Raw genomic sequence first — 72,089 nt, 5'->3', positions numbered from 1 at the left:
GAATTCTATTCTACATTTTTCTCCCACTCTGCCTGGTCTGTTGTCATCACTGTCAGAGTGGAAGTTGATGGTAGCCGGGCACCATCTAGTTCTTCCTGTCTCAGGCTGATAGAGTCTCTGGTTTATGTGGTCCTTTGATTCTTTGGGTTAATATTTTCCTTGAGTTTTTGGTTTTCTTCATTCTCCTTTGCTCTGGACAGAATGGGACCAATAGATGTATCTTAGATAGCTGCTTGTAAATTTTTAAGACCTCAAACACTATCCATCAAAGTAGGATGTAGTGTATATAATTTTTGGAGATTGTACTACAACATAAAGAAAACAACAATCCTCACAACTGGACCAATAAGCAACATCATGATACATGGAGAAAAGATTGAAGTCGTCAAGGATTTCATTTTACTTGGATCCATAATCAATGCACGTGGAAGCAGCAGTCAAGAAGTCAAACGACGCATTGCATTGGGCAAATCTGCTGCCAAAGACCTCTATAAAGTGTTAAAAAGCAAAAATATCACCTTGAAGACTAAGGCGTGCTTGACCCAAGCCATGCTGTTCTCAGTAGCCTCATGTGCATGTGAAAGGAAGATCAAGGAAGAATCGATGCCTTTGAATTGTGCTGTTGGTGAAGAATACTGAATATACCATGGACTGCTAGAAGAACAAACAAATCCGTCTCGGAAGAAGTACAGCCCAAATGCTCCTTAGAGACAAGGATGGTGAGAGTATGTCTCACATACTTTGGACATGTTAACAGGAGAGATCAGTCCTTGCAGGACATCATGCTTGGTAAAGTAGAGGGTTAGTGAAAAAGAGGAAGACCCTAAATGAGATGAATTGACACGAAGGCTGCAACAACGGGCTTAAGCATAACAACAATTGTGAGAATGGTGCAGGACTGGGCAATGTTTTGTTCTGTTGTACATAGGGTCACTATGAGTTGGAGTTGCCTGGATGGCACCTAGCAACAACACAATTTTTGCTAAATATAGTTTACTCACCTTTTAACGATGTTAAACATTTTTCTATAATTCCATGTTAATGATGTACATATATTCTATTGTGAAGATACGCCTTAATTTATTTAACAATATTCAAGAAATATCAGTTGAACATGTTTGTGTCAGGTACTCTGTTAGACTCATTGAAAGTTATTATGAATAAGATACAATTTCCTTTTTCAAAGAGTTTACAATTAAATGGGTGATGCAGTCTAATAGCAAGGCAATTGCATGACAGGGGGCTAAAACTATAATAAACCAGTTCTATTGAGTGGATTCCAGCTCATCGTGACCCCATGTGTGTCAGAATAGAACTGTGCTCTGAGGGTTTTCAGTGGCTGATTTTTTGGAAGTAGATTGCCAGGTCTTTCTTCCAAGCACCTGAATCTTGATTAGACCTTGATATGAAAAGGATAATTGGAAATTTGAATATTAGAAGCTATTAGGAAGTTATTGTTAGTAATGTAATGGTTATGTAGGAGAATGTTCTTATCTTCCAGAAAGTCATACTGGAATGTTAAAGGTTGAATTGTCATCCCATGTGTAACTGAATTTGAAATAGTACAGTGAGAATAAACAAATGCACACAGATAAGTGGAGGAAGCAAAGTTTACAAAATGTCAAAAATTGTTACATCTAGATCAGTTATGTCCAACAGAAATGCCATGTGAACTACATATGTGAGTCCTTTAGGAGCACATTTTAAAAAGTAAAAAGAAACAGATGAAAGTAATTAAAAAAAATTTATTGTGCTTTAAGTGAAAGTTTACAAATCAAGTCAGACTTTCATACAAAAATTTATATACACCTTGCTATATACTCCTAATTGCTCTCCCCCTAATGAGACAGCCCGCTCCTTCCCCCCACTCTCTCTTTTTGTGTCCATTCTGCCAGCATCTAACCCCCTCTGCCCTTTCATCTCCCCTGCAGATAGGAGATGCCAACATAGTCTCAAATGTCTACATGATCCAGGAAGCTCATTCTTCACCAGCATCTTTTTCTACCCCGTTGTCCAGTCCAATCCCTGTCTGAAGAGTTGGCTTTGGGAATGGTTCCTGTCCAGGGCTAACAGAAAGTCTGGGGGCTATGATCACTGGGGCCCCTCTAGTCTCAGTCAGACCATTAAGTCTGGTCTTTTTATGAGAATTTGGGGTCTGCATCCCACTGCTCTCCTGCTCCCTCAGGGGCTCTCTGTTGTGTTCCCTATCAGGGCAGTCATCCATTGTAGCCAGGCACCATCTAGTTCTTCTTGTCTCAGCGTGATGTAGTCTCTGGTTATGTGGCCCTTTCTGCCTCTTGGGCTTGTAATTACCTTGTGTCCTTGGTGTTCTTCATTCTCCTTTGGTCCAGGTGGGTTGAGGCCAATTGATGCATCTTAGATGGCCGCTTGCTAGTGTTTAAGACCCCAGACACCATTCTTCAAAGTGGAATGCAGAATGTTTCCTTAATACATTTTATTACTCCAATTGACTTAGATGTCCCCTGAAACCATGGTCCCCAAACCCCCACCCCTGCTACGCTGGCCTTAGAAGCATTCAGCTTATTCAGGAAACTTCTTTGCTTTTGGTTTAGTCCAGTTGTGCTGACCTCGCCTGTATTGTGTGTTGTCTTTCCCTTCACCTAAAGTAGTTCTAATCTACTATCTAATTAGTGAATACCCCTCTCCCACCACCCCTCCCTCCCCCCTCTCTTAGCCATCAAAGAATATTTTCTTCTCTGTTTAAGCTATTTCTTGAGTTCTTATAATAGTGGTCTTATACAATATTTGTCCTTTTGCAACTAATTTCACTCAGCATAATGCCTCCAGATTCCTCCATGTTATGAAGTGTTTCACAGATTCAACACTGTTCTTTATCGATGTGTAGTATTCCATTGTGTGAATATACCATAATTTATTTATCCATTCATCTGTTAATGGGCACCTTTGTTGCTTCCATCTTTTTGCTATTGTAAACAGTGCTGCAATGAACATGGGTGTGCATATATCTGTTCATGTAAAGGCTCTTATTTCTCTAGGATATAGTCCAAGGAGTGAGATTGCTGGATCACATGGTAGTTCTATTTCTAGCCTTTTATGGAAGCGCCGAATTGATTTCCAAAGTGGTTGTACCATTTTACATTCTCACCAGCAGTGTATAAGTGTTCTGGTTTCTCCACAACCTCTCCAACATTGATTATTTTGTGTTTTTTGGATTAATGCCAGCCTTGTTGGAGTGAGATGGAATCTCACTGTAGTTTTGATTTTCATTTCTCCAATGGCTAATGATCGTGAGCATTTCCTCAGGTATCTGTTAGCTACCTGGATGTCTTCTTTAGTGAAGCATCAGTTCATACCTTTTGCCCATTTTTTAATTGGGTTATTTGTCTTTTTGTAGTTGAGTTTTTGCAGTATCACGTAGATTTTAGAGATCAGATGCTGATCGGATAGGTCATAGCTAAAAACTTTTTCCCAGTCTTAGGTAATCTTTTTACTCTTTTGGCCAAGTCTTTGGATGAACATAGGTGTTTGAGTTTTAGGAGCTCTCAGTTATCTAGCTTTTCTTCTGCATTGTTAGTAATGTTTTGTATACTGTTTATGCCATGTATTAAGATTCCTAACGTTGTCCTATTTTTTCTTCCATGATCTTTATTGTTTTCGATTTTATATTTAGGTCTTTGATCCACTTTGAGTTCATTTGTGTGCGTAGTGTGAAGCATGGGTCTTGTTTCATTTTTTTTTTTTGCCGATGGACATCCAGTTATGCCAGCACCATTTGTTCAAAAACCTGTCTTTTCCCCATTTAACTGATTTGGGGCCTTTTTCAAATATCAACTGCTCATACGTGGATGGATTTATGTCTGGATTCTCAATTCTGTCCCATTGGACTATGTATCTGTTGTTGCACAAGTACCAGGCTGTTTTGACTATGTGGCGGTATAATAGATTCCAAAATCAGGTAGAGTGAGGCCTCCCACTTTCTTCTTCTTTTTCAGTAATGCTTTATTTTTCCGGGGCCTCTTTCCCTTCCACAGGAAATTGGTGATTTGTTTCTTCATCTCATTAAGAAATGTCTTTGGAACTTGGATCCAAATTGCATTGTATCTATAGATTGCTTTTGGTAGACTAGACATTTTTATAATGTTAAGTCTTCCTATCCAGGAACAAGGTATGTTTTTCCACTTATGTAAGTCTCTTTTGGTTTCTTGCAGAAGTGTTTTGTAGTTTTCTTTGTATAAGTCTTTTACATCTCTGGTAAGATTTATTCCTAAGTATTTTATCTTCTTGGGGGCTACTGTAAATGGTATTGATTTGGTTGAAACTAATTTTAATAATATATTTTGTTGAAACTAATATAGCCCATATTTTATCATTTCAGCATGTAATCATTATAGAAACTATTTTACATTCTTTTTTTATACTACTTTGAAATCCAATATATATTTCGTCATTCTGACACATCTCAATTTGAAGTAGCCACGTTACGGACACTCAATAGCCGCTTGTAGAGAGTGGCTACTGTATTGGATAGTGCATGTCTAGCTAGATGCTGGATATATGGGTGTTGATTGTTTTATGGTTTTCCGTATGTTTGAAATTTTTTCATAAGCAACTAGTATATGACTTAAAACAGTATGCAAACTTTAAGATATTTGATGCACAGTCCCTTCCACAAGTTCTTACCAATTCACCAGCAGCATATCATTATGTCCCAATAGCTTTATTATTTCTCATCATCTCATGGCAGTTGTACTAGTTAACAAGGAAAAGAACAAAAACACACAAATGAAAAACAACTTGACAAAGAATGGCATTTGTTTTGTTAACTTATTCAGTTGGACACTTTGAGTACTATTTTGTTTTTCTTTTGTGATTAATTATCCATGTCGTCAGATTATTTTTCTACAGATATACTCATCTTATCTTTTTTGATTTATAAGAGTTCTTTATATTTAGAGATTATAAATATTGCAAACCACCTAATAGTCGCAGTGCTCTAAAGTGCTGAAACATCATTCATTAGATATCTCTCCGCAATAGAAGTTTCCCAAGGGTATGGACTTTTGTCTGCCTTGTTCACTGGTGCCCTCATTGTATACTACACAGAGAATGCTCAGTATTCACTCAGGATTGTTGAATGAATCAATAGTTGTCCCTGCCACTCTTTTGGTTAGCAGCTGAGCAAGTTAATTACAACATTTAGAGTCATCTATGTTGATCTATTTCTGAAAAATCAGCCATTGAAAATCTTATGGATCATGGTTCTACTCTGACACACATGAGAGTGCCTTGAGTTGGAGTCGATGGCACCTGGTTGGTGGATTAGTCCAAAAACCAAAACCCAGTGCTGTCAAGTCGATCCTGACTCATAGCGACCCTATAGGGCAGAGTGGAACTGCCCCATAGAGTTTCCAAGGAGCACCTGGCAGATTCGAACTGCCTACCCTTTGGTTAGTAGTCGTAGCACTTAACCACTATGCTGCCAGGGTTTCCGGTGGGTTGATATAAGGTGAGTTGGTATATAACTGTGTATCTCTACACCCACGTATCATTGTTAGCTATTCTGTGTGCATATATTTTCCTCTACAACTAGAATATAGGCGAGGTGAGAAGAGTAATAAACATCTTTATTCTTCTTTCTATGCCACACAGCCCCAAGGATTGAAATTTCAACATAAGGGGCCTAAGAATGACTGATTAATTCTAGTATGGCCCAAGACTGAATTGTCTGTGGGTCTTGCTCATAGTCAGTTTCCCCCAAATGTTTGGGATGACACTGTGGTATTTTTTTTACCGTAAAAGAACATAATTTCGGTTTCGTTATAGCAACTGGTCAAATGTATCATCAGGGATTCAGCCAATGAAAGAGGAAGAATCTATCTGTAACAGAAGGGTGATTTTGCAAGAGCTGATTAAGGAGGTCAGTGGCTAACAACGTTGCTGTTGGACTCAGTAAAGCTCTTCCGGTGGACTGTACAAATTACTAACTGGGTGACCTAGGGCAAGTCACTTAAACCTCAATAACCTCAATAACCTCCAAAAAACAAATCAAAACAAAACTTCCTATTCTCCCCATTCACAAAGTTACTCAGGTCCACAACCTAGGAGTGATCTTTAACCCTTCCTTCTCTTGTATTTAATCCACCATCAAATTGTGTTGATTTTAAATGTAGCATGCGTACTGAATCTGTTTATGCCTCTCTGTCTATACTTCCCTACTCCAGTCCAGCACTCTAGGTGGAGCCTCAGTGTCCACTCTTCCCACTCCATTCTCCTACAAGCCATTCTTGCCATTCCCCTCTCCCACAACCCAGCTTTTACTTTTAAAAACAGTCATTTCCCAATAAAATTAGAAAAAAATTAAACTCTTTAAATCCATTGTCGTAAAGTGGATTCTGACCCATAGTGACCTTTATAGGGCAGAGTAGAGCTGCCCCACGCGGTTTTCAAGGCTGTAATCTTTAAGGAAGCAAACTACCACATTATTCTCCCATGGAGCAGCTGGTGGGTTCGAATCACTGACCTTTTGGTTAGCAGCCAGCACTTAACGACTGCCCCCACCAGAGATCCTTATCAAACTTGCTACTAGGGCCAAATACTAAGGCCAAAGATGGAGAAAATGAAGATTTTTACCAATTTCTGCAGTCTGAAATTGATTGAACATGCAATCAGGGTGCATTGATAATTACTGATGACTGGAATGTGAAAGATGGAAAAAAATATGAAGTATTGGTAGTTGGAAAATATGGCTTTGGTGATAGAAATGTTGCTGGAGGCCACTTGATAGAATTTTGCAAGACAAACTGCTTCTTTATTGCAGATACCTTTTTTCAACAACATAAATAGTGACTATACACGTGGACTTCACCAGGTGGAATACACAGGAATCAAATCTACTACATCTGTGGAAAGAGGCGACGGAAAAGCTCGATATCATCAGTCAGAACAAGGCTAGGGGCTGACTCTGGAGAAGACCATCAATTCCTTATACGCAAGTTCACGTTGAAGGTGAAGAAAATTAGAACAAGTCCATTAGAGCCAAAATACAACCGTGAGTATATCTCACCTGAATTTAGAGACCATCTCAAGAACAGATTTGACACATTGAACACTAATGAACGAAGATCAGATGAGCTGTGGAATGACATCAAGGACGTCATACATGAAGAAAGCAAGAGGTCATTAAAAACACAGGAAAGAAAGAAAAGACCAAAATGGGTGTCAGAAGAGACTCTGAAACTTGCCCTTGAACATCGAGTAGTTAAGGTGAGAGGAAGAAATGATGAGGTAAGAGAGCTTAACAGAAGATTTCAAAGCGCAGCTTGGGAGGACAAAGTAAAATATTACAATGACATGTGGAAAGACCTGGGGATAGAAAACCAAAAGAGGAGAAAATCTTTGACATTTCTCAAGCTGAAAGAACTGATGAAAAAATTCAAGCCTCGAGTTGCAATACTGAAGGATTCTACGGGGAAAATATTAAATGAAAAACAAAAATATTTCACATTAAAAGAAGATGGAAAGAATACACAGAATCACTGTACCAAAAAGAATTGGTTGAGGTTTAACCATTTCAGGAGGTAGCATATGATCAGGAACTGGTGGTACTGAAGGAAGATGTACAAACTGCACTGAAAGCACTGGCAAAAAACAAGGTTCCAGGAATTGTTGGAATACCATTTGAGATGTTTCAACAAGTGGATGCAGCACTGTGCCAAGAAATGTGGAAGACAGGTACTTGGCCAATCAACTGGAAAAGGTCCATATTTATGCCTATTCCAAGGAAAGGTGATTCAACCGAATGCAGAGATTATTGGGTAATATCATTAGTATCACAGGCAAGTAAAATTTTGCTGAAGATCATTCAAAAGCAACTGTACCAGTACTTCAACAGGGAACTGCCAGAAATTCAAGCTGGATTCAGAGGGGGATGTGAAACCAGGGATGTCATTGCTGATGTCAGATGGATCCTGGCTGAAAACAGAGAATACTAGAAAGATGTTTACCTGTGTTTTATTGACTACGCAGAGGCATTGGACTGTGTAGATCATAACAAATTATAGATAACATTGCTAAGAATGAGAATTCTAGAACACTTAATTGTGCTCATGAGGAATCTCTACATAGATTAAGAGGCAGTCTTTTGAACAGAACAAGGGGTTACTGTGTGGTTTAAAGTCAGGAAAGGCTTGCGCCAGGGTTGTATCCTTTCACCATACCTATTCAATCTGTATGCTAAGCAAATAATCTGAGAAGTTGGACTATATGAAGAAGAATGGGGCATCAGAATTGGAGGAAGACTGATTAACAACATGTGTTATGCAGATGACACAACCTTGCTTGCTGAAAGTGAAGAGGACTTGAAGCACTTACTGATGAAGATCAAAGACCACAGCCTTAGATATGGATTACACTTCAACATAAAGAAACCAAAAATCCTCACAACTGGACAAATAACAGCATCATGATAAATGGAGGAAAGATTGAATTTGTCAAGGATTTCATTTTACCTGGAGCCACAATCAACGATCATGGAAGCAGCAGTTAAGAAATCAAAAGATGCATTACATTGGGCAAATCTGCTACAAAAGGCCTCTTTAGAGTGTTAAAAAGCAAAAATGTCATCTTGAAGACTAAGGTGCACCTGACCCAAGCCACGGTGTTTTCAGTCATCTCGTATGCATGTGAAAGCTGGACCATAAATAAGGAAGACCAAAGAAGAATTGACTCCTTGAGTCATGGTGTTGGCTAATAATATTGACTCTACCACGTACTGCCAAAAGAATGAACAAACCTGTTTCAGAAGAAGTACAGCCAGGATGCTCCTTAGAAGCAAGAATGGTGGGATTTCTTCTCATATACTTTGTATACCAGTCCCTGGAGAAGGACATCATGCTTGGTAGAGGGTCAGGGAAAAAGAGGAAGACTCTCAAGGAGATGAATTGACACAATGGCTGCAATAATGGGCTCAGTCATAAAAAGGATCATGAGGATGGTGCAGGACCAGGCAGTATTTCATTCTGTTGTACATAAGGTCGCTATGAGTTAGAACTGACTTGATGGCACCTAACAGTAACAACAGGGCCTAAATGGGGCCCATGGGTGGTGTAAACGCTAAAGAGCTAGCCTACTAACCAAAAGGTTGGCAGTTGGAACCCACCAGTACACCTCTTAAGGAAGACCTGGTGATCTGCTTCTGAAAGGTCACAGCCGTGAAAAGTCTATGGTGCACAGTTCTACTTTACAACACATGGGGTCGCCATGAATGGGACTCAACTCAACTGCAACTGTTTTTGTTTTTTTTTTTCCTTAGGGCCTAAATGGATCTGCGCCCTGTTTATCTCTCCTCTCATTTCACATCACCCTCCTGCATTGCCTTCCAGCCACATCACCCCCTGGCTATTCCTTTAGGCCCCACCTAAGAGAAGGGGTTCCTAGTATCCCACGCCAATTAATCCTTCCCATTGTAACACCCAAATTCTCTCTCACTTTGCTCATTTAAGTTCTAACACTTTTCGTAATATGCAATTATCTTTTTTATTTACTAGATCATTGTTTTTCTCAGCAATGAAAAAGATCATTAACTTGAGGGTAGGGTTCTTTCTCTTTGAGATGATATTATATGAAGAGAAAATTATGCCTATATTGTGAAACAAGGAGCCCAGTTTTCAGACTTTCAAAATGCCTAATTTTGTGTAATCAGTAGTAGCCATACCCTTTTTTTTTTTTTTTAATTAAGTGCTTTGTATAACAGTGTCAGTATTGGCAAATAAAATATATTTCTGATCCCACTTACATGAAATATCTAGAAGAGGCAAGTGTATAGAGATCAAAGCTTATTCGTGGTTACCAGAGGTGGGGGGGCGGGGAGGGGAAGGAAGCTGCAATGCTTACGGGACACTAAGCTTCTGTTAAGGGTGATGGAAAAATTTGAGAAGGGTTAATACTGATGGTTGTTCAACGATGAACATATTGTCACTGAGCTATATATGTGAAGAACGTAGAAACGGCAAATTTTTATTACCTACATATTTATCACAATAAAAAAGACCTAGTGAAGTGATTATTTTAAAGTTCTAGTTCTCTTTAGTACAAGTCATAAAATGCCTTTAGGGCAATTTTTAATGTCTGTGGCTGCTTCTTATATTTAATCCCTTGTTCCCTGGGTATCATCACTTTTTCTTTTTTGATTTACTCCCTCATTTTGGTGGAACACACTCCTCTCAGAAGTTTCCAAGTAAAATGTGCTTGGAAAGTAAATCTTTGCCACCTTCCATGTATTAAAATGGCTTTATTCTACCCCAGATTTGATTGAGGATTTGGCTGGAGATACAGCTCTGTGTTGGAAATAACTTGCTTTCCAAATTTGAAGGCATTGCTTCGTTGTCTTCAAGCTTCCAGAGTTGCTGTTGAGGAACCCAGTGAAATCTTTTGTACGCATCGTGTTCCTTTTTTTTTTTTCCCTCCTCTTTTCACTATTCTACAACGTCAAGAACAGTTGCTTCATTTATGCCTTTATTATTGTGTTGGAAGTTTGATGGGTTTTTCAAGGTTAGTTTCGTGTTGAAGTGAATAAAGATCACAGAAATGATTGTTAAGAGGGATGATGGTGTATTAATTTCCTATTTCTGCTGTAACAAACTGTCACAAATTTAGTGGCTTAAAAACACAAATTTGTTATATTCCAGTTCTGGAGGTCATAAATCCAAAATTGGGCTAAAATTAACAAGGTGTTTGGCAGGGCTGCATTCCTTCTGGAGGCTCTAGAGAATGTTTCCTTGCCTTTTCCAGCTTCTTGGCTCATGGCCTTGCATCACTTCAACATCTTCCCTAATTACATCTCTCACTCTGACACTGCTGCCTCCTCCTTGTAAGGACTCTTGTGATTACAGGGGGTTCGCCTAGATAATCCAGGACACACTTCCAATTTCAAAATCCTTGATAACATCTGCCCAGTTCCCTTTGTCATGCAAGGTAACACATTCAGTTTCAGGGATTAGGAAACGGACGTCTTCAAAAAAAAAAAAAAAATTTTTTTTTTTTTTTTTTACGTCTTCGGGGGACCATTATTCAGTCTCCCATGTGAGTCTACACTAGCTCTAAAGAGGAATGTCTCTTAAATTCTGTTCCCCCATGTATAAAACAGAGGGTCTTAAACTTTTGCATGCATAAAAATCACCTGGAACGTTTGTTAAAATGCAGGTTCTTGGACCTTAACCCAAGACTTATACACTAGGTCTGAGATGGACCCCATAAATTTTAATTTCTAATAAGCTCCTAGGTTAAGGTGATGCTGTTGGTTTGAGAAATTCACTTTTGCGTACCACTACCTTAAAATACACTCTGAATATTATCTTTACCATAACCTAGGGGGTTATTAAAAAGCAGATTAGGTTCCTTAATAAAAAAAAAGAGTAAATCTGTCATTTATTCTATAATTATTACATTTATGTATTACCTGTAAATTACTTAATACCAAAACCAAATCTGTTGCCATCAAGTAGATTCTGACTAACAGTGATTCTATGGGACAGAGCAGAACTGTCCCATTGGGTTTCCAAGGAGCAGCTGGTGGATTTGAACTGCTGACCTTTTGGTAAGCAGCCAAATGCTTAACCACTGTGCCACCAGGGCTCCAATTTACTTAATGGTATCTTCAAATTGTGATTTTTTTAAATTTGACTATTATAAAATGACACTTCATTACTATAAATACAAAACCAGTACCACTTGTTTCAATACAACAAAATAATTATAAAAGTTTTGCTAAATATTGTTCCTTAAGTTCTGAGCTTCAGGCTTTTTTTTTTTTTTTTTTTTTAACAAGGATATCAATGGATAGCACAAAACTGAGACATCCTTTCATGTAATCAGAAGGCCTGAAAAAGAACTGAAAATTAATTGCTAACTAAATTATTCAATGTCATTTAGTGCTGTGTCCAGCTACTACTCAAAATTTCTTTTAGCAGTTATAATGAAAATCAGCTGCTGAGGTTCTAACAGTTCCATGAAGGGGTGAGAGCTTGTCAAAGATTTATCTTTGACATCATCTTCTCATTCATCAATGTTATTATTCATGAAGAAAAATTTCAGAATTGTAATCAGGGGTGAATACACTTGTGTTCCCTTATGTTAAATTATGGGAGAAAGCTGCTGGTCTGCCTGTAGCCACAAGCATATAAACTAGTACAAAACTGTGGGTTTTTAGACCTAGGCAGAAGATGGAAAAAGCAAAGTCCACTTACACCACATCTAGTTAACGTAAGGAAACCCTGGTAGCGTAGTGGTTAAAAGCTACGGCTGCTAACCAGGCCAGCAGTTCGAGTCCACCAGGCGCTCCTTGGAAACTCTAAGGGGCAATTCTATTCTGTCCTATAGGGTCCTTATGCTGACCTGACAGCACCTAACGACACATTCAAAAGAGGAGCCCAGATGGCACAGTATTTGAGAGCTCGGCTGCTAACAAAAAGGTTAGCAGTTTGAATCCACCAGCTGCTCCTTGTGAACTCTACGGTGTAATTCTACTATGCCCTATAGGGTCGGTCACCGAGTTGGAATCAACTGGATGGCAATGGGTTTTATGTTAAAAAAGAATGTTTCTTTTTAGAATATGTATAAAGCAGAAAGCCTCTAAAAGATGTTTTTTCTCTACTATTTATAAAATTAAATGTTCATCTTCCCGTCATTTAAAAAATTTGATAACTCATGCTTAGTTTTCCTTTTTTTTTTTTATTAATTTCCACGTTCTCAGAGCCATAGTAATGAGGCACTGCAAATTAATGCCAAGCTCCAAAATGAAGATTAAATTGCTTATTTTTTTACTTGTAATAAAATATTTAATTTCTTCAGCAACATCTCATCTTTTTCTTATTCAACTTTTTTTTCACATATGGGTCTGGTGCTTCTTTCTGAAAGTTGATACTTTCAAGTATCAACTTATCCTGTATCTCACTTTTGCTGCCTTTGCTGAACATTTTTAAAAAGGACTATTCTTCGTTAGTTTTTATTTAGTGTATATCCCCTTAAGCAAAAATGGAGCTTACACTATGTATCTTTACCTTTTGGGCTAAATTTGGTGTCAACAAGAAAAAAAGTAGCCCTAATAATATTGTACAGCAATTAAAAAGAATGAGTTAGATGTATATCTGACCCAGAAGGCTGTACGTGATGTACTATGAAGTGAAAAAGCAAGTTGTAGTGTGATATGTTATAATAATTATAATATTAAGAAACGATTCTCTCCTTAATGACTATATACTTTAAAAACAAGCAGGATGTAGGATGCAGAAGGATACACATTTGGCTGTCAACTCTGTTACACCTGGGTTGTTGGTGTCAGTGGGAGGAGTAGAGGATAGAAACGAGAGCAGAAAACCGGTGCAAAAAGATTTTTTCTTTATATAATTTATATTGTTTTATCTTTGAAATAGAATTTTAAAAAGATTTAATAAATTGAATTTAAAAATATAATCTGGATAAAGGAGTTTTAAAGTGAATAACCTTTTGGAGAGGATTTCAAACAGGAAATGTAGGGTACGAATGCTGTACATCTTTAATTTAAGTAAAAGGATATATTTCATGGAGCCAGGCTGCATCTTAGAGAAGTAATAAATAATCCACAAAGGAAGTGAATGTGAAGGTGGTTCCCATCAGAAACACATAATACCTTAAGACACTTTTACAGATGAGAGGAATACAATTATTACACTTTAGAAAAACAGTTTCAATTAACAAAAGAGACAAAAAACTGAACACTATGTAGCACAATGAAAACTTTCAACTTAATTAAAAAAAAAAATACTGCAATGTCATGGAAGGAGACTAATATTTGCCTCAAGACACTTCAAGTAAAGCTTTTAGTATTCATGGATTTTATAAAAACAATATGATCAAGGCAACAGAGATATGAAATAATCTTTTATAAAAATTGACTTTCTTCTTGAAAAACACTGATTTATAAGCTTTTATTTTGAAATGAATTTGAATAAGGTGATCTAGAAACCCCAAGTGTTTCTGGGTAAGGTTGAAGACCCATTTGCTTGTTATCTTTCAACTTTTGCACTACAACTTTGGCAAATTCTTCTCCTTGGATGTCCGAGGTGTCTAATAATTGCCTGACTTTTGAGGTCCTTGTAGGTTTGGTACTAATAAGTTCATAGTCCTCCTTCATAATCAAATCCCTGGAGAGAAGGGCATCCAGCGATTGGTTAAGGCAGGCTTCAGTCATCTGGCTGACGATGTCTTCCCTTTTACTCTGGATCCACTGCTGGGCTACACCAGGTTGCATACGCTCTGTAGAAGTGCAAGGGATGAACAATTAAAAAGGTGAGGGAAGATACACAGCCAAAAACCAAACCCAAACCCAGTGCCATCGAGTCGATTCCGACTCATAGCCACCCTATAGGACAGAGTAGAACTGCCCCATAGAGTTTCCAAGGAGCGCCTGGTGGATTTGAACTGCTGAACCTTTGGTTAGCAGCCGTAGCACTTAACCACTATGCCACCAGGGTTTCCAGATACACAGCAATGAGTGAAAATACATGAAAAGGAAATAATAAGACATAAAACCTAATTTTCCTATAACTCTGTTGCTACAGAGTAATGTTACTTTTGCAAATGCTATTAATTGCCAAGAAAGATTCAGAGATTTGGGTTATCTCCTCACTCTCCCCTATTGCCCTGGAAAACCACTGCCTTTGTACGTGCCATAAATCATGGAACAAAAATCATTTTATTGTCTTCAGTTTTTTTTTTTTTTAGTATTTGCTAATTAAAAAAAAAAAATCACAAAAAACTGTACCTTTAGAAACAGATTAAATAACATCTTCCCTTAATACTCCTCCACAGCCAGATGTTCACGGAATACGTTCTGCGCCTATTATTACATGTCAGCATTTGTATCTTTTGGGATTGGAAGTGTTTTCCTACTTCAGAATATATGTATTTACCATATTGAGGAAACAAGGACATATAAAACTCACTGTATGGCAAAATCTACTGAACACATATTTGAGGAATAAATAGCATCATTTACTAAGTGTCTCACAGTAAATATTTACCTGAATTTCCCTCAATTGAGCGTAGATTTATTACTGCTGAAGAGCATGGGACAGGCTTGTGATCACAGAATTTAGTCCTCTGAGCCTCAGAAATGTTATTTTCCCAACATTGATTTACTGGATGGTGACGTGGCACTGACGAATAACCTTGAGTTTTTCCTATAAAACACAATAGCTTCATTAGGAGTAGAATATTTTTTAGATATCCCTACTAGCTAAAATAGGAAATCTTGATGGTGTAGTGGCTAAGAGCTACAGACCCTAACCAAAAGGTCGGCAGTTCAAATCCACCGGGTGCTCCTTGGAAACTCAATGGGGCAGTTCTACTCTGTCCTATAGGATCGCTATGAGTCGGAATCGACGTGACGGAAACAGGATTTGGTTTGGGTATTAGCTAAAATATCAACATCTGGATCATATACAGGGTGGGCTCCAATGTCTTTAGTTTTTCACTGCTAAAAAGCTTGTCAGAAACCTAATTCCACAGGTAAAAGGCTTTCTACTGTTTTTTTTTTTTTTATACTTCTATCTTATGCAAATAGTAGGTGATGAAATTTCACTTCACATAGTCCTATCTATTTCTTCATCTGTGTCTTCCTCCTCCTGCACTTTCAACGTCTCCTCTAAATCTATATATGATGTGTGCTTTTCTACACTCTCCTTTGGCAATCCTATTCAGCCTCAGGGCCTTAATCATCATTTCTATTTTCAAATCCGTGTAATCAAATTTTCCATCTTCCCTGAACACTCAGTCTGACATTTCCAACACCCCAGTGGACATCATCCCTATATGCCCTGCTAGCACCACAAATTAAAAAAAATTATAAATTATTAAACTTAACCCTAAAATCTGTTTCAATTCCTATTTCTGTTAATATAGTACTAACGTTCTCCCAATCACCTAGGCTTATTAATAAACATATTCATCTTTATCTTATTTTAATCTCGTTCCTCCTCCAAGTGAAAAGTTATAGTTTATTAATGCATACTCCAAAACATCTCTCACTCTACCCCTCTTCATGAGATGGAGTGAGGATGTTTTCGAGAATGTACCAATAAACTTGGTAACGTTCATCAACTCTGGATTAGCTCTCTCATAATCTCTCCTCTGCACAACAGCAATAAGTCTCCTAACTGGTCTCTTCACCTCAAGTGTTCTTTCCTTTCCACAATGTTCTGTTTATCTTAGCCACAATGACTCTTCTTAAAGCAAAAAATTCTTTATCATGCCATACCCTTCTTCAAAAATATCAATAGTTCTTCCGTACCCAGGTAGAAAAAATTCCAAACAGCTTACTTAGTTAGGTGCTAAAAAATTTTCCACGGAATCACCAACCTATCTTTCTAATCTTATTTTCCTCTTTCTTCTTTCATTAATCCTTCAACCAGCTAAATAAAATTGCTCACTGTCTCTGTGCTGCCTCTATGCTATTCCCCTTTCCTGCAATGCCAATCCTTTATACGTAAGTCCAACCTTAAGCCAGAAATAATTTCTTCACGATGATAACATGGTATAGTGGAATGACGTAAGAATCTGTACCAGAAGACCTAGGTTCCAGTCTACTAGCTATTGTTTCAGAAGCTTCTTTATCCGTAAAATGAGGGCTATCTACCTGACAATTGGTTATGAAAGTACTTTATGAAGAATGTTACTTTTCCTCTATTCCATCATAGCCCTGGTGGCACAGAGATAAAGAACTCGGCTGCTAACTAAAAGGTGGGCAGTTCAAATCCACCAGCTGTTCCTTGGAAACTCTATGGGGCAGTTCTACTCTGTCCTATCGGGTTGCTATGAGTCAGAACTGACTCGACAGCACCTAGCGCAGACATCATAGCTCTACATTCGTATCTCTCTTACAACACGTCACTTCCCGTATTGCATTACGGTTACTTGGAAACATTTCTCCTCTTCCTTAGATTTTTTTTGGTATCTTTCCACAGTGTCTAACGCAATGCCTTTAATGCTTAATGTATTTGGTACACATCCTACCACTATTGCCACATCTTTAGACCCTGTCACCTTTTGAAAATGAGTTATGAATGCAAATGAAAGACATGCTCCATATAAACCATGACTGCTTGCCAACAATATGATATGTAAAGGGAAGAAACAGAAAACTTGCAAGTTAACACTGACTGAAAAATTTACGTACTAGATAAAAGATCACTGTCTTGAAGAGCTGACAGGGACCTTGAGGTTTCAGGAGAACCGCTACTTTCATGGAGTTGAGAGGATCCACATGATTCCTAAAGCGAGTGGAGGGCAAAGAATTTAGGTTAATGAGAAAAAAATCATTAAAAAAATTATATAACTTTAATCTCCAAAGAATTCTTGCTTTTGGTTTGCTACAAACCAAAATCTAAACTAATACAAATTATATCTTATAAAATTAAGGAAACACATACATAAAACAATCCACAAAGATAAGCTTAATATTTTAATCAACTGAGATGGGAAAATGGGACATTAATTATATGCATTAAAAATAACTTTTTTTCAATATTTTCTACATGTTGTCAGAGGCTCTCTTCAGTGGCTATAGCAGTGAATGTGGAATTTGAACTCTGTAACACTGCTTACTTATTGGTTTAAAGCCAATGCTTGTTTCTCAGGCTCCTTCAACACTGAATGATAGGAAATCATGGAAAAAGTAACGGAGGGCCTGGCTCCACTTCTGGCTCTGTTATGGAATTACCAGCTAACCTTGGACAAGGAGTTTAAACTCTCTCAGGTTCTTTGTCTGTAATATCTATCTAAAAATGTACCTACATGGGCTGGAGGATCAATTGAGTTAACGCATATAAAGGTAACCAAAAAAAAAAAACCCATGTATTGTGCTTTAATGTTCGGTTTTCTGAATCTGCAAACATATCTTACATAGTTTGAAGAAGTAATATGAAGTAAGTCTGAATGCCACTAAAATATTTCCTCTTGGCCACAAAAATGGTCTTTTCGTTTTACTAACTGCAGTAAGAAGAACAGGACAGGTATTACAGCTACGTGACACTGGATAAAGAGGCATAAATATAATAGAACCATAATCAATGGTTTGACTATGTACTATCCTGAGATACCACTGACTGTATAAAACAATAACAGGGACAGGAGTCAATGCCAAACCAGGAACTTGACTGGATGGGATGTGCAATGAACTGAAAACTAGGAAAGCTGGGTTTCAAGTTGGAGATTGCCAAGGGCTACTTAAATTCCAAAACGCTCCTAGGCTTTAGTTTCCCATCTAAAAAAGAAGGGGTTAGAATAAATGATTTATCATATTCTCATATCATTTTTTTTTTTTTTTTTTACCTCTTGTGGACCGTGATTTACAGGAATGTTCAGCGGTAACTCCATTTTCTTCTTGTCACATAAGAGAATAGTACTTGCATTATTCTGTAAATGAAACGAATACAGTCATGTGCCACATAATGTCCATTCAGGCAACATCCGACCGCATATACGTCCGTGGCTCCGGGCGAGGGCTCTCGGGCTTTGTCCAGCAGGCAGGCTGGTGGAGGCAGGGGCTGCAGGGCCCAGGCTGCTCCTGCTCCTCAGATGGGTGGAACAGCAGGCCCTCCTTGCTGGCTTCCTGCCGCTCAGCTCCAGCTGCTGCCCTCTCAGCTGCTGCCACCTGTTCCGCCAGCCTCCACCAGCAGCTCCGGTAGCAGCAGCAGCAGTAGCACGATGAGGACAACTGGAAGCGAGCTCCCAAAAGGCTTTCATGTAATAGGTTTAGGGGTTGGTTCGTAACTATGGGTTGTATGTAAGTCGGACGTTTGTAACCCGGCGACTGTCTGTATATAATACGGCATTCGCACAATGTCCAAATCATATAACGCCCTGTTCTACAGAATGTATTGTGGATGTTAAGTCACGCATGACTGTACATCACATGTACTTTAATTGGAAGTGATTAGAAAATTATAGAAGTAAAATACATTCTACTAAATCATATTTTATGTTTATATAAAATCAATGGAAAGAAAATCTAAATCAATTGAGGATATAACTTAAAGGCAGAGACAGTGTAGAATTGGGGAAAAAACTTCAGAGACACAGATTTTGACTTCTGCCTCATATTATCGGTTACCTTGAGCAAATTACTGATCTCTCAGAGTCTCAGGATTTCATCTGTAAAAATGGAAAAATATCTACTTGCAAGACTGTTCTAGGGATTAAATGAGATAATGTATATAATGTGCTATTATAAACAAGGTATTTAAAAAATTGCAGTTTATGTGTTTGCCAATTTATCAATAATTATTGAGCATTTATATAGGCACTGTGCTTATAAGTATTATTATTACCATTTTCATTTCACAGATAACAAATGGAGGCAGTGTGCCATAATAGAATGATGGGGGCCATGTATAAGATCTGGTTCAGAATCTCAGGATACCTGTTTGTCCTTGGGCAAGACGCTTAATCTCAGTTTACTCTCTGTCAATCGTGGGTAATAATACCTATTTTGCACGATTATTGTGAGGATTAAAAGCTGGGCTTTGAACCAGCTCAGTCATAGTTGACAAAGTGAAACTGGAACAGACCTGAATTGTCAAAATTTGGGCAAACTGGAATGATTAATTGGACTGGGAAAAATTATGGGTCAAAGCCCTGGAATGGCAGGCTTGGAAGAGGCATTGTGCACCCTTTCGGGAGCCTGATGCAGGAGACTGGACTATCGGCAGGACTGTGGAGAGCGACACACATTCAAAGCAGCATGAGTGACCGCCATCTTTGAGCAGGGTGGTGTTGTTTCTGACTCTATTCAAAATCCAACAGGTAAAAGATCTGGTTGCTATGCAAGATGTATGCTGCCCAAGAGGGAGATTAAGTTTCTAGCAGGCCCGTGACTTGTAATTTTTCCCATTCCAGTTATTGTTCCGCTTCACACAAACTTTAAAAATTTGAGCCTATCCTGGTTTAGCTTTCTTGGCCATGACTGAATCAGGCAGAACTTGTTCAAAGCTCTGAAAAAGTAGTGAATGCAAAAATGGCTCTAAGATTACTAAGTAAGCATTCCATAAAAGGTAGCTATTATGAAAATGATTTAAATAAATTTGTATTTAAATTATTGATTTACTCCTACTCCTGTCTCTATAAGCCAGGCTTAAATTGGTTGATTTAAAACATGCCCACCAGATCAACATAATACCAACCACCCTTTAAAACTGGTGGGCTCCACATACAGCTCTCCATTATTCCTACTTATGACTGCATGCTCTATTATGGGTAAGGAACACTAGGAGAAAAACTTTCTATTCACCTCTGTATATAATGTACCTCTTACAGTATTCTGCACAGAACAGTTCAATAAATATTTGTTAAAAACATTTTTACATGAACCTCTAAAATTAGTCTACAGATTTGTTATGTAAAGTTTTTCTGTGCTTATAAAATTCACCAAAATATTTCTAACATTTCAGTATCTCTGAATTAGTCACACAATTTTCCATAACTGATTATTTATGATAATCCTTAGAAAGAAACGAAATATTAATAGCTGTTCTTGGTTCAGTTTTTACTATTCAAAATGTAGGAAATGTTATTTGCAGAAAACATGAATCATAAAAGTTGGTTCAAAGACTTGAAAAAAATATAAGAAACTCAAGCAAAATAACTCATTCTAATTGGTGATCTTTGTTTTCAGAAATTTCTTTATGAAAAATATTATTAAATTTGTATACTACTCTTGGCTCTGCCACTAGATAGCTGTGTAGGATGTATGTAAGTGACTAACTGCCCTATATCCTAGTTATCTCATGTATAAAATGGAGATGATTACTTATCAGGTTCAAAAAATTGAAACAAGGATTTAAGAAAAACAGAAGAAAAAAACAACTCTAAGTGAATACAAGATGGCAACTTAAAACACTGAAGATTGTAATGCTATTATTAAAGTATTTAAAATACTTCACTAACGTAATTGAAGATACACATTTTAAGTTACTTAAAAAGCAATTTCTTATAAAAAGAAGCCTTTTTTTAGTGTTTAAAGTTTTTGGAGGACAAAAAAGGAACTCGAATGGTTCTCTTCCACTTCATAAGGAAGAAAACGGACCATTCTGTCCATCTTTGTTTGGAAGGAGAAGAGAAAAAATGAGACAGTTGTGAGGAGAAAAGGGAACGGAAAAGAGCAAGCAAAAATAAATACTGTCAGAAGTTTGTATCTACTTAGATGTGGAAAAACTGGAATGCTCTGGAAGAGTATACCTACTCAGAAGTGGGGAAGTTAATGAAAAATTATCAAAAGAACTAAAACAGGGTTTCTCTTTAGCTTCTTCTAAAACTCACACGTTAATATTGCCACCATCAGTTTTTGGTTTGGTTAAGAACAGTTGTATCCTTTATGCACTTCCCTTTTTAACCAAAGGTTATGTAAACAGATCCAGCAAACAGCAAGGGGCAAGCAATGCCACTTAGTCAAAGGGTTGCTAAACAAAAGGTTGGCGGGTCACAGTTGCCAGCCACTCTGCAGGAGAAAGATGTGGCAGTCTGCTTTTGTAATGATTTACAGCCTTGGACACCCTGTGGAGCAGCTCTATTCTGTCCTGCAGGTTTGCTGAGAGTCAACTCTACTCATGGCAATAGGTTTTTTTGGGGGGTTGGGGGGGACTGTACATTGTGCTTGTTCATAAGCAAAGATTTGGCTGAACTGATGATTTTCATTATCATGTAACAAATGCAATTTAATGAAACCTGCAAGTAATAAATTACTGTTGTCGATTTTAAACAAAATTTGATAATATTAAGAAAATCCTTTAATAATAGATCCCCCTTCAATTGTAACAGGGTCGCTATGAGTCGGAATCGACTTGATGGCACTGGGTTTTTGGTTTTTCTTCCATTGTTCTTCTGATCTACAACAGCAGAATCAAATAAATGAGACAACTCTCCTGTGTAATTTGGATCAACTGCTTTTTTGGTCTATATAACACGATGTGTTTGAGTGGGGAAATGACATAATACAAATAAACAATTAAAAAATGTACATTTTGGCCTCAGTTATTAACTAATAAAATTTCTATAGCTTATTTCGGCAATAAATCCCAGAAAAGCCCAAGTATACTAAATAAAGAGAAGTATAAGAACCCAGACATCTACTAATTTGTAAGTATTAAACTTCATGGAAATAAATGTAGATTAAAAAAATGCACTCACTGTACACAATCAATATTCATTATTAATCTTAAACTCTCATTTGATATATGAGAGTTCTGGAAAGGTCTTTGAAATCTGATGGTGGCCATGTGAATAAAATACAAAATCTTTTTGGTGACAAAAATAGTATTCATAGTCTCGGGTAAACTCTACTCCCAGAACTGCAGCCTGTATCTACGAAAAGTATATAGACAAAAACAAAACTAAACTAAAAATCTCCATAGGTAGTGTTATGGATTGAATTGTGTTCCCCCCTCCCCAAAATATGTGTTGTAAATCCTAACCCCTATACCTGTGGTTATAATCCCATTTGGGAGTGGGGTTCCTTTGTTATGTTAATAAGGCAGTATTAGCATAGGGTGTGTCTTAAATCCATTGCTTTTGAGACATAAAAATAACAGGCTGAGCAAGCAACCAAGCAGCAAGCAGATGGAGGAAAATAGAGGCCATGCCACATGAGATCTTCAAGGAAACAAGAAACAGAAGCTGAAAAGAGACAAGGACCTTCCTCCAGAGTCGAAAGAGAGGAAGAAAGCCTTCCCTGGAGCTGACGCCCTGAATTTGGACTTCAGGCCTCCTAAACTGTGAAAAATAAATGTCTATTTGTTAAAGCCACCCACTGTGGTATTTCTTTTATAGTAGCACTAGATAAAGAAGAGGAAGATAACTAAGAGGAAAGTAACTAAGAGGAAGATAAAAAGAGGAAGACCCTCAGGGAGATGGATTGACATACCCAGTGCCCTCAAGTCGATTCCAACTCATAGCGACCCTACAGGACAGAGTAGAACCACCCCATAGAGTTTTCAAGGAGTGCCTGGCGGATTCCAACTGCCAACCCTTGGGTTAGCAGCCGTAGCATTTAACCACTATACCACCAGGGTTTCCTGGATTGACATAGTGGCTGCAAAATGGGCTCAAGTATAACAACAATTGTGAGCGTGGCACAGGACCCGGCAGTGTGTTGTTCTGTTGTACACAGGATCCCTATGAGTCTGAACTGACTCCACGGCACCTAACAACAACAGATAAAACTAAGATAGGAAGTAATACAATTCTTTGACGTTCTAACTTACAACACATTTCATTCACCAATTTACCTTTGTTTTCTTTAGTTGAATAACAGCTTCAAGAAACGTTATCTCATCAAATGTCCTCAGGATTGGTTCAAGTTCTATTAAACATTCTAAATAAGGAAATAAAAATACAGTTGGAGTTCAGATTGCTTCTAATCATTAAATTGAAAAATGTAAATACTAACACTGAACTGATAAGGCTCCATGTCAATTCCTCCCCAAACATTCAACTGCCTAAAAGCTTTTAATACTGGCATAAAAGGACAGACAGCTGTATCAATGGACTAGAATTCAGAGTCCAAAAATAAACCCTTACAATTATGGTCAATCAATTTTGGACAAATGTGCCAAGGCAATTCAACGGGGAAAAAATAGTCTTTGCAACAGATGATGCTAGGAAAACTGGGTATCCACACGCAAATAGGTGAATTTGGACCATTCTTTCACAGCGTACATAAAAATAAAATGGATCATGGGCCTAAATGTATGAACTAAAACTATAACATTTTTAGAAGAAAACACAGAAAAATATCTTCATGATCTTTGGTTAAGCAAAGCATTCTTAAATTCAACATTAAAAGCATGATCCATAAAAGAGAAATTATAAACCAGACTTCAAAAAAATTGAAAACTTTTGTGTTTCAAAAGATACCATTAAGGAAAAAAAAAAAAAAAAGACAAGCCACAGACTGGGAGAACGTATTTACAGCTCATGTATCTGCTAAAGGACTTGTATCTAGGACATATAAAGAACTCTGACAAATCAATATTAAGATAAGTGACTCGATTAGAAAACGGGCAAAAGATCTGAACAAGAATTTCACCAAGGAAGATACACAAACAGCTAACAAGCACATGAAAAGGTGTTTAACATCACCAGTCACTAGGAAAATGCACATTAAAATCACTTCATAACCATTAAAACGGTAATTATTAAAAAGACAGACAACAATGTTGACAATACTGTTGAGAAACTGAAATTCTCATATGCTGCTGTTCAGAACGTAAAATGATGCAGCCACTTCAGAAAACTGTTTGGCAGTTTTTTAAAAAAGTTAACCCTAAGAGAAATGAGGAAACCCTGGTGGCGTAGTGGCTAAGTGCCATGGCTGCTAACCAACAGGTCGGCAGTTCAAATCCGCCACGCGCTCCTTGGAAGCTCTATGGGGCAGTTCTACTCTGTCCTATAGGGTCACTATGAGTCGGGATGGACTCGACGTCAGTGGGTTTGTTTTTTTTTTAAGAGAAATGAAAACATATGTTCACATAAAGAACTGTATGTGAATATTCATCTTTTGCTGATTCTTCTTCCTCTACTCAATTTCTAACTATTGGAATGCCTTAGAGCTCTAATCTGGGCCCTTTACTCTTTGCTATCTATACTCTTCTCCCTAGGTGATCCAGTCAGACCATGGTTTTACACACCACCTATATGGTAAAAAACTATATGGTAGTTACTCTCAATTTTATATCTGGAGCCCTAGCCTATCCATTGAGCAACAAATTAATAAATTATAGTAGCAATAGTAATTATGAAAAAATACTATTAGAGTTACCTATTTATAGATGAGGGAACCCTGGTGGTGCAATGGTTAAGTGCTTGGCTGGGACCCACTAGCTGCCCTGCAGGAGAAAAGGTCTGATGATCTGCTCCTGTGAAGATTATAGTCTAGGAAACTGTACCCGGCAGTTCTACTCTGTCCTATAGAGTCGCTATGAGTCAGGACTGACATGCCAGCATGCAACAACAATAGTTACAGATGAGGAAATAGAGAATATGCCAAAATTTGAACCCAGGCCATAGGATTCCAGAGTCCGTGCTGAAATGCAACCAACTATTCACCAGGAATCTCCACTTGCATATTCAACAGCCATGTCCCATTTACTTTTTATAAAACGAAGCTCCTCATTCTACCCTTTATTTCTCTCTCAGTTTTCTTCATCTCAGTAAGTGGTATCAACATACTAACCTGCCTGAGCCCCAGACTTGATTTATCCTGATTCCTCCCTTTCCTTATGTCCATATCTAATTGTTTCCACATTCTATCTTGCTACCTCTGAAATATATCTTAATTGTTTACTTTGCTTCCACTTTTGCATCCTCCAATCAACTTTCCACAAAGCAGCAAGAGTGATTTCTCCTAAACCTAAACTAGATCATGTTACTTCTCTGCAAAACACACTTTAATGGCTTTCCATTACACTTGGAATAAACGTCCAAGCTTCTCATGACAGTCTATAGCCTCTTCCTTATCTTTCTAACCTCATCTCATATTATTCCCTTCCTTGCTCACCATTTTTCAGCCGCGCAGGCCTTCTCTTTGTTCCCTGAATATACCACACTGTTTACCTTTTTCCAGCCTCAGGGCCTTTGCCCTTGTTTTCTCTGCCTGAAACGCTCTTCCTCCAGCTTGTGAATGGTTGGCTCTTTTTCAAGCTTCAAACCTCAGCTCAAATGTTTGCTCCTAAAAACAGCCTTTCCTAACCTCCCTTAACTACTCCATCAACTTCCTTATTTCCTTATAGTGTCCACGGTGTGTATCTTGTTTATTTTTTCCTTGTCTGACTTCCCCACTAGAATGTGAGCTCCAGGAAGGTAGTGACTTAGCTTGCCTTTTCACTACTCTGTTACCAGTGTTCAGCCAAGTGCCTGGCGTGTGACAGGTGCTTAATAAATATTTGCTGAATACATGAATGGAATTATTCTTCCTATCATGTGATCTCTCTTGACTTCTAGGAATTCTCAATTCAGCTCTAGAGGCGGTTACTACTTTATAAATACAGTGAATAACAAGGGTGAAAAGATGGGAAAAAAAAAAAACCTTGGAGCTGGTCCCTGAACTTGTGTGATTTTTAAAGGAATATTTTATTCATGGTTTATTAGTTACTGATGTAACTCAAAAGTTTTGGATTAAAACTGTACACTCACTTAAGAAAGACGGTCTTTCATCCGGATTTTGTGCCCATCCACTTTCTATTAGAGAGATCATAAGTGGCCGGTGAGGTATATCAAACGGTAAACTTTCTTCACTAGTGTCAGGGCGATGCCCCTGTGACACACTATACATAATCTGCAAAGGATTGGTGACTTCTGTCAAAACAGAAATACTGCATTCATTAGAAATATATTATGATCCAGTATATTAAATGCATTCCACATCAATTAAATGAAAATGAGGTTAATAATTCCTTATGCAACCCCTTTCCCGTAAGAGGAACCTATATCCCAGCTGTTGCCGTACGTCTTGTCTGCTTCCTATGGGAGGAATGTACATCTTCACCTTATTAACTTTGGGCTTTACCATGTGATTTACTTTGGCCAATGTGAACAGAGCAGAGACAAGAGAGCCAAACAGAACCTAGCAGAGCCAGGAAGGACCACAGCAGCTAACATATAATGTGAGTGAGAAATAAATGTTTACTTTGTAAGCCACTGAGACTTTGGGATTGTTTGTTAAACAGCAAGCTGACCTATACAAACCTCAAAAACAAACAATATTATCAAAGAATTAAAAAGACATTTTTCTTCAAGGTTTTCTGGTCTTTCTAGAAGGAGCGCCAATTACATTTTCATATAAACAGTTTTATAGCTGAACAGATCTCGGTAATAGTAATTCTATGCTCTCATTTTACAGATAAAAAGCTGAAGACTAGAGATTTAGTGGCTTGATCATAGAGCTTATTATTGTCAGAACAAGAAATAAAATCCAGATTTTTCTGATCCTTAATTCAGTACAATCTCCAACACAGGCATACCTTGTTTTACTGCATTTTGCTGTACCGTGCTTCGCAGATACGGCATTTTTTTTGTTTACAAATTGGAGCTTTGAGTCAACCCTGTGTTGAACAAGCCTATTGGAGCCATTTTTCTAACAGTTTGTGCTCACTTCGTGTCTCTGTGTCACATTTTGGTAATTCCTGCAATATTTCAAACTTTTTCGTTATTATTTTATCTGTTATAGTGATCTGTGATCAGTGATCTTTGATGTTAGTATCGTAATTGCTTTGGGGTGCTACGAACTACACCCATATAAGATGGCAAATTTAATCCACAAATGTTGTATGTTCTGACTCTTCCACTGACTGGCTCCTCCTCTCTCTCTCCCTTTCTTTGGGGTCCCCTATTCCCTGAGACATGACAGTATTGAAATTAGGCCAATTAATGTAACCCTACTCTGGCCTCTAAGTGTTCAAGTGAAAGGAAGTGCTGCACGTCTCTCACTTTAAATCAAAAGCTAGAAATCATTAAGCTTAGTGAGGAAGGCATATTGAAAGCCGAGACAAGCCGAAAGCTATGCCTCTTGAGCCGATAGTTAGCCAAGGTGTGAATGCAGAGAAAAAATTCTTGAAGGAAATGAAAAGTGCTACTCCAGTGAACACATAAATGATAAGAAAGCCAAACAGCCTTACTGTTGATATGGAGAAAGCATCAGTGGTCTGGAGAGAAGGTGAAACCAACTGTAACATTCCGTTAAGCCAAAGCCTAATCCAGAGCAAGGCCCTCCTTACTCTCTTCAACTCTAGGAAGGCTAAGAGAGGTAAGGAAGCCACAGAAAAAAATGTGAACCTAGCAGCGATTGGCTCATGAGGTCTAAGGCAAGAAGCTGTCTGTCTCTGTAACACAAAAGCGCAACAGGAAGCAGCAAGTGCCGATGTGGAAGCTGCAGCAAGTCATCCAGAAGCTCCAGCTGCACTACCCAACAGATCTGCGGTGGAAATGGAACAGCCTCGTACTGGAAGCAGACGCCGTCTAAGACTTCCACAGACACAGAGGAGGACTCGATGCCCGGCTTCAAAGCTTCAAAGGACAGGCTGACTCCACTGTTAGGGGCTAATGCAGCTGGTGACTTTAAGTTAAAGCCAGTGCTCGTTTCCCATTCTGAAAATCCTAGGGCCCTTAAAAGTTAAGTTAAACCTGTTCTGCCTGTGCTCTATAAATGGAACAACAAAGCCTAGACGACAGCACATTTGCTTACAACTTGGTTTACTGAATATTTTAAGCCCACTGTTGAGACCTACTGCTCAAAAAAAAGATTTCTTTCTAAGTATTACTGCTCATTGACAATGCACCTGGTTACCCAAGAGCTAAGATGGAGATGTATAAAAAGGCTGTTTTCACGCCTGCTAACACAACATTCACTCTGCAGCCCTTGGATCAAGGAGTAACTTCGAATTTCAAGTCTTATTATTGAAGAAACACATTTCATAATGCTACAGCTGCCATAGATAGTGATTCCTCTGATGGATCGGGGCAAAGTAAATTCAAAACTTTTTGGGAAGGATTCACCATTCTAGATGCCATTAAGAACATTCATGATTCATAGCAGAAGGTCAAAATATCAACATTAACAGGAGTTTGGAAGACGTTGATTCCAACCCTCGTGGATGACTTTGAGGGGTTCAAGGCTTCACAGGAGGAAGGAACTGCAGATGCGGTGGGAAGAGCAAGAGAGCTAGAATTAGAAGTGGAACCTGAACACGTGATTGAATTGCTGCAATCTCAGGATAAAAATTTAACTGATCAGGAGTTCCTTCTTATAGATGAGCAAAGAAAGTAGTTTCTTGAGATAGAATCTACTCCTGGTGAAGATGCTATGAATATTGTTGAAATGACAACAAAGGATTCAGAACATTACATAAACTTAGTTGATAAAGCAGCAGCAGGTTTTGAGAGGATTAAGTCCAGTTTTGAAAGAAGTTTTACTGTGGGTAAAATGCTATCAAACAGCATCACATCCTACAGAGAAATTGTTTGCGAAAGGAAGAGTCAACTGATGTGGAAAACTCTACTGTTGTCTTCTTTTAAGAAATTGCCACAGCCACCCCAACCTTCAGCAACCATCACTCTAATCAGTAAGCAGCCCTCAACATCGAGGCAAGACCCTCCACCAGTAAAAAGACTATGACTCGCTGAAGGCTCAGAAGATGGTTAGTATTTTTTAGCAATAAAGTATTTTTAATTAAGGTATACATATTGTTTAAGACATAATGCTATTGCACACTTAATACACTACACTATAGTGTAAACATAACTTTCATATGTACCAGAAAACCAAAAAATTTGTGACTTGCTTTATTATGGTACTTGCTTTATTGCGGTGGTCTGCAACCGAACCCGCGATATCTCTGAGGTGTGCCTGTATATAGTGGATTCTCAACTGGTAAATGGATATTTCTACACTGTGTTTTCCACAAAATAAATGGTAGAAAGATTTAGAATAAGATTAGCTTTATATAATTGAGTATGGTTGACCAACATGAAGTTACCTGGAATAAGGAAGTCAAGGTATACTTACCTTCAAAAGGCTGTTTTCTGGATAAGACTTCCCATGTGATAACTGCATAACTGTTTAAGACAAAAACATATACTGTATATTATAAAAAAAATTCTTATAAAATAACAGCATAATAAACTAAAAAAGCACTAATTTTAAAAGGTTACTACGGAAATGTCATTTTTTCAAGTGTAAGGTAATGAAATACTGCACAAAGAATCACCAAAAGCAACCAATATAATGAATGCTCATGTGGGATTTTGTTTCATATTGATGCTAATTTTAAAAATGAGGGAATAACCGTAATAAGAATTTGCAGTTACAAGCAAGGATAACTTGTTGGGGGTAATTTAAGAGTCATTCTTGAACATCTAGGTCAGCCATGCCTTCTAATTACATGATTCAGTCATTCACACAAAATAATAAAAAAGATTATCTCATGTAGCCCTACTGTATTTACTTTTCTTCTAGTCTAAGTACTGTCTTCTTTAGTAATGAAACTATTTTGCCTACAATTTAATTTCAGCTGTCAGTCATCTGGTTAAGTAGCATAGACTTTATAGTTGGGATAAATGACTAAACAGAACACGGGGATTTTGCCGCACTCCCAAATTAACTGTTCATTTAAAATGGGACACATGGGATTGACACACAGTCACTGCGAGACAGTAAGGATTACAGAAGAAATTCCCACCTAAATCAATGAAATGATATTCCTTCATTTCCCCTAACAGGGAATAGTGACACTGAACATAAAATAATTTACGGTTTCCTGTTTTTATAGAATTAAACCAGCTTTCAAGAACTTTTGGTCAGAACATGGTCTTTACCTTAGAAGATACAAATATTTTTGTGTGAACTAAAGGTATCAGGGAGCTAAATATATAATAATAAAAAAAAAATATATTCACATGATAATCTAAATATGTTTTAGTGCAGCCACTAAAACAACTTAGCATTACTGACTTTAATATTAAATAATAAAAAAGAAAATCTCTTTAGGGACAAGGGATACAAAATTTAACTAAGATACAGTTTTCTGGTAAAGAGGTACCATTCATTTCTAAAAGCATCTTCATTTTTATCAGGTTAACTATTTATTAAAGATAGCAAAAAGCTTTATTTCAAAGGGGCTATAAAAATACATTCACAGTAAATGTACCATGTCTGATTTTACATTCGCTATCATGTTAAAGGAAACCCTGGTGGCATAGTGGATAAATGCTATGGCTGCTAACCAAAAGATCAGCAGTTTGAATCCACCAGGTGCTCCTTGGAAACCCTATGGGGGAAGTTTATCATATTAAAAGAGACAAGTGGAATTTACGTATGAGGTGAATGCCCAACCCCTTAATCCTATGTATCACAGAGTACCATCTTCCGTCTCCCTGGTCAAACAACCAGTATCATGAACCATGCAGTATGCTTATTACGGCACTGTATGCATTTGAAACATGAAAGTATGACCTTACCAAATACAATGATGTGTTGTACAAAGAATTCACCCATGTATAAATCTCTTTAATATAAATCTACTCTGTATGTTTAATAGTTTATTTCTCTAAAAAGGTGTGTAGGTATCAGGGTCTGAAAGACTGAATAGTATAAGAAACTGAAAGCTAAAATATTAGCAACCATTCTTCCCTCCTCCTACCAAAAAAGTCACATGTGATAAAAAAAAAAAGTCTTGAGTATTATAAACTGATAAGACAAAAAAAGCTTTAATTTTTTTAAGAAACTGAAAGCTAAAATATTAGCAACCATTCTTCCCTCCTCCTACCAAAAAAGTCACATGTGATAAAAAAAAAAAGTCTTGAGTATTATAAACTGATAAGACAAAAAAAGCTTTAATTTTTTTAAGAATGTAAGACATCTTTAATTTGAAAAAAATTAACCATTCTTTTGTCAAATTTATTTTTACCACACTTAAGAATGAAAATCACACTTTATAAGCTTAAAAATCCTGGTTGATTAATCTTGGTTTTCAGACAAAATTAATTCTAAGTGAAGGCAGCACACCGTACCTATAAATATCATGCTTAACACTGGCCCTTGATTTTTGTCCAGGTTCATAGTTTTCAGGTGGCATATAGATAATTGTCCCTCCTTCTGGTGCAGATTTGCTACTTCGTGATTGTGATAGGGACATCATGCGCCATTTTGATAAACCAAAATCTGCAATCTATAAGGAAAAAAAATAATTTAAAATATTTTCTCAAAAAAAAAAAATCCAAGAACCAACTGTTTTTGGTACATTCATTATATTTAGGTATCAGACCAGAGGCAATGTTTTTATATACATAAAACAAATAAAAACCACTGCAGTTGAGTTGATTCCAACTCATAGAGACCTACAGTACAGAGTAGAACTGCACCAAAGAGTTTCCATGGCTGTAAATTTTTATGGAAGCAGATGGCCACCTCTTTTGCCTGTGGAGAATCTGATGGGTTTAAATTGCCAGCCTTTCAGTCAGCAACGAAATGCTTAACCACGGTGCCATTAGGGTTCTCAAACATACACTTTATTATTTCTATGTAACCCATTAGTTTCTTACCAAACTGAATTCCATAGTGCTGAGATGTATAACCTTAGAAGCAATGAATACTGACTTAACGTTCAACACAATATAACACATTTTAAAAGGGTGACTAAGTTTTGAAAAACTGAATAAAAGTGTTTTATGCCTTACATTTTAATGAATATATACAGAGCATAGTACTTTTTGACAAGTGGCTATATATAAACTATGTGCTTTCCAAATTCACCAATACTTACAGAACTGTTACATCTATTCATATCTCATACGAATGTCACTGGACATTGTTTACAACTGAGTTTATATATTCTTATTTATAATGCCCTGAATATAGTTTCCCTAAATTTTGAAATAAGCAAGCTCCCAATATACCATATCTCATATAATTTGTTCCTACCAATTAAAGCATCACATCTGCTAGCAATAGAATAGTTAGCATATAAAGCATATTTATGTCCATAATGACAATAGTGCCTAAAGAATTATTACTGATAAACATTATGTACTTATAATCTGTTCTGTACTTCTGATATGCCCTTTACAGTTTTAGTTGAACTGTAAATCCTGTGCAGATGATATACAGCATCTGTTAACTATTTAAAAGGTTATTTATTTTTAAAAAATTGAAGCCAAATTTAAGAACAGAAACAATACTTAATGGGCCAAAGGGGTACGGAAAAGCTTTAAAGAGATTTAATTTATATTACTTAGCCTTTTACATTACATAATTTAGAAGTCAACAGTGACACTATGAAGTTATCAGGCCTATCTGGAAACCACAGTAGATCTGGAGTTCACGCATTTGTTAACTCAACAGACATTTACTCGATGCTTCTGTACGGCATGTGCTGAGGGCATGATGACTAAAACAGGCTAAATTTATGTCCTCATGAAACTTCAATTGGAACTGGTGGAGATGGCCAATAAACAAATTAATAAACGCACATTATGTCACATGTTGCAAAATGCTCTGCAGCATAACTTAAGGTACAAGGGTAGAGAGGCTGGGGGGGGGTGGTCAGGGAAAGCTACTGTGACAAAGAGGCTGAGGACCTCTTCATATTACCATTGCAGTTTCCTGTGAATCTTTAACACTTCAAAATAAAAAGTTAAAAACAGGCAAGGGAATAAGCCATAAGGATACCTGGGAAAAACAATCAAGAGAGGACTTTCATAATATTTTTATGGACAAATGGAGAAGTATGATAGCCTTTTTTGAAGTATTTCATACAAACTGAGTGACGACTCTCCAAAAGTACTGATTAACAAAAGGACTAACATTGACCTGGAGGGATGTTCTTAGTGCCGTGTTCTGCAGCTCTGATCAGAGCTCTGTACTGGTTAATATTTAATCACTGCCTGAAGATACAAAAAACTAGTGAATTAAATTTGAGGATGGCAAACAAGCACATGAAAAGATGTTCGACATAACTAGGTATTAAGCCTGAGAACATGATGAGATATTAATGTGTACAGAGAAAAAGGAGAGAACACCAAATACTGGTTAGGATGTGGAAAAGCTGGGTCTCTTAAAAATTGCTGGTGGAATGTAAAAAGGTACAATTACTCTGGAAAATAGCTGGGCAGTTTCTTAAAAAAACTAAACATACCCTTACCACATGATTCAGCTATTGCACTTCTGGGCGCTTATCCCAGAGGAATGGAGATTTATGTTCATTCAAAAACTTGTACACGGTTGTTCATAGTGGCTTTATTTGTAATTGACAGGAACTGGAAACAACCAAAATCTCTCTCAATAGGTGAATGGTTAAACAAACTGGTATATCATAAAATATTACTTAGCAATAAAAGGGAAGAGACTACTGAAAAACACAAAACTTGCATGGATCTCAAGAGCATTATGCTGAGTAAACAAAGCCAATCTCAAAATATTACATACTATATGATACCATTTATATAACATTCTCAAAGTGACAAATTATAAATATGGAAAACAGTTTAGCAGTTGCCAGGGGTTAGGAATGGAATGGGGGAGCGGTGGCTGTGACTATCATGGGGGAGCACAAAGGAGATCTTTATGGGGATGCAACAGTTCTGATCTACTGACAAAATGACATAGAACAATACATACACATTGTAACAATGTCAAATTTCTCGTTTGAAATTTTATCATAATTACATAATATGCAACCATTCAGGGAAACTGGGTGAAGGACATGAGACCTCTTTATACTATCTTTGCAATTTTCTGTGAATCTGTAATAATTCAAAATAAAAAGTGAAAAACATAGTTTTTTAAATTTTGCTTTAGGTGAAGGTTTACAGAGCAAATTAGTTTCTCATTAAATAATTAATACATACATTGTTTTGTGACATTGGTTGCCAACTCCACAATGTGTCAACATTCTCCCCTTCCTGACCTTGGGTTCCCCATTTCCATTTGTCTAGCTTTCCTGGCCTCTCTTGCCTCCTCATCCTTGCCCCTGGACTGGTGTACCCTCTTAGTCTTGTACAGGTGGTTGAGCTACGTGTGTTACTGTTTGTTTTATGGGCCTGTCTAATCTTTGGCTGAAGGGTGAACCTTAGCAGTGACTTCAGTACTGAGTTAAAAGGGTGTCCAAGGGCCATACTCCTGGGATTTCTCCAGTCTCCTACAAAGCAGTACATCTGGTCTTTTTTTGTGAGTTCGAATTTTGTTCCATGTTTTAAAAAAGGTATTCTTTATTACAATAATTAAGAAACATAATGACTTTGCATTTTATATCATATTTCTATCTATCTCTATTGTTGTTGTTAGTTGCCATCAAGTTGATTCTGACTCACAGTCACCCCATGTGACAGAGTACAATGCCCTATAGGATTTTCCAGGCTGTACTGAAGATAGGAATTGGGGTAAATGGAAAGGGAGAGAGATTAAATTGGCTAGGTGGAGGAGATAACTAAAAGTCTTTTTAAAATTATTAAGCACAAGGACACAGATATTTTTTTTTTTTACTTTAAAGAAGGAATTACCTTAACATGAAATTCATTATCCAATAAGATATTCTGAGTTTTCAAGTCATGATGAAGTAGAGGAGGGTTCATATTGTGCAAATAATTTACTCCCAGTGCAATTTCATGCAGGATGCGAAATCGCAACGGCCAAGCAACATCAGGATATTCAGTTTTCTTTACATACACGAAAAGAAACAATATCAAAATTAGTGGCCACATTTCTTTACATTTCACACTTAGAAAATTAAACATTCCATGGGGAAAATAGTATAAATCAATGTCAAAACATACTCATTTTTAGAACATACTATGAAGTTGACATTATTTAATATCCTTGGATCTTTCTTCACTTTTCAGCAAAAATAATTATAACTTTATAGTACTGATGTTTCCTTTTAGTTTTTATTGGTAATGCAGCTACATGGTATTGGGTCTTATTTCTTCAAGTGACAGTTATCCAGTCACACAAATCTGTACAATGCCTATATTCACACCTACCTTCCCTGTTCTATAAAAACCAAAAACCAAACCTGTTGCTGTCAAGTCGATTCTGACTCACAGGGACCATATAGGACAGAGAACTGCCGCTACAGGGTACCTAAGGCTGTAATCTTTCTCCCACGGAACGGCATGTGTGCGTGCGTGCTCACACACACACAATATATATATAATATATACCAAACCATTTACTCAAAATTCATATTTCAATTTTTCTATTAACATAAAACTATAATTTATTGTTATAATCATGACGTCAATTCAAATTTAGGGCCTCTTTATATTTTTTCAGTAAACGTTAATATCCCATACTTTTAGTCATATAATTTATGTATATTCCATCTTGAAAAATTAGCGTTTGTCACTTTAGTTTTTGTGAAGGAGACAATGATCATCTTTCCATCTAAGCCTGTGTAATACATAATGTTTTCTAATTCCTGGTACTTGTAAGTAATATCCATCTGAGCTTTTTTAAAATAAATGCTCCTGAACATAAAAAGTTAATGCAGTTTCCCAGAATAAACATACTAAGAAAAATCGGATGATATGGGAAGACTGACAAAGAATCACTGGGCGCTGTGCCACTGGGTACATTTTTCTAAATGCTGAAAAAAGTATGCTTCTACTGAAAGCTCAAGACTTGTTAAGAATTTTTTCTGCAAATAGGTCAGCTGCTAGTTCAGTAATCAACCTGTCAGGGCAGTGGTACAAAATATTTTAGATCATTTACACTGTATTTTGATTTTTTTCAACAATCTTCTATGGTGTTTGGATGTGTGTATGTGTGTGGGGGGGTGATTCATGACAAATACCACTCTAAACACAATTACAGAAAACCAAAAGGAATAGAAAACACTAATGTTGAACACTACTTCCTCTGGCATACACAAAGCTCCTTCCCAATCTTTTAATCTGTATGAAAAGGTAACCTTTTCTGAAAATCATGCAGTTTAAAGAGGTACTCAGGTTTCTCTGCTGTATCTTGTCATGTGGAGGCTTTCGATCCTGAAGACAAGGGTAGAGGAAAGCTCACATTGTACTTAGTGATTCCTTCGAGGATTTAACAATCCTCTTGGAGGCTCTAGAATTTCCAGTGAGCTCCAAACTAGGGTACCAGAGTATTCACTGGGGTGTGGGAAAATGAGAATTTCTATTCATATTCATTTAAAAAAAGAAACTGTGCTTTGTTAATATTTAACATACAGCCTGGCACTAGGTACTTTACTCCGTCCTTGTTTCAGAGGGTCACATGTCATAAACAGAATGGGAGATTTCCTGAAGCAAAGAGGAAGTTGCTCCACGAGTGGCTGCCACTGCACCCGCTCTGACCTCACTGTGATGTATTATAACTGAGGAGTGTCCAATAATTGAATTTTACAGATTGTATTACCCAGTTTTAACTAAGCCAGCTCTCACAAAATGCACCAAGTAACTTAAAAAAGATTTCTCGCAAGAAACTGCAGATTGGAGATAATATTAATAATGTAAGCTCAAGCAAAAAACAATATATGAATACACATATTCTGCAGATAATGACCCCCAAACTTGTTTACTGGTAGGATGCACAACAAAGCCAGAGGAACTGGTACGTTGAGAAAATGGGTAAACGACACATTTCACTGGCTATTATTGGAAAAGCGAATGTATCTGGTACTCACAGACAGATTTAATTGGTCTGGTGATTTGGATTTTATGAACTGGTTTACACAACATTTAATTTGCATCCCAAATTGTCTTTAATATTCAATAAAATCTGGTTTAACTAATAGTGGATTGTGCAGTGTATACATTTTTGCCTTTTTCTTCTCTCCTGTTCCTGTGTATATGTATGTATGCAGATACTGAAATTCAGTGTAAACTCCAGGAACAGAAACCTAGATATCTTAGAACTCAGGGCCTGACTCCACAGTTTTTCACAACACAAAAGATTCTAAAAGATGAAATTTTTCCACCGTGATCATTTATAATTATTCTTATTTTGATCTATCTGTATGTTCCCAAATAATATGATCCAATGTTAAACCAAAGTATTATACATAGCTTGAATAGCAGAAGTGGTAATTATAGCCGCTGAAAATGTAAAATACTTACCCTATGTAGGAGCTCATTTAATGATCCGTTTGTCATGTATTCAGTAACTATTCCCAAAAATTCAGGCTCATTGCAAATTCCCAAAATTGGAAGAATGTAACTAAATCTAGCTTTGTGTAAAATTTCGGCTTCTCTTAAGACATCATTTCTTTCACTAAGGAAAGAAAATGCATAATTATTTTCAGCAATGAAAAATGCAAAATTATCATGTGCATAAGGTTAATAAAGCCTGGATTTTTTAAATTAATGTAATTAAATATTTGACCTCATACAAATTATGCAATTTCTCTATCCCTTAGTTTCATCATATTTAAAATAGGGATAATACCTACCCTATATATTCCACAGGTCTGTTTAGAGACCAAAATAACTTCTATAACCCACTGACAGGTAAAAGTGCTATACACAGGTTATTATTACTGTACTCTTCCTAGGAAAGGGAGAGAACACAGTGTTAGAGTAAGTTTATAAAGCCTATCTATGCGACAGTTATTGGTTCTTGAACTATTAAGTTCATGGTGAAGTTAAATGACCAGTTTTGATTAGGATACTGTATTACATTTTATTATTGCATACCATTTAAAATTTTCCCAAATATTCTGAATATTAAAAAATTTAAAAGTACACTTAAATGACCAGATGATAATACCTGCATAAGGGTCAATAATGCTTAGAAATTAAATATTAAAACTCAGAAAAAACAACGCTGAAAACAGATAAGCGCTTAAAACAGATCCCTGGTTTAACTCTGGATCCCAGCTTCATTTGCTTATCCATATATAAAACAAATAATTATCAAACTTTTATTATGACTAAAGTACTGTGCTTGGAATTATGCGAAATACAAAGATAAAAAGATATAACATCCACTCTCAAGCTGTCCAGAAATCTTTTAAGAAAAATAAGATAAATACTTAAACTATAAGGCAGAATGTGGTATAAGTGCCACTAAAAAATAAAAGCAAAGACAGCTATGGGAGCCCAGAGGAAAGACAGTGAACTCTAGACTAGGAAAATCACTGCAGTCTTCAGAGAAGTGGGATCTGAGCTGCACTTTAAGGATGGACAGAATTCCAACCACTGAAGAGAAGGCTGCCAGGATGAATGAGGCCTCCACAAGGGGAGGGACCTTGCCTTTTCTTTTCACTTGTGTATCCCCTTGACCTGACCTGAAACTGTGCCTGGCACATGCTAGATGTCCATAGATATGTATTAAATGTATTTAAGGAAGCTGAAGTGAAAGCTATGCTTGGGAAATGGTAAATATGTTTAATACAGAGCAGGAAATGCAATAGAGTAAAAGGAGTGAAGGTGAATATGGTAGGCTAGGGTGTCTGCACTTTATTTGGGAGTCACTGAAGGTTTCTGAGCAGGGGAGTGGCATCAGAAGGACAAACTTTTAGGATGACTAACTTGGCAACAGGATGTTGGATCAGCAGAAAGAGGTAGACTGTGAAAGTCTGATGTTAGGTGATTTTAATAAGGGTTAGGATGTGAAGGAATGACAGCCTGAAACTATAAACGTAGCAGTGACAATGAGAAGGAAAACACAGCAGAATAGAATGCCCAGGCCATGGTGACTGACGGCCTAACTAATGAGGAATAAAAAAAAAATGGGAAGGATGTCATCAGTTTTTACTCTGGATGACTAGCAGATGGAGGCAGCAACAACAGAAATAGAAGTATCTTAAGGAGAGGCCTATGAGGTAAGTGATGATGACTAGTCGGCACCTAAACCACCCAACCTCTTGATGAATGGCTGTAGAAATAAGAATAGCAACAGGCATCTCAGACCAGATTATGAAGCCTGCTTTAAAAACAAGTAACAAAAAGGAACACAAAACAAAAAAGCTGAGTCATTTAATTTTTGAATTCGTCCATTGCCATCGAGTCGATTCCGGCTCACAGTAACCCTAAAGGACAGAGCAGAACTGCCCCATAAGTAATATATTTATGTTTCAAAACTGAAGAATCATTAAGAGGAAATACATGGAAACGCTGCTTCTCTCAACGTACTTTTCATTAAGTCACTTAATACCCCAACTGTGAGGAAACCAGTTGTATCAGTTTGTGAGATCTACTTAATTAAACTTATATCCTCTAAGTTGAAACAGTTTTGTATTTGCCTCAAGAAGTGTAGGTGAACAAGACACTTATTGTAGCACCTTTGTAGGGAGACACAGAGAATGGGCTAAAAGAATACTGGATACTGAGAAGGAACTAGACAAGGCATGCTGTTGAAGTCTCAGTAAGACTTAAACATACTCTCTGCTCCTCTAACTAAGAGTGTGAAGTATTCTTCCATCTATTGTGATCCTAAAAAGCCTTGGTGGAGCAGTGGTTAAGCACTCAGCTGCTATCCAAAATATTGGCAGTTTGAACTCACCAGCTGCTCTGCAGGAGAAAGGTGTGATAGTCTGCTTCCATAGGAGATTTATAACCTTGGAAACCTTATAACCCATTGCCGTTGAGTCGATTCTGACTCATAGGGACCTTATAGGATAGAGCAGAACTGCCCCACAGAGTTTCCAAGGAGCGCCTGCCTGGTGGATTCTAAGTGCTGACTTTTTTGGTTAGCAACTGCAGCTCTTAACCACTATGCCACCAGGGTTTCCTGGAAACCTTATAGGGCAGTTTCATTCTGTCCTAAACGGCCACTACGAGTCTGAGTCAACTCCACTGCAGTTTTTTTTTTTCTATTTATTGTGACCCTATAATGTGTTTTGACACGTTATGTGTACTACCATCCTTACGACAACCTTCCAAAGTTGTTTTCCTTATTCCCACTTTATATATGAGTGCGCTGAGGCTCAGATAAATTAACAATTTTCTAGTGGCCACATCGACAGTAAGTGGAGTCGGATTTGAATTTCAACCACGGGACTACAAAGCCTGTGTTCTTTCTACTTTGTTCTTTCCACTCACTTGCTTGACTACAGAAGGAATGTTCTTGAAATCAAATTTTGGAAAGATTAAGTGAGAAAACAGAAAAAGCAAAAATATTTTAAAAACAGGTTTACACTACTATTGATGTTACCCAAAAAAACCCTAGGAACAGTTAAAAATAAAAATTTTAATCCAAATTGGTAAAGGAGAAGTTAAACTCTCCCTATTTGGAGATGATAGGATACTAAGAAAATCCAAAAGACTCCATAAGAAAACTACTGGATCTAATAGAAAGATTCAGCAGAGTAGCAGATACTAGATCAACATACAAAAATCAGCTGAATTCGCTTATACCAATAAAGAGAACGATGAAAAGGAAATCAGGAAAACAATACCATTTATAATAGCCCCTAAAAAAAAAATAAAATACTTAAGAATAAATCTCTCCAGGGATGTAAAAGACCTATACAAAGAAAACTACAAAACACTACTGAAAGAAACCAAAAGAGATCTACATAAATGGAAAAGCATATACCATGCTTACAGAGAAGTAGACTCAACATTGTGAAAATGACAATTCTACCCAAAGCGATTTACAAATACAATGCAATACGGATCCAAATACCAACAACATTCTTTAAAGAGACAGAAAAACTTATCATTAGCGTTATATGGAAAGGGAAGAGGCTCCGGATAAGTAAAGCACCACTGAAGAAGAAAAAAGTAGGAGGACTCGTACTACCTGACTTCAGAACCTACTATACAGCTAGGGTAGTACAGCTTGGTACCGGCACAATGACAGATACATTGACCGATGGAACAGAATTGAGAACCCAGATGTAAATCCATCCACCTATGGTCACCTGATCTTTGACAAGGGCCCAAATCCATCGAACGCGGAAAAGACAGTCTTTTTAATAAATGGTGCTGGCAAAACTGGATGTCCACCTGCAAAAAAATGAAACAGTACCCATACCTCAGACCATATACAAAAAACTAACTCAAAATGGATCAAAGACCTAAATATAAAGCCAAAAGCTATTAAGTTCATAGAACAAAAAATAGGATCAACGCCAGAGGCCCTAGTACACGGCATTAACAGGAAATAAATCACAACCAACAACGCCCAAGCTCCAGAGGATAAGCTAGATAACTGGGATCTTCTAAAAATTAAACACTTATGCTTATCAAATGACTTCAGCAAAAAAGTAAAAAGAGAACCTAAGGACTGGGAAAAATTTTTTGGCTATTACAAATCAGATGAAGATCTAATCTCTAAAATCTACAAGAAAATCCAATACCTCTACAACAAAAAGACAAATAATCCAATTACAAAATGGGCAAAGGAAATGAACAGACACTTCACCAAAGTAGACATTCAAGTGGCCAACAGACACATGAGGAAATGCTCATGATCTCTAGCCATTAAAAACTAATATATATATATATTTTTAAAGCCATTAGAGAAATACAAATCAAAATCATAATGAGATACATTCTCACCCTGGTATTACTGGCATGAATCAATAAAACAGAAAATAAATGTTGGAGAGGCTGTGGAGAGATTGGAACTCTTACGCACTGCTGATGGGAATGCAAAATGATACAACCATTTTGGAAAATAATGTGGTGCTTCCTTAGAAAGCCAGAAATAGAAATACCATATGATCCAGCAATCCCACTCCTGGGAATATATCCTAGAGAAATAAGAGTCATCACATGGATAGATATATGTATACCCGTGTTTACTGCAGCATTGTTCATAATAGCAAAAAGATGGAAAACAAGCTAGATGCCCATCAACAGATGAATGGATAAACCAAATGTGGTACACACACAATGGAGTATTATGCAACGCTAAAGAACAACGGTGAATCTGTGAAGCATCACATAACGTGGATGCATCTGGAGGACACTACGCTGAGTGAAATAAGTCAATCGCAAAAGGACATTCTATGAGATCACTATGTAAAAACTCATGAAAAGGTTTATATACAAAAAGAAACAATCTTTGATGGTTATGAGGTTAGGGATGGAAAAACACTTAATAGACAATAGATAAGCTGTAACTCTGGTGAAGGGTAAGACAGTAACAATACTGGAGAAGCCAGCACAGCCTGTACAAGACAGGGCCACGGTAGCTCCACGGACCACCCAAACTCCCTGAGAGGCTGACCTGCTGGGCTGAGGGCTGTGGGGACCGTGATCTCAGGGAGCATCTAGCTCAACTGGCATAACAGAGTTTACAAAGAAAATGTTCTACATTCCATTTTGGCGAGTAGCATCTGGGGTCTTAAAGGCCTGTGAGTGGCCATCTACGACACTCCACTGGTCTTAGCCTGTCGGGAGCAAGGAATAATGAAGAAAACTAAAGACACAGGGAAAGATTAGCCCAAAGGACTAATGGACCACATTTACCATGGCCTCCACCAGACTGAGTCCAGTACAATGAGATGGTGCCTGGCTACCATCACTGACTGCTCTGACAGGGATCACAATAGAGGGTCCTGGACAGAGCTGGGGAAAAATGTAGAGCAAAGTTCTAATTCAAAAAGAAAGACCAGTCTTGCTGGCCTGAAAAAGACTGGAGAAACCCTGAGAGTATGGTCCCCAGACACCCTTTCAGCTCAGTAATGAAGTCACTCCTGAGGTTCACCCTTCAGCCAAAGATTGAACAGGCCCATGGAACAAAACAAGGCTAAAGGGACATGCCAGCCCTGGGGTGGGGACTGGAAAGTAGGAGGGAACAGCAAAGCTGGTAATAGGGAACCCAGGGTTGAGAAGGTAGAGTGTTGACATGTTGTGGGGTTGTTAACCTATGTCATACAATAATGTGTACACTAACTGTTTGATGACAAACTAGTTTGTTCTGTAAACCTTCACCTAAAGTTCAATGAAAAATAAAATAAAATAAAAATAAAAAATTTAAATACAGATTCTATAGACATATCAAAATTAATCAACTGAAAATGTCAGTCAAAAACCAGTTATGCTGTCTATAGGGTATCTGAGCAATCAGTTGGACTCATCTACTCATAGCAACTCTACAGGACAGAGCAGAAGTACCCCATAGGGTTCCCAAGGAGTGACTGCTGGATTCAAACTGCTGACCTTCTGGTTAACGGCTGAGCTCTTAACCTCTACACCACCAGGACTCCACTCACTAGGTAGAGTTCCTGGGTAGTACAAATGGTTGACATGCTTGGCTGCTAACTAAAAAGTTGGATGTTTGAGTCTACCTAGAGGTGCCTCAGAAGAAAGGTCTGGAGATCTATTTCCAAAAAATCAGCCACTGACAACTCTCTGGAGCAAAATTCTACTCGGACAACATGGGGTTGCCATGAGTTGTAACTGACTCAACAGCAATTGGTTTGGTACTCATAGCTTATGGGAAGATTGTTGGGGAAGGTCTACTCATTGGGTAGAAGGCAGGTTATGGAGAATGACTCAGCAGTTACGAAAATAAGAACATGTATCATCAATATAAATTTTTTGAGGTGATCCCAAAGAACAATGTAAACATTATCTGTGCCAGAGCTCAAAAAGTACATGTATTTATTAGTCCTACTTTATAAGTGAGGAAATGGACACACTGTGAATCAAATGCATAGGCTAGCCCTATGCCCAGACTACATAAATACTCTTGATGTTAAGATCTTAGGTAACAAGTGGGAGAAAAGAAAGTGATACTGTAACATTAAAAAAAAAAAAAAAATTTTTTTTTTTTTGGTAACATTAAGAGTGGGCTAAAAGCCTGTTTCACTAGTCTTTATGGCGTCTTCTTGTTGTTGGGTGCCCTCGAGTGGATTCTGACTTATAGTGACCCCATGTGACAGAGCAGAACTGTCTCGTGGAGTTTTCTTGGCTGTAATCTTTATGGACGCACATTGCCAGGTCTTTCTTCTGCAAAGCTGCTAGGTGGGTTTGAAACAACCACCTCTCAGTTAGTAGTCAAGCCCTTAACCACCACACTACCAAGGTTCTTTACGGCTTCTTAGAAGACAATTAATTTTCTACCTAACTTGGTAAAAATTTTTGGACTACGAAAATTGTATGAGTATGGAAAGGGAGCTCTTTCTTAACTCCTTGGCCCCTCAAACAGCACAAAATTTCAGGTAAACTAAAATCTTGAGAAGCAGCATCCGAAACAGAAGAAGGATCAATTTGCTTTAAAATATTTAATGGGTCCATCAGTGCTAGATTTCCATATACCATCTACCTAGTTAGTTCTAGAATATATCCACCCTCTCTGACCAGCCACCACCCTCTAGAGTTGACTACACACACTTGCCCAGCACTTGCCCCACAGAATTCAAGACCTAGTGTAAACAGACACCACACCCTGCACATCACTGGATGTGGACTATAGTATATAAAAAGGTGGGAACAATTTCCAGAAGTGTCTGAAATCTGCTGTGAGATCTAGTCCACCCAACGCTGGTAGTGAGAGACAGCAAAGAAAGCCACAGGCAGGTGGAAGTATGATAACGTTGGCTGGGCTGGAAGTTGAGGAATGTATCCGATACTGGATACTAACAGCCTCTGGCCAGTCAGGCATCGAGCGTGATGTATTCTCACATTAGATAAGATAATGTTGTAATCATGAATGTTAGGTCACTGAGAACTGAATGCAGGCCCTTGTTAAATTCCTTTGGGAAAGATAGAATACCGAACTAGTGACTAGACCACTGACTACTGCATACACACACGTTTACCGTAAGGGTTTACAGTAAGGCTTTTCTCTTTGGAAAGAGAAACTAATGCTAAAACAAAACCACCACCAAATGCCCAAACAAATCCACTGCGATGGAGTTGATTCAGACTCACAGTGGCCCTATGAATTATAATATATATATAACTGCCCCATTGGATTTCCAAGGCTGTAAATCTTCAGGGAAACAGCCTGCCACATCTTTCTCCCACAGAGCTGGTGGTGGGTTCAAATCACTGACCTTTCAGTTATCAGCAAAGTGCTTAACCACTGCATCACCAGGGCTCCTTAAAACCTGAACATCACACTACAATCATGCCAGGATGAACGGCTCTAAACACTTTTTGGCCACTGAACACTCTTTGGATACAGTTTATCACTCCCACAAAAAAAAATACACATTTTTTTCCTAGAGAGTCTTCCTCATAATAGTAGGAGGAGAAACTAACTGCAAATTTTGAGGTTGATAAAGTTTCATGAAAACAAGAACCACAAACAAAACAGAAACTACAAGAACCCCCAAACAAAACATCTCAAAACTCTAGAGCAGCGCTGTCCAATTATGCGAGCCCCAAATGTAATTTCAAATTTTCTAAGTCACATTAAAAAAAGTAAAAAACAACAAAAAACTCTAATAAAACAACACACACACAGAAAACCCCAGATGAAATGAATTTTGGTAACATCTTTTATTTAACCAAATATATCCGCATTATTATTTGAAGACGCAATCGATATAAAAATATTGATGAGTTAGTTTAAATTCGTTTCTTTGTACTAAATCTTCGAAATCCGGTGTGTGTCTTACACTGACAAAGCACATTTCCGTTCGACTGACCAGTCGCTCAACAGCTGCCTATGGCTAACAACTGCCTACCTATTGGACAGCACAGCCCTAGAGCCCACTTTCAAAAAAACGAGAAAAAAAAAAAAAGCAAACAAAAACAAACCCACTATATAAAGAACTCAATTTCAATACATCGGGCATTTCGAGATGGGCTGTGATGGCAGGTCTCTGGTATATGGTACCAGCCTAGGAAAGTCAGAGGAGGAACGGCGGGACGCAGAGAGAAGGCAGTGAAGAGGAGATGAGCGGACGATTCCGAGTGTGCACCTCGAGAGGCTGGTTCCTCCCACCCTGCCAGCCCCAAGCTTTGAAGGACTAGCCCAGAAATGACGACGGGCAGGGCCGACCCCAGGCGGTCACTGCCGTTTGAGCTCTACAGTCCGCCCACCCGGGGCGGATATCGTGGGAGGGGGTGCCGCCGAGTTAGGCGCCCTACCTGTCGAGCAGCGGAGTGTGAATGTGCAGATGCTTCACGGCCACCTGAACACGCCAGTCCGAGTGGCGGGCCGACGACACGGTGCCCGAGGCGCCGCGGCTCAGGTAGCGCAGGTCGGCGAGCTTCTGGTAGGGAATGGTGGGCAGGGCGCTGCAGATGGCCTCCCCGTTCATGGTCGCTGGCGGCGCGGGCACTCAGGCCGAAGGCCCGTTCCGGGTGCGCCCTCTGCTCCCGCGGCTCCCCGGCACGCGCGCGCTTGGGTCCGCTCCGGCGCCAGGCGGACGGCGAGGTGTTCCTGCTCCCAAATACTAGGTCACAAGGCCGCCCATTCCCAGGCGGCCCACGCCCGCCGCCGTCGGACCCCGCGCTGCCGGCTGCTTTTCCCCGGCCTCAGCACACTTTTCTGGAAAGTGGGGTCAAGTCTTCAGCGCCGCGGCGAGGAGGAGCTTCCTCTCCTAGACTGGGCCCTCCCAGGCGCGCCCCGCCGGCGAACCCCGGCGCCGAGCTCCTCCCTCTCCAAACTTCTCAGGCGACGTCAGCGGGCTAGCAGAGGGGGGCGTCCGCCTGCGTCCTGCGGGGAAGGCGCCCGTCTCAGCCTGCGGCCCCCACTGTCTGTCCGATTCTGGCGGGGCTAGGGCGCGGGGGCGAGGCAGCCAGTGGCACTCCTTTTGTCTTCACCCCTCTCCGAATATGGAAAAGTCTTCCTTTTGGGAAAGTTCCTCAACGCAGCCGGCTGGCGGGTGTGTGATTGGTCAGCGGGAGCCCCCACTCGGGTGGATTCTCTGTCTCGGCCGCGTGCAGTCGGGAGAGTAGCCAAACTCCAGAGGTAGGGGCGTGATCCCGGCTCCCTACTCTGCGCCTGCGCGAGGAGCGCTTCGCGGAGCGCGCCGTGTTCCACCGCAGGCAAACCCGTGGCCGACGAGTAGATTCTGACCCTTAGTGACCCTATAGGACAGGGTAGAGCTGCCCCATAGCAAGGAGCGCCTGGTGGATTCGAACTGCCAGCATTTTGGTTAGCAGCCGTAGCACTTAACCCCTATGCCACTGCGAACCTGGACTCCAGTCTTCCTTCACTTGCAGCCACTTGACGAGTGAGGGAAAGGTGATAAATCTCCTCAGAGCGGAATACCCTCGGCTGTGTTTTGCTCTTGGCACACGCCCGCCTACTAGGAATCTGGTTTTCTTCCTCCTCTTTTCCAATGTCCATAATAATATATCGGGATTGAAAATGAACCTGAGAAAATCCATCTAACTCCAGATAAGAGTGCAAGGATTTCTTTTTTATAGATAAAAGAGGATTGCAATCAGTGTCTAATGCCAACCGAAAAAGACTGCAAACATCTTTCCATTTTTCCACTTAAAAACAAAGACAAAACCAAAAGTCCCACTTTTCTACTTAAGTGATTATATCGTGAGTGCAAATATTATATACAACGCCAAGTCCATACTAGGAATTTAGTGAATTGTAATGCAGTAAAAAGAAATGCCTGACTTGAATAAAGGACTTCTGCGTACAGAGAACCAGTTCTTCCTGTATTTGTGCACAGCGGGAAATTGTAAAGAAATGTTATGTTTAAAATTTTGATGATTTAAAACAAATTGCTTAGCTTTGAAGATATGATCTGCTGTGCTGTGCTTTATTGTTTGTTGTTGAACTTTTTGCTCCTAAAAGTACTCAGAAAACTTTCTCATTGAGCCATCCATCCATCTCACAAACTAAGAGTTCCAGAAAAAGAGAACAAAAAAATCAGCAGGGAGGGAATGATCACAATAATAATTGAAGAAATTTTGCCGGGACTGAAGGACAAGGGTCTCCATATTGAAATGACTCACCTGGTGTCCACAGTGAACTGAAAAACCTACATTAAAGCACATTCTTAAGAAGATCAAAACATTAAGAATAAAGAGAAGACTCAAAGTTTTTAGAGGAAAGAAACAAGAATAAAGGCATGGGAAGGAGCATGGCTTGGATTTATCAAGAGTAATAATATATTTTTTTAAATAATTATATAGGGTTGCTATGAGTCGGAATCGACTCGATGGTACTGAGTTTTTTTTTTTTTTAAATAATATTGTGAGCTAAAAAAAACAATGGAGTGAAATTTCTTCAAAATTATGAAGGAAATTGGCTTCCAACCTTGAATTTTATAGTCAGCTGAACTATCTAACAAGTATAAGGGTGAAATAAACATTTGCACATATACAGGGGTACAAATATTTGCTTTCCATTAGCCTTGTTTTAGAAAGCTACTAAAGTATGTACCCCAACAAAACATGGGTGTAAGCCAGAAAAGAAAAAAACAAAACATGGGTTCCAGAAAACCAGGATCAGGAGAATGGAGAAGTGAAACCCCAGGGCATGTGTCAGAGTGGGGAGAAACCCATTTTCAATGGGACAGGAGGATGGAAGGCTTCAAGAGGAAAGGCTTTAGAAAAATATTTAAATTTATAGATGATCTAATTTTGAGTATTTGGGAGACTGTATTAATAGGTGTTTGATAGATCTAATGAAATATGTCTGAAAAACTGGACATAGAACTGAAAAAAATAAGGCAATTACTATTCTATGAAAAATAAAAATTATACAAGTAAGGAAACAACACTTCTTTAAACAGTTCTGTGGTGGTGAACAGGTGAAAATTGTAGGGCTAAAGTTGAACATATGTAGCCCCTATGAACCAGCAATTCCTCTCATAGATATGTGGGCCTATGTATGTATATGCTAGAATGTCTATAACAGTGTGACTTATGATAGCCTCAAATTATATATAGCCCATTAACAGAAGAAATGGATAAATTGTGCTTCATTTACACAATAGAACACTAAAGTCAATGAGATTGAACAATCTACAATAATATTGTATGAAAAAAGGCAGACACAGAAGAGAACGTACTGATAAGTCCATTAACATAAAGTGTAAAATAAATTAATCTATGCTGTGAGAAATTAAGACAGTGGTTACTCTTGTGGGGGGATGTAGTGAGTAGAAGGGGACATGATAAGGCTTCTGGGGTGCTAGTAATATTCTGTTTCTTGATGTAGAACCTAGATTTTAGGTGCCAGTTACATGAGTGTGTTCAGTTTATGAAAATTCTTTGAGGTTAGATTTATGTACACTTTGCTCAATGTATATTATACTTCAATAAAAAGTTAAAAGGTTTAAATATAAAATAAATATATATTGTTGTTGTTAGGGGCCATCGAGTTGGTTCCGACTCATAGCAACCCTATGCACAACAGAACGAAACACTGCGGGGTCCTGAGCCATCCTTAAAATCGTTGTTATGCTTCAGCTCATTGTTGCAGCCACTGTGTCAGTCCACCTCACTGAGGGTCTTCCTCTTTTCCGCTGACCCTGAATTCTGCCAAGCATGATGTCCTTCTCCGGGGACTGATCCCTCCTGACGACATGTCCAAAGTTATGTAAGACACAGTTTCGCCATCCTTGCCTCTAAGGAGCATTCTGGCTGTACTTCTTCTTTTGGCAGTCCATGGTATATTCAATATTCTTCGCCAACACCACAATTCAAAGGCGTCGGTCAGTTCTTCTTCGGTCGTCCTTATTCATGTCCAGCTTTCACATGCATATGGTGCTATTGAAAATACCATAGCTTGGGTCAGGTGCACCTTAGTCTTCAAGGTGACATCTTTGCCCTTCAACATTTTGAAGAGGTCCTTTGCAGCAGATTAGCCCAACACACTGTGTCTTTTGATACTTGACTGCTGCTTCCATGGCTGTTGATTGTGGATCCAAGTAAAGTGAAATCCTTGACAAATTCAGTCTTTTCTCCGTTTATCGTGATGTTGCTCATTGGTCCAGTTGTGAAGATTTTTGTTTTCTTTATGTTGAGGCGCAATCCATACTGAAGGCTGTGGTCTTTGATCTTCATTAGTAAGTGCTTCAAATTCTCTTCACTTTCAGCAAGCAAGGCTGTGTCATCTGCATAACGCAGGTTGTTTATGAATCTTCCTCCAATTCTGATGCCCTGTTCTTCATATAGTCCAGCTTCTCAGATTATTTGCTCAGCATACAGATTGAATAGGCATGGTGAAAGAATACACCCTGACGAACACCTTTCCTGACTTTAAACCAATCAGTATCACCTTGTTCTGTCTGAACAAATGCCTCTTGATTTATGTAAAGGTTCCTCATGAGCACGATTAAGTGTTCTGGATTTCCCATTCTTCTCAATGTTAGCCATAGTTTTTTATGATCCACACAGTTCAATGCCTTTGCATAGTCAAAAAAACACAGGTAAACATCCTTCTGGTATTCTCTGCTTTCAGCCAGGATCCATCTGATATCAGCAATGATATCCCTGGTTCCACATCCTCTTCTGAAACCGGCCTGAATTTCTGGCAGTTCCCTGTCGATACACTGCTGCAGCTGTTTTTAATGATCTTCAGCAAGCTTTTGCTTGCATGTGATATTAATGATATTGTTCTATAATTTCCACATTCGGTTGGATCACCTTTCTTGGGAATAGGCATAAATATGGATCTCTTCCAGTCAGTTGGCCAGGAAGCTGTCTTCCATATTTCTTGGCATAGGTGAGTGAGCACCTCCAGTGCTGCATCTGTTTGTTGAAACATCTCAATTGATATTCCATCAATTCCTGGAGCCTTGTTTTTCGCCAACGCCTTCAGAGCAGCTTGGACTCCTTCCTTCAGTACCATCGGTTCCTGATCATATGCCACCTCTTGAAATGGTTGAATAGCGACTAATTCTTTTTGGTATAATGACTCCGTGTATTCCTTCCATCTTCTTTTGATGCTTCCTGCATCGTTTAATATTTTCCCCATGGAATCCTTCACTATAGCAACTGGAGGCTTGAATTTTTTCTTCAGTCCTTTCAGCTTGAGAAATGCCAACCGTGTTCTTCCCTTTTGGTTTTCCACCTCCAGCTCTTTGCACATGTCATAATACTTTGTCTGCTCGAGACGCCCTTTAAAATCTTCTGTTCAGTTCTTTCACTTCACCAATTCTTCCTTTTACTTTAGCTGCTCAACGCTCGAGAGCAAGTTTCAGATTCTCCTCTGACATCCATCTTGGTCTTTTCTTTCTTTCCTGTCTTTTCAGTGACCTCTTGCTTTCTTCATGGATGATGTCCTTGATGTCATTCCACAACTCGTCTGGTCTTCGGTCACTAGTGTTCAATGCATCAAATCTATTCTTGAGATAGTCTCTGAATTCAGGTGGGATATACTCAAGGTCATATTTTGACTCTCGTGGACTTGCTCTGATTTTCTTCAGTTTCAGCTTGAACTTGCGTATGAACAATTGATGGTCTGTTCCACAGTCGGCCCCTGGCCTTGTTCTGACCGATGATAGTGAGCTTTCCCATCGTCTCTTTCCACAGATATAGTCAATTTGATTTCTGTGTGTTCCATCCGGTGAGGTCCATGTGTATAGTCGCCATTTATGTTGGTGAAAGAAGGTATTTGCAATGAAGAAGTTGTTGGTCTTGCAAAATTCTATCATTCAATCTCCAGCATTGTTTCTGTCACCAAGGCCATATTTTCCAACTGCTGGTCCTTCTTCTTTGTTTCCAACTTTCGCATTCCAATTGCCAGTAATTATCAATGCATCTTGATTGCATGTTTCATCAATTTCGGACTGTAGCAGCTGATAAAAATCTTCTATTTCTTCATCTTTGGCCCTAGTGGTTGGTGTGTAAATTTGAATAATAGTCGTATTGGCCTTGTAAGATGTATGCTGAAGTACGATCCTATCACTGACAGCATCGTACTTCAGCATACATCTTAAAACATTCTTTTTGATGATGAATGCAACACCATTCCTCTTCGAGTTGTCATTCCCAGCATAGTAGACTATATGATTGTCCAATTCAAAATGGCCAATACCAGTCCATTTCAGCTCAGTAATGCCTAGGATATCTATGTTTATGTGTTCCATTTCATTTTTGATGATTCCCAATTTTCCTAGATTCATACTTCGTACCTTCCAGGTTCCAATTATTAATGGATGTTTGCAGCTGTTTCTTCTCATTTTGAGTCGTGTCACATCAGCAGATGAAGGCCCTGAAAGCTTTACTCCATCCACATCATTAAGGTCGACTCTACTTTGAGGAGGCAGCTCTTCCCCAGTCATCTTTTGAGTGCCTTCCAATCTGGGGGGCTCATCTTCCAGCGCTGTATCAGACAATGTTCCACTGCTATTCATAAGGTTTTCACTGGCAAATGCTTTTCAGGAGTAGACTGCCGGGTCCCTCTTCCTAGTCTGTCTTAGTTTGGAAGCTCAGCTGAAACCTGTCCTCCATGGGTGACCCTGCTGGTGTCTGAATACTGGAGGCATAGCTTCCAGCATCACAGCAACACACAAGCCCCCACAGTAAGAGAAACTGACAGACACGTGGGGTAAAATAAATATATATGTGTATATACGTACCCTTTTGTTCTTATGTGATTAGTATCATACTACATATACTGTTTGCTTGCTTGTTTTTCACTTAGCAATATATTTCAGATATCTTTTCATATGAGTGCATAAAATCTTCATTATTTTTTTTAAAGGCTGAACTGTTATATGGGTGTACCATACTTTATCACCTATTGGTGGAGGCTTAGATTGTTTTCAAACATTGGCTATTACAAATTTTACTGCAATTAAACTTTTATGTACATTATTTTATGAATACGCAAGTATATCTACGTACTTCTAGAAGCCCAATTGCTGAATCAAAGGGTATGTTCATTTGTACTTTTGGTTTTATTGTCAAATTGTTCTTCATTGAGGTTGTAACAATTTTCTTCCCTGCAGATAATGAGAGTGGCTCTTTCCCCACGTGCTTGCCTTCATTTCCTTTTGAGATAGATACAGTACAGTGTTGGTCTGCTGGTTCCTAAAGAGTTCAGTGCTTAAATTTACTTAAATACTAAGTTCTTTTTATTGCAGAACTTCTAAATATTTGGCCTATGTTTATCACAATCCTAAACCTTCAGCTTTCATGTTACTTTTCACCATGATAGTTCTCATTTTTAGTCATATATAGGAGGCAGTTCTGCTCTGTCCTCTACGGTCACTATGAAATGAAATCAACTCCTTGGCAACAGCTTTGGTTTGGTTTTTATATATGTTGCTTAATTAATACCCATAATGGATTGACTAAAGGCAGAAACATTAAGGAATACTGATGCTGAACTACAGTAACTAAATAAGAAACATGAAAATGAGAGTAATTATGCAAATTCAGCTCAAAAAGCTAGCATCACATTTGTAACTTGAAATCATCTGATCAAAATTCTATAAAATCACTTCAAGATTTGTTTTTCCATTTACTAACAATAAAGGTTATTTGTAATTGCAAATGTTATTTTAGGAAATAGCAGCTTGAAATCTCTCCTATCTCTTTCTTTAGAAACAAGGCACTAAAATTGAAAAATAAACCACCTTATTTCTAGGAGCATAAATGCAAAAATTTCAATCATCTATCATTTACTCCATTTTTTCTTCTATTTTTCAGTCTAAAAGCAGCTGGTCTAAAGTTTTAAAAACAAACCCGAATGGTGGGGAACTCTCTCTAATTACATAATGGAATATTATGTATGGGTAAAACAAATGTGTGGGATGCATTTGGTACCTTTTCCCTGAAAAACAGCATCTCAAAGAATACTTGATGTATCTGATGATACAGCACCTGTTAGTATGAAGAGTCAAAAAAGTACAGGTTGTTTTTGAAGGTAATGAGTACAATAATGTTTCTCATTTAGCCATTCTAATTACATTCAGTACTAAATCTGAACATGATGCCATTTTAAAATTGATTTATAAAATGATGCTTCATGAACATATATTTAATTGAAAAAACTTTTTTCAAATGTCAACTGGCAAAAAGGAAGCATTTCTTAGAATTATTAAATTAATATTTAAACATGGTCTTGAGCAATACCACTTTTCTCAGACATTTTCAATCTAATGTCACATCTTTATCATTTGACATTAAAAAAGGTAAAATTATTTTTTAAAAATTCTTCTATCGTTAAATTGTGCTTTAGGTGAAAGTTTACAGTGCAAGTTAATTTCCCATGCAAAAATTTCTACACATATTTTTTTGTAGTATTAATTGCAATACCTACAATGTGACAGCACACTCCCACTTTCCACCCTGGATTCCCTGTGTCCATTCAACCAGTTCCTGTCCCTTCCTGCCTTCTCATTCTGCTTTTAGACAGGAGCTGCCCGTTTGGTCTCATATATCTGATTGAACTAAGAAGCACATTCCTCATGTGTATTATTTTTTGTTTTATAGTCCTGTCTAATCTTTGTCTGAAGAGTGGGCTTCAGGAATGGTTTCAGTTCTGGTTTAGCAGAGCATCTAGGGGCCATAGTTTCAGGGGTTCCTCTAGTCTCTTTCAGACCATTAGGTCTGGTCTTTTTAGGTGAATTTGAATTCTGTTCTGCATTTTACTCCTGCTCTGTCCGGGACTTTCTGATGTGTTCCCTGTCTGGGCTGTCATTGGTGGTAGCCAGGCATCTTGTTCTTCTGGTCTCAGGCTGGTGGAATCTCTGGTTCATGTGGTCCCTTAGTCCTTTGGGCTAATATTCTCCTTGTGTCTTTGGTTTTCTTCATTCTCCTTTGCTCCAAGGGGATGGGACCAATTGATGTTTCTTAGATGGCCACTCACAAGCTCTTTAAGGCCCCAGATGCCACTCACCAAAGTGGGTTGTAGAACATTTTCTTAATAAGCCATGTCATGCTAGTTGACCTAGATGTCCCCCAAAACTATGGTCCCCACCCCTCTCCCTCAAAGTTCTTGAATATGTCTAAGAAACTTCTTAGCTTTTGCTTTGGTCCAGTTGTGCTGACTTCTCCTGTATTGTGTGTCGTCCTTCCGTTCACCAGAGTTGATCCTTGTCTACTGCCAAGTTCGTGATTTCCCTTCCCCCTCCTCCCCACCCGTATGCCCATCAAAGAATGCTTTTTTCTGTGTTTAAACCTTTTCTTGAGTTCTTGTAGTCGTGGTCTTATGCAATATTTGTCCTTTTGTGACTGACTAATTTCACTCAACATAATGCCCTCCAGATTCACGTGTTTGAGATGTTTCGCAGATTCATCATTGTTCTTTATCATTGCGCATTGTGTGTATGTACCATAGTTTGTTTATCCATTCACCTGTTGATGAGCATTTAGGTTGTTCATCTTTTTGCTACTGTGAATAGTACTGCAATGAACATGGGTGTGCATATGTCTATTCGTGTGATGGCTTTTATTTCTCTCGGGTATATTCCTAGGAGTGGGATTGCTGGATTGTATGGTATTTGTAGCTTTTTAAGGAAGCCCCAAATTGTTTTCCAAAGTGGTTGTACCATTTTACATTTCCACCAGCAATGCATGAGTTCCAATCTTTTTACAACCTCTCAAACATTTATTATTTTGCATATTTTGGATTAGAGCCAGCCTTGCTGGGATGAGACGGTATCTCATTGTAGTTTTGATTTGCTTTTCTCTAACGGCTTGTGATCATAAGCATTTCCTTATGTGTCTGTTAGCCGCCTGAATGTCTTCTTTGGTTAAGTGCCTGTTCATATCCTTTGCTCGTTTTTTAAATTAGATTATTTATCTTTTTGTTGTTGAGGTGTTGCAGTATCTCATAGACTTTAGATCCGTATCGGCTTCGTTGTAGCCAAAATTTTTTTCACAGCCTGTAGGTTCTCTTTTTACTCTTTTGGTGAAGCCTTTTGATGAGTAAGTATTTGATTTTTAGGAGCTCCCAGTTATCTAGTTTCACTTCTGGAGTTTGTACATTGTTAGTTATGGTTTGTATACTTTTTATGCCATGAATTAGGGCTCCTAGCATTGTCCCTGTTTTTTCTTCCATGATCTTTATTGTTTTAGATTTTATTTTTAGGTCTTTGATCCTTTTTGAGTTAGTTTTTGTGTATGGTGTGAGGTCTGGGTCTGGTTGCAGTTTTTTACAGATGGATATCTAGTTATGCCAGCACCATTTGCTAAAGACACTGTCTTTTCCCCATTCAAGGACTTTGGGCCTTTATCAAATAGCGGGATGGATTTATGTCTGGGTTCTCAATTCTGTTCCATTGGTCTGTGTGTCTGTTGTTGTACCAGTACCAGGCTGTTTTGACTACTGTCACGGTATAATAGTTTCTAACATCAGGTAGTGCGAGGTCTCCCACTTTGTTTTTCTTCTTTAGTAATGCTTTACTTATCTGGGGCCTTTTCCCTTTCCATATGAAGTTGGTGATCTGTTTGTCCATCTTGTTGAAAAATGCCATTGGAATTTGAATTGGGATTGCATTGTATCTGTAGGTCGCTTTGGGTAGAATTGACATTTTCACAATGCTGAGTCTTCCTATCCATGAGCATCATATGTTTTTCTACTTACTTAGGTCTATTTTGATTTCTTACAGTAGTTTTATTTGTATAGGTCTTTTACATCTCTGGCTAGATTTATTCCTAAGTACTTTATCTTCTTGAGGGATATTGGTGATCTCTTTTTTGAAGTTCTCTTTGTTCATGTAGAGGAATCCAACTGATTTTTGTATTGTTACCTTGTATCCTGATACTTTGCCGAAATCTTCTATTAGTTCCAGTAGTTTTCTTGTGGATTCTTTGGAGTGTTCTGTGTATAAGATCATATCATCTGGGAATAGGGATACTTTTACTTCTTCCTTAAAAATTTGGATGCCCTTTATTTCTTTTTCTTGCTTTATTGCTCTGGTTAGGACCTCCAGCACAATGTTGAATAAGAGTGGTGATAAAGGGCATCCTTGTCTGGTTCCCATTCTCAACGGGAATGCTTTCACTCTCTCTCCATTTAGAATGATGCTGGCTGTTGGCTTTGTGTAAATGCCCTTTATTATGTTGAGGAATTTCCCTTGTATTCCTGTTTTGCTGAGAGTTTTATTAGGAATGTGTGTCGGACTTTGTCAAATGCCTTTTCTGCGTCAATTGATAATATCATGTGGTTCTTATCTTTTGCTTTATTTATGTGATGGATTACATTGATTATTTTTCTAATGTTGAACCATCTGCTCATACCTGTTATGAGTCCCACTTGGTCATGATGAATTTTTTTTTTTTATATACTGTTGAATTGTGTTAGCTGGAATTTTGTTGAAGAATTTTCGTCTATGTTCATGAGGGATATTGATTTGTTTGATTTGTAATTTTTTTTTTTTTTTTTTGATGGTATCCTTACCTGGCTTTGGTGTCAGGGTTATGCTGGCTTCATAGGATGAGTTTGGGAGTATTCCGTCCTTGTCTGTGCTTTGAACTACCTTTAGTAGTAGTGGTGTTAAGTCTTCTCTGAAGGTTTGGTAGAATTCTTCAGTGAAGCTGTCCAGGCCAGGGCTTTATTTTTGTTGAGAGTTTTTTTTTTTTTTTAAATTACCTCTTCAATGCCTTCTTTTGTTATGGGTTTATTTAGTTGTTCTACCTCTGTTCGTGTTAGTTTAGGTAGGCAGTGTGTTTCTAGAAATTTGTCCATTTTCTCTAGGTTTTCAAATTTGTTGGAGTACAATTTTTCATAATATTCTGTTATGATCCGTTTTATTTCAGTTGGGTCTGCTTTGATATTGTCCATCTCGTTTCTTATTTGATATATTTGCTTCCTTCCTCTCCTGTTTTTCTTTTGTCAGTTTGGCCAGTGTTTTGTCGATGTTTACCTTTTCCAAGAATCCACTTTTGGTCTTGTTGACTCAACTTTTTTTCTATTCTGTATTTCATTTATTTATGCTCTAATCTTTATTATTTCCTTTATTCTGGTGCCAGAGGGCTTCTTTTGCTGCTCTGTATTTGTCCAAGTTGTAGGGTTAATGTTTTTATTTTGGCCCTTTCTTCTTGGATGTGTGCATTTATTGCTATAAATTGACCTCTAAGCACTGCTTTTGGTGAGTCTCAAAGGTTCTGCTAAGATGTGTTGTCATTCTCATTTGATTCTGTGATTTTTTTTTTCTTTTTCTGTCCTTGATTTCTTCTATAACCTAGTCATTTTTAAGCAAGGTGTTGTTCAGTTTCCATGTATTTGATTTTTTTTCCTTGCCGTTTCTGTTACTGATTTCTACTTTTATGACATTATGATCAGAAAAGATGCTTTGTAATATTTTGATGTTTTGGATTCTGTTAAGGCTTGCTTTGTGGCCTAAAATGTGTTCTATTCTGGAGAATGTTCCATGTGTGTTGGAGAAGAATGTATACTTGGCTGCTTTTGAGTGGAGTGTTCTGTATATGTCTATGAGGCCAAGTTGATTTATTGTGGCATTTAGATCTTCCGCTTCTTTACTGAGTTTTTTTCTAGATCTTCTGCCCTTCACCGAAAGTGGTGTGTTGAAGTATCCTAGTATTAGTGTCTATTTTCAGTGTTGTTAGAGTTTGTTTTATGTGTATGCACACTCTGCCATTGGGTGTGTATATATTTATTATGGCTATGTCCTAGTGTATTGACCTTTTAATCATTATATAGTTTTTTTTCTTATCCTTTGTGGTGAATTTTGCTTTAAAGTCTGTCAGAGATTAATATTGCCATTCCTGTTCTTTTTTGGTTGTTGTTTGCTTGATTTTTTTTTTTCCCATCCTTTGAGTTTCGGTTTGTTTGTGTCTTTGAGTCTAAGGTGTGTGTCTTGTAGTCAGCATATAGATGAATTGTGTTGGTAATCATTCTGCCACTCTCAGTCTCTTTATTGGTGCATGTAGATCATTTATATTTAGTGTAATTATTGATAGGTATGAGTTTAGTGCTGTCATTTTGATGTATTTTTTTGTTTGTTTTGTTTTTTGGTGTTGACATTTTCTTTGTTCCACTTAATTTTCTGTGCTGAGTCATTTTTCTTTATGTATTTTCTTTTCATCTTTTTCATTATTGTTGATTTTGTTTACTTAGTCTTTATGTTTTTCTTTTTTTAAAATTTTGACAGTTAAGTTTGTTAGCTTCCATTGTGGTTATCTTAAAATTTACCTTTATTTTTCTGTGTTTACACCGATCTTCTATTTCTTGATATTGCCTTAGCTTCCTCTCCATATGGAAGTTCTATGACTATGCAGCACACTGTTTACGCCCTCTTTTTTGTTTTGACATTGTCATAGTTTACATATTGATGTCTCTGGTTCCCTATTTTCAGTCTTTTAGCTTTGACTTGTTTTGGGGACTTCCCTATCTGGATTGGTAATTGGTTGATTTGTCCTGTTTTCTAGTCTTGGATTGTTGTCTAATGTTGTTGGTTTTCTAACTGGAGGGCTCCTTTTAATATTTCTTATAATTTTGGTTAGGTTTTTACAAATTCCCTTAACTTCTGTTTATTTGGAAATCCCTAATTTTGTTATCATATTTGAAAGACAGCTTTGCTGGGTATGTGATTCTTGGCTGGCAGTTTTTTCCTTCAAGGCTTTATATATTTCATCCCATTGCCTTCTGCCTGCATGGTTTCTGCTGGAGTAGGAGCTTTGTCTTACTGGTTCTGCTTTGTAGGTGACTTTTCATTTTTCCCTAGCTGCTTTCAAGACTCTATCTTTGTGTTTGGTTTTGGCAAGTTTGATTGAGATATGTCTTGGTGATTTTCTTTTGGGATCTACCTGTATGGGGTTTGTTGAGCTCATTGGATAGATACCATCTTTCATGATACCAGGGAACTTTTCTGCCAGCAAATTTTCAATAATTCTCTCTGTGCTTTCTGGTATCCCCTCCTTGTTCTCGTACTCTGACCACTCGTAGGTTTTCCTATTGATGGTGTGCCCCATAATTCTTAGGATTTCTTTATTTTTTTAAGTTCTTTTTTTCTGATTTTTTTCTCAAATAAGTTGGTGTCAAGGGATTTATCTTCAATCTCACTAATTCTGACTTCCATTATTTCATTTCTGCTCCTATGACCTTCTATTATTTCATTTCTGCTCCTATGACCTTCTATTATGTTGTCTAATTCTGAAATTTTATTGTTAATCTTTTGGGTTTCTATGTGCTGCCATTGTGTGGATTCTATCAGTCTGTTAATTTTATTGTTTTATGCTGGTATTGTTTTCCTGATTTCCTCCACTGCTTGTCTCTGTGTTCTTTGGCTTATCCTGAGTTTTGCCTCATCTCCTTCCTGCTCTCTTGGAGAGCTCTATAGATTAGTCTTTTGAATTCTGTCTCAGGTAGTTCCACTGCCCTCTCTTCCCCTGGAAAGTTTCCTGGTTCTTTATTTCGGTTGCTTCTTGGAGCCATCTTGACCTGCTTCTTTATGTGATTTGATATTGACTTATCTCCAAGGCATCAATAATATTTGTTTATTGTATGTTTGTTTATTGTGTCCTAATTTTTGTTTTGTTTTGTTATGCCCAAGTAGGTTGTGCATGTGAGTTACTTTGGTTATTAGCATCTTTGAAGCTCTCACATCCTGTGGTCAGAGGAGCTACCAGGTGTGTGAGCCCAGGAGTCTGTTCACTTTTCTTGTATGGGTGAGGTACAGGTTTCCAGGTCATTGGTCACCGAGTGTGTGGTGCAGGCGCTCAGCTATAGACTTAAATTGGCAGGACTGCGTAGTAGTGTTTGGAGCAGGCACAGGTATCTGGCTGCAGTAGGGGGCTATGTGTGGACAAGGCAGGGGGCTGATGGCTACCTCTGGGTACCTGAGTGAAGGGCATGTCCCTGTCCTCTAGAGCACATAGTCAGGGGGTATTGCAGCTGGTCCTTGGGCACCCAGTGCTATTGGCTGGAGGGACCGAGAGGTACCGCTTATTCTCAGATCCCTGTCTTGGGTGGCTAGACGGAGTGGGTGGTATCATTGGCCCTCAGGCCACTGGTGTGGGTGACTGAGGTCCCTGCCTAAGGGGCAGGATATTATCAAGCATCGCGAATCTGCAACTCCCCCTTGGCTGCTGTAGTTGAAAATGGGCTTTGGGTGTACGCCCTTCTGTTTTACGCTAACGAGGGCATGTGGTGTTGAATCAGCTCACACAGGTGTAGGTAGGAGTGATAAAACCAAAAACCAAACCCGTTGCTGTCCAGTGGATTCCGACTCATGGTGACCCTATAGGACAGAGTAGAACTGCCCCATAGAGTTTCCAAGGAGCGCCTGGTGGATTCAAACTGCTGGCCTTTTGGTTAGCAGCCACAGCTCCTTACCACTGTGCCATCAGGGTTTCCAATAGGCGTGATGGGTACTTCAAAGTCTGTGGACCCCTTAGGCCAGCAGCCAGGCAAAGGGGCATGGTCCCCTGACCTGCCCTGATTTCCTGGCTTAGGGGACATGGTGTTTTTTAAAGCTGTGAGACTGGTATGGATGTGGATAGCTCTGAGTTCCTGAGTTAGGGGGCGTGGCAGTTGTTGAATACTGCTGGACTGGTGTCCAAGCAGAGTGAATGGGGTGGGAGTGGGTGAGGGAAAGGAAGAACTTCCCTGCCATGAAACTCTAGGGGGGAGAGGGTTTATTCTTTCCCCACGTGGTAGGTTAGATACTTGCACTTAACTTTTGCAGGTCCAGCGCTGCTTCCATTCAGCTCTGAAGACATGTGCAGACTTGCAGACTGGCCTCACCTGATGTGGCGAAATGCTCCTGAATGCTACTGCTCACCTCAGCCTGTGTGCCAGCTGACCTAGCCAGCAGGGCGCTGGCAACCTTGCGGGTTGTACTTTTCCACTGCTTTTGGATTGGCTCTCCTTCTGCCTGCTGCTCAGCCTGACTTTTCTGCTTTGTTTTTGGTAATTAGGGCTCCTAGATTGTCATATGTAATCAATTCACTTGTTTTTTCAGGTCTTTGTTGTAAGAGGGACAACAGGAAGCGTCTGACTATTCTGCTATCTTGGCCCCGGCTCCTAAAATAATTCTTGAGGTGCTTAAATTGAAATCCTGTTTTGTGAAAGAAGCTTAAAAGCCAGAAAAGGTTGGGAGACACTGATCTAGAGTAATCTGCCTAATGCCAGACTCTCTGATGAAGTTTTGCTCAGCTACTTTTGAAAATTTTGGGGAAGTAAGGAATTGACTACATTTTGTGGACACCCTTTTCATTGGTTGATTTCTATTGTTAGAATTCTCTAACTCTGTAAGTTTTAGGAAGTTCTGGTTATTAATATTACCTGCTTGTGTTGTATTGAATAAATCCAATTTTTTTGTACCTAGAAAGTTTAAACTTTTACCTAGAAGATTTAAACTTTGTCATTCATTTAACAGTACCTGTTAAATATGATGTGTAAACCACTACTTAAGATGGTATGGGGGTTTAAAAGATAAATTATTTGAAGATATATATGGAGCCCTGGTGGCACAGTGGTTAAGAACTTGGCTGCTAACCAAAAATTTGAATCCACCAGCCATCCTTGGAAAGCTTATGGGGCAGTTCTGCTCTGTCCTATAGAGTCAGTATGAGTTGGAATTGACTTGACAGCAGTTGGTTTGGTTTTGGTTTTTGAAGGTACATATCATACTATTGTAAGTTTTCAGCATCTTTATTCTTTATTACTTCTACTTAGTTTTCAGACTTCCGTAGCTTGGTTGCTCTTCTGTGATATACCTTACCCATTGCTGTTGAGTCAATTCCTACTCCGAGCTACTCTATAGTATAGAGTAGAACTGCTCCACAGGTTTTCCAAGGAGCTGCTGGTAGATTCAAACTGTCAACCTTTTGGTTAGCAGTGGTAGCTCTTAACTACTACACCACAGTTTTCCCCTATGTCCAAATAGATTAGAAAATTCCAGATGAATCTGATAAATGACAGCAAGAGTGGCTGTGCCTATTTTTGATCTGAATCCATTAATGCTATGGAAGACAACATTCTTTTAATTTTTTAAAGTCTTAATTAAACTTTTAATTTAAGCTGAGCCTGGAGTGAACTAAAACCCCAAGGTCTGCTTGTCTGTCTGTTTGCCTGTCTCCCTGCCTTCCTTTCTCTCATTCTCTTTTTCCCTCTCCCTTTCCCTTCCCCCTCTCTTCCTCCCCCCCCTTTTTTTAACGTAAACTGCCTTTTTCTCTCTTATACTTGTGCAACTAATTCTTTTAGACATAGGTACCATTTTTAAAACTTTTTATTATTATGTTGTTGTTAGGTGCCCTTGAGGGGGTTCCGATTCACAGCAACCCTATGTAAAACAAAATGAAACGCTGCCCAATCCTGTGCCGTTCTCTCATTGTTGCTCTGTTTGAGTCCATTGTTGCAGTTACTGTGTCAGTCCATCTTGTTGAGGATCTTCCTCTTTTTCACTGAACCTCTACTTTACCAAGCATGATGCCCTTTTCCTGGGATGATAACATGTCCAAGTAAGTGAGACAAAGTCTCACCATTGTCGCTTCTGAGGAACATTCTGGCTGTACTTCTTCCAAGACAGATTTGTTGATTCTTCTGGCAGTCCACGGTATATTCAATATTCTTTGCCAACATAATAATTCAAATGGATCAATTCTTCTGGCTTCCTCATTCATCGTCCAGCTTTTGCATGCATGTGAGGTGATTGAAGATACCATGGCTTGGGTCAGGTGAACCTTAGTCCTCAAGGTGACATCTTTGCTTGTTAACACTTTAAAGAGGTCTTTTGGAACAGATTTTCCCAATATGTCATTTGATTTCTTGACCGCTGCTTTCATGAGCTTTGATTGTGAACCCAAGTAAAATGAAATTCTTGACAACTTCAATATTTTCTCTGTTTATTATAATGTTGCCTGTTGGTCCAGTTGTGAGGATTTTTTTTTGTTCTGTTTTCTTTACGTTTAGCTGTGAGGAGCTCTGTTGACACAGCAGAGCTTGGTTGCTAACTGAAAAGTCAGTGGTTCTAACCTACCACCCTTCCTGCTGGAGTAATATGTGGCTGTTTGCTTCTGTGAAGATTTATAACCTTGGAAATCCTATGGGGCAGTTCTACTCATCCCTATAGGGTCATTACGAATCGGAATTGACCTTGACGGCAGTGGGGAGGGAGTTGTTGTGTTGAGGCGTAATCCATACTGAAGGCTGTAGGCTTTTTTCTTCATCAGTAAGTGCTTCAAGTGCACTTTGCTTTCAACACACAAGGTTGTGTCATCTGCATATTTCAGGTTGTTAATAATCTTCCTCCAATCCCAATGCCACATTCTTCTTCATATAGCCCATCTTCTCGGATTATTTGCTCAGAATATAGACTGGATAAGTATGGTGAAAGTATACAACCTTGATGCCTACCTTTTTGATTTTAAACCACGCAGTATCTCCTTGTTCTGTTTAAATGATTGCCTCTTCATCTATGTACAGTTTCTGCACGAACACAGCGAAGTATTCTGGAATTCCCATTCTTTGCAGTGTTACCCATAATTTGCTATGATCCACATAGTTGACTGCCTTTGCATAGTCAGCAAAACACTTGTAAACATCTTTCTGGTGTTCTCTGCTTTCAGCCAAGATCCATCTGACATCAACAATGTCCTCTTCTAAAAATCTGTCTTGAATATTTGGCAGCTCCCTGTCGATGTACTCCTGCAACCAATTTTGAATTATCTTAAGCAAAATTTTACTTTCGTGTGATATTAATGATATTTGATAATTTCTGCATCCTGTTGATCACCTTAATTTGTAATAGGCATGTATATGGATCTCTTCCAGTTGGTTGGTCAGGTAGCTGCCTTCCAAATTTCTTGGCATAGATGAGTGAGTGCTTCTAACATTGGACCCATCTGTTGAAACATCTCAGTTGGTATTTTGTCAATTCCCAGAGTCTTGCTTTATGCCAATGCCTTCAGTGCAGATTGAACTTCTTCCTTCAGTACCATCGGTTTTTGATCATATACTACCTCCTGAAATGACTGAATGGCGACCAGTTGTTTTTGGTACAGTGACTCTGTGTATTTTTTCCATCATAGTTTGATGCTTCCTGCATCTCTCAGCATTTTCCTTCAGTATTGCTGAGTACTATTCTACCGTATGGGTATACCATAGTCATTTGATCATTCACATATCGAAGGGCATTTTAGTTGTTTCCAGTTTTTGGCAATTACAGACAAAGCTGTTATGAGCAGCCGTGTACATACTTTTGTGTGAACATAAGGTTTTGTTTCTCAGGGATAAATGCCCAGTAGTGAAATTGCTGAGTCACATTTAATATTATAGACAATAGAAGTACATAGAAACATGTTTCTACATATAGAAATTATTATAGATTCATAGGGACTTTCAAAAATAATCCCAACAGGTCCTAAGTAGCCTTCATTCAGTGTTGTCCAATGGTAACATTTTGCATAATTTTAGTACCTTATTAAAACCAGTAATTTGACATTAATACAATGTGTGTATATTGTTCTGTATCATTTTTATCACATGTAACTACCCTGTAACTACCACTTTAATCAAGATACAGAGCTAGTCCATCCAGGGACAAATTACCCAGTAAGCAAGGTAAGCATGTGATTAGGGCATAAACAAAATAGGGGCACCCATTGTCCAAAGACCTACAGATGCCAAGCAGACAGGACACAAGGAAAAGTGAGTGCTGTAGTGGAAGGGAACTGGTAGAGCACTAAATGAAATTGATACCAGTCTCAATGCATGAGAATATCCTGGCTGGAAATAAAATTCATGCAGGGTCATGAGGGCATCCACATGCAAAGTTGGATATGCTATGAGGCCCCTCCCACTTCAACACCTTCATTGAAATCTGTTTCCTATGGTCCGTTCCCATGTGACTGAAACTCCTTACCTCTGTAGGTCTCTTGGAAGTATATTATTTCTTTCTAATAAACAAGAGGTGGAAGTGGGCTGTTGGGAGCCTAACTCTCACTGCATTCACACAGTATGCAACTGGATCCAACATGAGTGTTTACGGGGCAAAGCAGATTATATTAATAGATAATAGCTCTCTGATCCATTTTGAGAGAACTGTCTTGTACATCTCCATCTGCTGACCCAGCAACCCCATCCAGGAGAGCCAGCAATGCTCTTTGCCGTGATACAAACACAAGGGTGTGCTTTTGTGGACATCCTGGTAAACAACCAATGAGAACTCCAGTCCCAGATTACAAGCAAGAGTGAGGGAACTCGAATAAGTTGACCATTGCAATGAATTCAATCAAGTTACTTTTTAACTGTATAGCATCTACATACATAGTTATGTCCTAAATCTTGTAAACAGTAATATTCATAACTTTAAAATGTCTTTGGCACACACATGGATGCAATCTATCATACATTTAATATAATACTAACATGGGTAATAATTAAACATAATACTAACATAGCAAACATCCAAAAAATACTGGAAATATTAATATTTATCTAACACGAAAAGTTTTAATTTGTGTATCAAGTGAATTTCATCTTTTATTGTCTGTTGCGTGGACACAGTGCTTGTTATTACTATATATATGTTAATAAACAAGGTATTGGGCACATAAAGAGGCACAAAATTCAATATTTACTTATTGTACAAAATGTTTCTGTTTTGCAACAATGAGGTGTTTCTAAATTTGTCTTCCATGAAACCAACAAAGGGCATTTATCAGAACATTGCATTTATGTTTTATCAGAATATTTACATATGTCTAAGTTAGAAATAAAATGAATATTTAGATAATAAAAATTATATAAGTATATTTTCCATTTACCTTCAGAATTTCTTCTAAGAAATTGATATTTTTATGACTCACAAAACAAACTTGCTTGTCAAGAAGTGGTGCTATTGTTACATCAATTGTGTACGTATCTCTGAATATGGAAGTTGAACAGTTCCAGAAAGAAATAAAATGTACATTTATAAATTTTGTATATGATAACAATTATATTTTCCTTTTCATTTTGGACTGATTGGGTATAACCTCACATTCAGTTCTCTCTTGTCGGTCGTATAAGAATGCCAGCAGTACTATAATCACATGACTTGTGATGTGTCTGGTCCTGTCCTGCCCAAAGTGAACCAAAACGCGTTATCAGATTGCGCCTACCCTTGTATTTGTATCGCACTCTTTGATCACTCTCACCCCCATCAGGAATCAGCAGTAGTCCAATGAACTGTGAAGATGCAGCATCAAAGGACGGAAAGCGAGTGGTAAGTTTTTAAATATTATTTCAAGACGAAAAACACTCATGAAGATCTGTGAAGGGCCAGCCAACAAACATCATATGACAAACAAATGAAATTATTTCAGACTGCCTTGTAAGTACTATTTTTCTTTTGACTGTCTCCAAACTGAAGAACGAATTACACGTTTCAAATACTTTTTTTTACTTACTAATTTTCAAGTATAAATTTTTGTGTTAATGTCCAAATTCAAACGTAAATTTTATAATTTTGTATTTATTTTCAATTGTTCAAATTTATTTGCTGTGGTAGAACCAAATTTAAAAAGTCATGTAATTTTATATCCAGGTAAAATGAAATGGCAACAACTAAGTGAAGCGCAAAAATGAAAGCTCGCAGAAGATGAAAATGATTTGTGAATCCCTAAAGACAATTCGAAAATAACTTCCTTTTTCAAATGTAATGAAACTTCTTCCATTGAATGCTTGAGTTTAATGGGTGCAAATCATTGTACTAGTAGTGTTAGTGCTGAAATTACTAATAGCAATATGAATATAGCAGAATTTGTTCCAAATTCTGCATCCATTCCTTGCTGCAGTAAAAAAAAAAAATTAATAATGGTGTAGAAAGTGAAACTATTTTGGAATCCGAAATTGTCACATCTGCAGACCTGATAAGTAACAAATACAGATACTGGTTTGTGGAATAATTTTTTTTCTAATGATGTAAACTATTGGATCGAAAGAGGGCCAAGTGATCGTCAACATTACAGTGAACCATTTGGAAATTCATGTCGTAAATTTCTAGATGGTAAATGAACAAGATTCTGTAGCCCGAGTATATGACTATGGTTCAAAGCTGATGGTGAAAATTATAAGAGGGAGTGGCTACTGTGTTCCCCATCAGTTAGCTCTGTATATTGTTTTGTTCTTAAATTATCCAGTCCTAAATCAGTTGTTACTTTTTTATGGATGAATTTAGCGATTGGTGCAACTTGAATATGATTGATAAACATGAAAACAGTTCAGTTCACAGAGATTGTATGTTGTCGTATTTAGAGCAAAGACATGGTTTTGGCTTAACTCATGAACTGGAAACACAAATTAATGAAGAACATCAGTATTCGAAAGCTGTTTTGCAACATATTGTTGCTGTCATAACAATTATCTTTTTGAAGAAGAAATGAAGTGCTTGGATCCTCACAAAATGGAAATTTTGGGGGTTTACTTGAACTTGTTGCTCAGTTTCACCCATTTTTAGCAGGCACATCTCAATATGGTAACATGGGAGAGGGCAACCCATCATATATGTCTAAAACAATGTGTGAAGAATTAATAAACTTATTAGAGTGGTAAAGTTCGATCAGCTATTTTCAGTGACATGAGTATAGCTCAGTATTTCAGTTTGTCTGTAGATTCCACCCCTCATCTTTCTCTTACAGATCAGCTAAGTACTGCTTTAAGACAAATGTCTCCAAACGGGTGGAAAACCTGTTGAGTAATTTATCATATATACTAGCTTAAAAAGTCATACCAGGGAAGAAATTGCAAATCAGGTACTTCATTACGGGAAGTTTTCAAAATTGATTTTTCCTAAGTGCATAGGCTAGTGCTGTGACAATGCTGCCAGTATGTCAAAGTGTTATGAAGACACGGCAACAGAAATTTTTAGAATGTAATGAATATGCCATTTTCATACCATGTGCTGTACGTTCACTTAATCTTATTTATTACGAAGCAAGCACCATAATTGAAGTACGAGCCATTTAAAGCAAAATTGGTGAAAGTCAATTTGTTGTTGTGGAAGATCAGCAGAATTTTACATTGATTGTTGAAACAACTGAGTTCACTGACTCATTTTCTTTGTTTTAGAATTTGTGGAACATTCTTTTTGTAGAAAATGTGGTATACAGTAAAAATCTTAGTACCCTGCAACGGCTAAAATTTTTATAATCCAGTACATCTTGTTCCACTAAAATGACATCCACCACTTTTTGTGTTCAATTTCTAATATTATAGTCACATTTAAAAAGAAGTTACGTTGTGGTTAGCTACCACACGTGCGCGCACACACACACACACACACACATATCCTGTTTGAGTATGTGAGCAAGCAGAGGGGGGCACCACAGATTATCAGTGTTTAGAGACCTCACATGCCTTAACCTGGCCCTGATTCCATCACTCTGAAAATCTATTTTGTGCTATTCCTTTGTAGTCAAGTCCACACCCCTACCCTCCATTATGCCTAATCCTTGGCAACTACTAACCTGTTGTCCATCTCTATTAATTTTGTAATTTTGAGAATGTCATGTAAATGAAACCATAAAGTATGTGATATTTTCAGACTGGCTTTTTTCCCTCAGCATAATGTGTTTGAGATCCCTCCAAGTTGTTGTGTGTATTGATAGTTGAGTTTTAATTGCTGAATACTGTTCCACTATATGGGTGTACCACAGTTGTCTGAACATTCACATATTGCGGGAGATTTTAGTTGTTTCCAGTTTTTGGCAATTACAAACAAAGCTATTATGAGCAACTGTGTACAGATTTTTGTGTGGGCATAAAGTTTTTTCTTAGGGATAAATGCCCAGTAGTGCAACTGCTGAGTCACATGGTAAAGTATATTTAGATTATCCATACCATCTTAAATTCCCATCAGCAATGTATGAGAGTTTCCATTTCTCTACATCTTCATCAGCATTTGGTATTGTCACTATTTTCTTTTAATTTTAGCTGTATATTAAGTGGGTAATGATACTTCATCATGTGGACTCATACATAATTTTTGAATTTAATCGTGTTAAGTTTTATCTGATCTATGTAGGTCTATGTAAGTCATTCTTCTAGTTTTTCGTTATTCTCTTAAATCTGTATCTCACCATATTGACTGTCTTTTCCAGGAAGCGCATGTTTGGAATTGTACATACTGGACATCATTTCTCCTCTTTGTGACTTTGGGTAGCAGGCTTAACTTCTTTCAGCCTTGTTTTCTTCCTCTGTGGAATGACAGCTGTAACATAAATCTGAAATAAACTAATCTATGTAAAATGTTTAGTATGTAGCACACCCTTAGAGATGTTACTTTCTTTTCTTTCTGTGTTTTCGGATCAATAAAACTGTGGACAAGGAAAAGACAAGTTAGAATCCAGTAATAACTAATAAGTACCTCTCTTCATTAATTAACCAGATAAGTTAGTATCTAGAAAACACTTTTCACTTGTATTGTAATACTTAAGGAATTTTTTACTTTACTCTTTTGATTATAAAAACTAGTTGCTTTTGGGTCAGTTCTGTTACCAAGCCTGGGAAGGTGGGTCCTTGTCTGGTGTGCTCAGACTTCCCAATTATCTAGACACCGGTGTTTGAGAAAGAGAAAGTAACTTCATTGCAATGCGCAAAGCAAGGAGCTGGGAGAAATTTCCTCAGATCTGACCCCCTGAGCTACAGGGAAGAAAGGCTTATGTGTGATTTGGGCAGCAAGATGGCAGCCACACAGGTGTAAAATTCTAGAAGGTAGCCAGGAAACAGGAGGTAATGCGGATCCTGTCAGACCTCCCGCTTTGGAATAGGGACCAGGTGATGCTTGTCCTTCTAATTCATTCCCTTTGTTGTTGTATCTTCTGTTGAGGTCAATTAGCGGTCACACTGGCCCTTCTGCACATGCGGCGTGGGCCAAATCTGGCTTGGGCTAGTTTAAAGACTAATGGAAATTTACTGGCATTCGTAGAGTTATGGTGACCTCATTTGTGTCAGATTAGAAATGAGCTCCATGGGCTTTTCCATGGCTGATTGTTTTGGACGTAGGTTCCCAGGTCTTTTTTCCCAGGCAACTCTGGGCGGTTTTGAACTGCCAACCTTTTGGTTAGCAGCCAAGAGTGTTTACTGTTTGCATCACCAAGGGACTACTGGTAGAAAACACGGAATTGATACATAAATTCAAACTAAAAACTTTACACATCAGCATACTCTGAGTTACATGGCTAAAGAAACAAGTAGTTACAAAGACTAAAGAATTTACTGTGGTCATTCAGGGTAAAATGTCAGCAAATGGAATCTTTGGAAGTACATGATGCAGAGAATTTTGCTTGCTAGAAAGTACAAATGGGTAGTGGTTGAGGTAGGGGTTTTGGTGCTATTTGGTGATCTCAGACCAACAGACTCAAGATTAGCTTCATCATGTCTCAAACCCCAGCTACCTTGTTCCATGAGAAGTCCTGATGGAGATATATACCCAAAGAATAGTGACAGAAAAAATGTTATTTATTGTTTGTTATTTATTTATTTTTATATTAGCCAGCTAGAGCATTAGACTGAAGGGACCCTCTCCTTCCCTGCTCCTCTCCCACCCACCCTCTAACTGAAATTTCCTGGATCTCAGAGCCGACTGGACCAGCTCTCCATAATCACTTTTTCCTAATAAAACAAAAATTACTTCCAAATGAAACTATACATTATTCCTCTAAGAACATGTTTAGTTTACTATGTAGAAGAAGATAGAGAAAATAATTTGCCTTAAAATCACCTACTTTTGGAGGCGGGGCCAAGACAGCAGACTAGGTAGACGCTACCTCGGATCCCTCTTGCAACAAAGACTCGGAAAAACAAGTGAATCGATCACATACATAACAATCGACGAACCCTGAGCGACAAACAC

General features: G+C 38.2%; 1 protein-coding gene across 2 annotated transcripts; it reads right to left on the bottom strand.

Moving 5' to 3' along the window:
* Positions 1-11,874: 11,874 nt before the first annotated feature.
* Positions 11,875-47,253, bottom strand: RIPK2 (receptor interacting serine/threonine kinase 2). 2 transcript variants are annotated; one of them, XM_010588387.3, is made up of 11 exons: positions 46,507-47,246; positions 37,627-37,780; positions 35,056-35,211; positions 31,570-31,727; positions 29,567-29,616; positions 26,200-26,361; positions 23,295-23,380; positions 18,346-18,429; positions 17,192-17,285; positions 15,039-15,197; positions 11,884-14,271 (listed from the first exon to the last, which is right to left on the bottom strand). In XM_010588387.3, exons 1-11 carry the CDS (start codon positions 46,677-46,679, stop codon positions 13,934-13,936), a joined length of 1,614 nt encoding a protein of 537 aa, XP_010586689.1. In that variant the 5' UTR covers positions 46,680-47,246; the 3' UTR covers positions 11,884-13,933. The 2 variants fall into 2 exon arrangements, with proteins under 2 accessions (XP_023401622.1, XP_010586689.1); XM_023545854.2 differs by lacking the exon at positions 26,200-26,361 and having other exon boundaries at positions 11,875-14,271; positions 46,507-47,253.
* Positions 47,254-72,089: the final 24,836 nt, after the last annotated feature.

This window comes from Loxodonta africana, chromosome 14, assembly GCF_030014295.1.
Source record: "Loxodonta africana isolate mLoxAfr1 chromosome 14, mLoxAfr1.hap2, whole genome shotgun sequence".
NCBI classification, from domain to species: Eukaryota; Metazoa; Chordata; class Mammalia; order Proboscidea; family Elephantidae; genus Loxodonta; species Loxodonta africana.
This window is presented reverse-complemented; position numbering and strand designations above follow the sequence as displayed.

Coding starts and splice junctions, on each gene's coding strand:
- RIPK2 (XM_010588387.3), bottom strand. CDS start 46,679: ATGAACGGGGAGGCCATCTGCAGCGCCCTGCCCACCATTCCCTACCAG. Junction 37,781..46,506: donor CACACTCCGCTGCTCGACAG/GTAGGGCGCCTA, acceptor TTCTTTCCTTAG/TGAAAGAAATGATGTCTTAA. Junction 26,362..29,566: donor CAGAAAACAGCCTTTTGAAG/GTAAGTATACCT, acceptor CTGTTTTGACAG/AAGTCACCAATCCTTTGCAG.